Below are 72089 nucleotides of genomic sequence, written 5' to 3' on the forward strand. Positions count from 1 at the left end.
GTAGGCGACAAAAATAAAAGATTTTTGGTCTAAAAGAAGCAGAAGATACTATATAGAATATAAACAGTGGAAAAAGATTGTCATATTTACAGTACTTAAATCTATAGAACTAAAAATGCGAACAAATTTTTATAATTTTTATTTTCTTTTGCGAAGATTATCTCAACGCAAATGAGCTATTAAATACATCAACGATCTATTTCTTTCATTATTAAATATTATAGAATTATTAGTATTCAATTTACAAGCACATGCCTAATTTTTTTCTGCAGTATATCTTGACATCAGTAATATTTCTAATAGCTTCACTACAAATGAAAGCAAAGAATCTAATATAATACAAGATAGCTTCAGAACATTTATAAAGCGGAAGCTAATGCCAATATAACATAGCCATTCATAAAACTTCGTTGTATAAATTTAATTTCATGTTTATTGAAAGATATCACTGCTGCTTTGATCCCATAGATTGCGTCTATTTATTGTATAGCATACGCGACCAAAATTAATTCATCTTAAAAGACATAGATACGGAGAATGATTATATGCACATACTTATATAATTATCTGTCCAATCGCTACATTATTTGCATAGTCCAGTTAGCAAATGAACAAACAAATAAATTTTGAAATTTCAAATTTGTATTTGATATAGGACCAACTGATCACATTTAAAAACTCCTGATCTAACACCCATATTTGAAAAGGAATAATTTACACACTCCTCTCAAATTATGTAGCTAGCTCGCTACCCAGGATTACAATCTTATTTTGTCAGCTTTCGATTGTACCCATAATTTGCAATTAAACCTGAAGCATAACCTGCATACTTGTATAAGCAACGTAGAAACGGCATACATGTGATACACATTCAATCTATAGAATTATTATTTTGAAGATAGTACCTTAAACTAAATTAGGAGGTAAAAATGCTCAAGTTAAAGTTGAAAATTTGTCGACACTAATCAAAGGAGACATTAAAAAAACAATAATTTATTCTAATAAACACTTTATTGATTACAAGTGCAACTAATTACCAGTTTAAAGAGTACGTAGTAATAAGTCAAATTGAGAAGGGCTATCGTTCATTTAGATTTTATCGAATGACAATACTGACATTGAGAATGCAAGATATGATTACTTAGCATTGTATATTTTTAATATATAGTAGAAGCCTATTTCGATTTTCATTAGGTATTTAATAAACATCTTAAAGTAAATCGACATATTCTAACATACAGTAGTTTTATGATCTAACATTGAAATTAGTTTATTGATAGCAGTAACTATTAGCTGTCAGTTCGAGAATATAAGTTTTAGGCGATTAAATAAGATTCTATAAATCAATGCTTTAAATACTTCACGCATCATTTTATATATGGTTATAATATATTTAACAGCAACAGAAATTGGATTCGTAAAGCATAAATGGAAATTAAAGTGTTCGACGATTGTTCCCTAAAAGATTTGTAATAGCGAAGCTTTTTTATAAGACGCAATCACTGTAGTTGCTTTAAATATAATTGATTATAACGATGGAATCTTGCAATTTTTTGTTGATTCACATTTTCTACTTTGATGTGTGACAGAATAATTCGATAAATGGACTTTGAAGTTCCTAAATACTGCTTTAATTTCCTTTTTAAAGCTTGCACTGGCGTAGCAATATAATATTGGATTAAATATGGTCGGTATTAGCACTAAAATAGTACTTGATTGGAAGAAAATCCAAAATATTGTCGGTAATTTAACAAGAATAGATTGATCATAAGCTTTTTGCAATGAAATCCAAATGTATAAGGCACCGGATGGAATTGAAGAAAAGGCTACTAATAGTGTAACAATCAGTAAAATTGCAATACTCTTCGCTTTACTTTGCTCCGCTTTCTTGATCTTTAATTTATATTCTGACTCATCTACAGGAATATTTTTTCGGCATAAAATAACAATGATAATCAAATAGCTAACTCCGATAATTGATATTGGTATAACAAATACGATCACTCCAAACATTATCAATGTAATGGAAAACGATACACTACCCATTACACTAAAAGTTCCAGTGCAATCCATGAATCCAATTTCAACATATTCCAGAGAAATAATGAAACTCATAGCAGCAATAAGAGCAGTTATCCATATAAAAATGAAAATGAAGGACATTCGCTTTTGATTATAGCTTAATCTTAATGGATTGACAACTGCACGACATCTTTCTATACTAATAGCGGCCAATGTTGACATTGAATTACTGAAAACAGTTACTCCGATAAAAGTTATAACATTACATATACCATTAGTTAATGAAAGCGAAATATTGAAAGACTTTGATGATGATGAGGAAGTAATAGCAGGAAAAACAAATTTCAATACAATTACAACGGAATGAACCATGTCCGACAATGCTAAATTAGCAATAAGGCAATTTAATGGTTGCTGAGATCTTTTCTTTTTAAAAATGACAACAAATATGAACGCGTTCGAAATGAATCCAATCACGCTAAAGAGTGTAACGCCGATGTAAGTATAAATATTGTAAAAATTATTTATGGTGCTATTTCGATAAGAAAAATTACCCATATTGTATTTAATGAATTTCTACTAGAAAATTACGAATGCTTATCCTAAAATTTTCAGATTTCTCTATTCTTGAATGCAACCTAAAATATGATTACATTACCCCTTAGCATCGAAAGTTTTGTTATACGAGTATGTCTATTTTTATAAACGCATTTAACTTCTATTAAATAATTAAGAATTTAATTTAGCCTTATTGTACGATAGTACCGCTACTATATAATAATGTCAGCTGATCTCGTAATTGGTACAACCTCTTTATGAATATGGCTTAGATGAATCCGCTTATTCATTTATAGTGCCACGTTAATATTAAGATTTCTTCAGTATTAACTAGTTAAATAATACTCTAGTTAGAAGTAGTATTGCTATGGGACAAGATAGTGTTTTGCAAATTCTAGCAAATTGACCAAATCGAATCGAAGTGAAGTAAGAAAGATCTTACATCATTACTCGAATTTAAAAAATGTCGCTTTAAGCCAACAATTTTTTTAATTATTACTTCTTACGAGCATTTGAGAAATATGATGCAAAGAAAATATATGATCAACTATTGAGCTAGCTGCTATTAGAGTCACACAAATGTATTTCATCTATTTAAGTATACTTCTCGTATTGCTAGACCCTAAATGCTTTCTAGCCAAGTAAATGCATCAGTCACGATGGTTATCCTTCCTATAGAAACAGCTGTGTTTATTTAGATCGTAATAAAAAATTCTTTCCCATTTTATCTAGATTTCTTATTTACGACTCTGCAAGTTTGCTATATCATATGAAAAGTTCTGAATCAAATTATTGCTTACTTCTATTCAAATTTCTGACTGAAAATTAATGAAACCTATTAACTGAGACAATTATATGATTTTATTCCATTCTTCTTAATTCAACTTATAACCATAAACTACCGGTGATAATTAGTGATGTAACTAATTAAGGAACGAATACGCCGTCTGCAAGAATTTTATTTTCTTCAGCTGAGTCTTAAAATTAGATTTGATTAAAAATAAAGGGCTTAAAATAATGGTCAAATAGTGTAAAGTACTATATTGAAATATAATTATAGTATGCTAAGGCGTATATTGTCTATAGTAGTCAACAAAATTATGGTTACTACTAATTATCATGATGTGATATTGTGTAAATTTTACATTTACATCTTTTCAATCGCTGTGATTAATTAATTGTTAGGGATGCATGATTTCAGCTTCTTTTCTTTTCGCTTTTTTTATTGCCAGGTTTTAGTCAAACAATAATTAAAACACTAGATCGGAATAGTAAAAAATACTCACCCGTCGGGGAATATAACTTTGTTATAGTAATAATTGGCATGATTATTTGAAATCAAACGATAAAAATATTACTTTCATTAATCGGATTTCTTTAAGTAAACCAAATGCATTTGAGCAGTTATATAAATAAAACTGTGAAGGATAGAATTTTATTTCGAAAACTTACATAGTTAACAATTTTCTACTTAAAAAGATGTATAAATTTGGCCCATAATGATACTTGACTATCCATTCGTGAATTAATTTTTGTCTCTGCATTCTATACAGAATTTGTTTATTTGCCTTGAGAAAATAGAAACTATGCACTTAATGTTAAAATATGAGAACCATATTAAAGTAATTTCCTGCAGAAAGTTCGTTTTAGATGATATCCAACAAAGATTATTACAAATTATCATGATGAAGTATACGATAGCCGCTAAAGATCATATAAGAAATGATATATAACTATCCAGTTCTTGCAACTTAATTCATGAAGAACGCCTCAAGATATACAGCAACATCGATAATTATAAATTTCCCAAAAATTCATTAATACACCATATTTCTAGAATCTTCCATGATTAGTCGACAAGCTCTTATAAATCAAGTAGCTGTACTAAATATTGCTGATAAAATGTGTTAAGAAACATTCAAGACAGTAAATTTCCAATCATTTCAATTTATTTGTCAAGATTCATAAATGGAAAAATTTAAGATATTAGCTGGATCTTATATTATAAGTAAAAATTAATCTTATATAGCTAATGTTGTTGCAGTGATCGCAATATTAGCTATCAGGAATATTGCTAGGACATACTAAACTATAGATATAAGATCTTGAACTGGAAAATACTATGCTCCTTAGCTCATGTACAACTACAGGAATCGAAATTTTTGCCTTTGGCGATAAAAATAATAAGACAATCAAAGAGCCGTTAATGAGTAGATGATGTACTCTTCTTGTTCGATAACCGCATTTTTGGTCGATATGAAATGATACCCATGCTAGCTAATAACCTTCTGATTTCTTCCTTCAAAGCTGAACTTGCAAAATTGTACAGTATAGGATTGAAGACGCATGGTTGGATCATAATTAGTGAGGACATTTCAGAAAAAGCCCAAAATCCTGACGGATAGGATAAATAAAAGCGTGGGTCGATTACTTTACGATAAGCCATGAATGCATATAGAATAATAAATGGGCCAGTAGATATAGTGGATAGGATAGTACTTGACAGTAAAGCAGTTATACTAAATTTTTTCTTTTGTATCATTTTCCTAATTTTCCTTTTATAGGATAATTCATAAAGAGGGATTTTCCTCACGTAAAGTTTGGCAATAATCATGGTGTAACAGATAGCAATGACAAGCAGTGGAATAACACAGCTGATGATAGCGAATATTATGGTGCAGATCGCACTGGTGAAACGAAAATCTTTGGAATATATTCCAGTGCAATCTATAATTTTATTTTCCTCAAAATTGATTGCAAAAGCGATTAAAAACGATCCCCCAATTGAAATTGACCAAGAAGAAAGTAAAATAACAGTTGTTTTCCGCCTACCATAAGGCGACTTAAAAGGATGCTGTACTGTATGGCATCGTTCCATTCCAATAAAGGCCAGCGAAAGTAATGAATTGGATATTGATGTAGCAGCAAAAAAGTTCGTAATCCGACATATAATATTCACCGATACCACCGTTGGGCCATGAAATGCATGAGGATAGGTTGAGATTGCGATAGGAATGGGTATATTTAAGACAAATGATCAAGCTATGGGCCATGTCGGATAGAGCAACATTGGCAATCAAGCGATTAAGAGGTTGCTGAAGAAACTGCTTGGTAAAAATTACCAAGCATACCGTAAGGTTAAATAAAATACCTAACGAGCAAAGAAAATATACGGCGATTGAATAAGGTAATTGATACCAAACATGTAAGGTGTAATTTGGATTACTTCCATTAAACATGGCTTTAATTTTTATTTGATAGGTAAGTAAACTGAACTTTAGAATCGTATTGTGTAAAGAACTAAATACTGTAAATGTATTTCAGTACCATTTGGTTGGAGAATTATTGAATTGCTTAGCATTAAATTTTATATAATGATCCTATCAAATGTCTGCTTTTAACTTAATCAAGCCCCTTCAATGTATTCATTGAGCAAGTTTCCAAGGCAAATAATTTATTTGTGTGGACAGAAACAGATACTCGACTGCCGTCAAAAGATTTGTTTCCTTGATAGAAAATTGATAACATTAAATACATTATTTTATTATCAACGTTTGGAAGACAATTAATTCCAGTAATTTAATAAAGCCTTATGATATATGATAGAGTCATTTCAATAAAAGAATATATTGTATTCAATTTATAAAATTAGGTAATAAAGTCCTTTGATACATTCATGAACTTTCTAGATCTTCTCATAATATCATTTTTTGTATTGTTACATAATATAAGATGTTCAGTTATTCTATTTACAATAGCACCAATCAAGTAAAGATACAAGAATAATAATTGACAGCATTGAATACATGGTTCCAATAAAATTGGATGCTCATAACCAAAAAATGAAGAATAGAATTAGAAATTTTAAGTATCTTTAAGAGAGAACTATAAGTATTGTCTATCTCAGCAATAAATTAGCCGCCTAACGTTTGGATGCGGTATTTCATAGAAAATGGTGTTCATAATTACAGTTAAATGAGTTTAAGGACATTTAAGTTTAAGGAATTCAATATTTGCGGTCCTGGTGGAGAATATCTATAGATGTTAAAGTAGGCTACTTAAGACAAATGCCATCAATTTACTTATTCAAAGAGGTTTTGCGTTAGCTAAGGGTAAATACGAAGTTTTGTTTGATGAAGAAAATCAAGTCGTCGATTTTAGCTAGTGCTATTTTATACATCATATAACGTATATACGTTTGCAAGTGTGCAGACGCGATAAAGTATTTTATACCTTCATAGCTGAAAACATTTTATAAATGTCTTGTTGTTACGGGGCCATGCTCCGAAATATTAACTGCTATGTTAATTAAAATATCTCACTTAAAATTATTGTTTGCTCCAGTAGCTTATTAGATATTAATGTTTATTAATAAGTACTTGTTATTGCCAAGGTATCAGAAAGTTCTATATTGTTGACAGTCGGAGCTAACATGCTTAGTCAGTAAACGTTAATTAATAACACCTTAAGTGTAAGGTGCAATTACTTTGTAGAGCCTTGAAGCTCTAGTTGCTATACTAGGATATGTATACTGTACAGTGTAAGTCGCTATGTCAAGAATATTCACAAGTGCACCATCGGCGTTGGCCGAGACTATAAAAAGCGGAGCACTAGCTTAGCTGCTCAGTTCCAGTTAGTCACTGCAGGATCTTTTGACTGTTATTGCTAAGAATTTTTTTTACGTTTTTCTTTAAAACATTTTACGGCAAGATTAACGACAATAAAGTGAAGTATTTAAACCTTTTACTCATTAGTAATTTATTTGTGTAACTGAGAGTTAGTTACACCTGCGATAGGTCCATAAGTTATTTGGGTACACGAGAACTAGTGAAGATAGTGTTTAAGACCCTTTTTCTGGTTACAAAGGAGATTTGTAACTGCGGGTAGTTCAGCAAAGTAAGAGAGTCCTTTCTTGTTGGAGGCCCTCAGCTAATCAATTACGTTGTATCTTCGTAAACGAGGTTTTGTTTAATAAATCTAAAATTTTCTAAAGTATTGAAGATTCTTGATCTATCAACCTCACAATGAATAAAAGGGTTTAATAACTATGTTGCACATCCTGAAGCAATTAATATCATTCTCTGGTAAAGAATTTGAAGTATCGAGTCTCGAGATTTCGTAGTTAATATTATTTACATAAATGTGGGCAGCTTGTAAGCGAGCTTCGAATGAATTTATAAAGCAAAGTTTAAGGCTTAATAACTATGTTGCATATCCTCAGGCGATCACTATCATTCTCTATAAACTGCTGGTAACGTTTACACATATACAAACAATTCGTATACAAGTTTCCCATGAATTAAGAAAGTACTGTAATTGTTATCGAAGATTAATTAAGCTCTAACAAAGAAAGCGCGAGCAAGATTGGGCTGAATAAAAAGATTTAAGAACTTTATTGCATATCCAGAAACGATTGGTATCTTTCTCTAGTGAGCAGTTTGAAGCATTAAGTCTCTGGATTTCATAGCTCATAATATTTACATAAATACGGGCAGTTTGTTAGCGAATTTTGTGCAAATTAACAAAGTAAGGTTGAAGGTCTACTAAGTACCGGCATGTTGCACATCCTGAAATAATCGCTGTTATTTTCTATAAATTGCCGGCAATACGAATCTATAAATATGTAAACAGTTGGTTAGCAAGTTTCGCATGAATTAAGAAAGTAATTGCTAAGATGATTACTTAAGCTTTACCAAAGGAAACACGAGCATGATTTGGAAGTAGTGATGACAAAGAAGTAGAATATACAATTTAAATGGATGGTCTTTATTCCTCGGTCATCAAATCTAATACAGCAAGGGTTACGATAGGAAATACCACGTACTACAGATTATTCCTATCGAGAAAGATGGCAGTAAATAAAAGGTTACAGTATTTATTGTGGCGGGCGGATCATAGTGAAGAAAAATCTAAGCTTAAAATTAATCGTAGCAAACATAAAACTTTGTATGATAATGTATACTAAGAAATATGCATACACGAGTGCGATGGACAGCAAGTAATTAAGCCTATTCGGCTTATTTAATTCCATGTGAATAAACATTTAAAGTAGCTCCTTTGACTGTATAACGGTAAGTATCCAAATTTCTACTAGGCGTTGAAGAAGGTATCTTAAGCTATTTGTATTACGTCTCATTTTTGAAATATAAAGAATGATAAGTGGACCATAGGAGAAATTGTTCACTACTTAAAGTATTTTAACGTATTCTCTATGAAAAACCAATCTTGCTTGTCAATGGCTTCCTTAGAGAACCAAAGGCAATCTTATTATCTAACAGCTCCTGTTTCGTAACTTAAAACGTTCGGATACTTTAAACGAGTAGTCTCCATTGAAGTGTTGTTTTTAACTCATATCTTATACATCAATTGAAATTCATTTGCCCTTACGGCGTTTATTCCACAGTCATACCGTATGATTGAAATCATGAGTAGTGTAATATCAACGACCGATCGTTAACCTGCAATTAAGCTTTCCTATTGCATATAAAGCTATCCGGTCTGTTTATTTGTCTTCGCTAATTACAAATTTTACAACATCAATGCAGTTAATTGCCATTGATCCTGGCCATAGCAACAATACGCTGAATAGACATGGAACAAAGTGGAAAAAGGAGTAAAATAGCATCCATTTTATCATCTCACAATAGGCACTACAAGGAGATAACTGCCAAGAAGCAACCGGTTGATTACAAAGAATTCATAGAATTCTTAAGGGAAATACACCATTAACATTATAATGATATTTTATCCATAATTTCATGTACGCCTTCTGAACTTGTGGTACAAATCTCTAGAGGCCATATTTAATAAAACTTTTCAATTATCCAATATGGACGTATTAAAAAAATGAAATCTGCCACGTATTTACTCTTCACAAACTAGTCAACTCTTCTGCTTTCGGCTATCCAATAGCCCAAAAGAATAGCCTAACATTGAATGCGTTATTTTTATGGATTCAGGGATATCGTAATGGCATTCGATGGCTCTTTGGGTAATCCACAGGGAATAAAATCTTACACACCCTGGTCATAAGTTAGGCCGTTACAATTTAACGAATCAATAAGTTTTCAAATTATTCGAGAAGGATGGTAATGAAAACTTGGCGTTGAGAGTCAAAGTAGCAATTAAAACGCATATCGCTATAAACTCTTAGCCTGTTTTAAAGTTTTAAGCCTAGATGGTCAATCAATTTACAAGTTTGAAGTGTTTACGGATGTTAAAATTCCTTAAGATCGACAACAAAATCGCCACCGTCGGTAGCCTTAAGCAATATCAAGACATTATTTAATATGAAACGTAAGGGAAATCGCTATGAAATATAAAATAATTTGTAGCAATTGAAAGGTTTTAGGAATGGAATGATTTACTGTAATTGATAAAATCCAATTTATCGTAGTGTCAACTCTTGTATTGCAAATTAGTGCTCGATAGAACCGATAGACATTACTCTGTACAAGATGTATTTTGCTATCGTATAAATAAATAAAATCTAAAACTAGTTGTTAAACCAATTTTCCCAGTTTCAAAGAAGAGCAAATATGGAGAATATAACCTTATCACGACAGTAAGCGGCGATTTGTTCATAACACTCCATGAAGGGACGGAAAATGAACTGGTAAGAGAAACAATAATATTGATGATTTCATTGAACCACTTTAAGGGTATTTTTAAATTCGGCGCCGATAATTTCTGATGCACTGTATTATACGGTCCCATTTTTAGTCATCGTTTTAGTTGATTAATGACTAAATTTGCCTAGGATCAAATCAGTAAGCTGAGTTAATTATTTCTTTACCTTAATACTATATTCGACTAAATTTCATTAATTAATAAATCTCAATTACTGTAGATTTTTAAAACCTTAATTTTATATTCTTTAATGGCATGAATCTTTCAAACGAAATAGAATTTATATATAACCAGTGCATTTAATTTTAAATTAAAGTGCTGTTCAAACTTGATTTTATTTGCCACATTTATTCTTGTCGCTTTAAATATAATACTGCACTACTATTTGCAGCTAATCCAGAGATTATTTATTTCTCAAAGCTATTAACCGTACTACGATAATCATGCATTCCAGTTCCGGAATGATACTAGACCATGTTTATATTTTATTGAGAGCTATTTCTTTCGAATTTGCAAATTAACATGCCCAATATTTTTTTTAATAACTATCGAATATAGCAATGCTTTGGCTACCAAACCGATTACTTAAAGGTTGGTTTCTAATAAAAGATTGCTGTCAGCTACGAATGATATTTAAATTAATATAAATACAGTAAATTATCATTTACAAATAGTGTGATGATTACTTTTCGATTCTAAATTGACTTATCACATTGTTCGTGAAAGCGATTTTAGATGGTTTAATAACAAAGTAACCTAGGTTGCTCTAATGTCTACATTCGTATCGTCAAAATAGGCTTTTCTGTACTATTTATTTTGCCTACTGACACTTAGTATCTTGTGGTTGGTTGGCTATTGGCGTCCTGATTGGAAACATAAACTCACTCATAAAGCTTGTCCTTTGGCAAAAGCAGATTCTGTGCTCATTCGTGTTAGTGTCTTCCAATAATGTTCAAATCTAAGCAATAATTCAACTGAAGAATCGCTTCTTTAACTTACTTTGCTTTCATTGACAAGTCCTGTTTGATAATCACTTCAAAAAATGTTCTTTGGGACATATACGCATACAGTGCAATTTTATAACTTGAAATATTATCTATAGTTATTACTGCAGAATATTATTTTGTGTTATTACATTGGAAATTGAATCTCAGATTAAATCTTGCCACAGTATTAATATCTGCAAGAACGGTAAAGTTTCTAATTCATGTACTGTAAAGTAGTAACTTTATATTTCGTGATATAAATAATTTCACTCGTAGCATGAACAGAATTAGTAGACTAATTTTAATAGTATGTTCTAATTTGAAATTAAATCGCTTTTAAATGGCAGCAAATAAACCTATTGCTTTCTTTAGAAGTAGACCTCATAGTTTTATAAACATCGAAGCGCTTTATAACTGTCAACTATTTAATGTTTATTCTGATACTATTTTTCTCTTAAAGGACCCAAATAATCAGCACCATCCTGTTAAAATTGAAATTTTCAAAGATCATCCACGAAGGTAAAATTATACTATTCTTGATCAACTGCCATATCATTTAAATTATGTACGAATCTGCTATGCGTCATTCAACACCAACGAAATTTAGTCTCTTTTCTCAGGGACTAGAAGCGTCATATTGGCATGATACAGAACTCAAAACAATTATAATTATTATTTTAATCAAATAAGATCCTGCTACATTTTCAAAGATAACTCTCCAACGTAGAATTATACCATACTTGATAAGTTTTCATTTAAATCGTGTGAAGTCCTGCTATATGTCAATCATAATTGAAAAAAAACTAGCAACTCCTCGCACGGCTAAAAGCTTCATAGCTGGCATGATATAGAACTTAAAATAGCTTAGATTATCATGTCCTGCTATATCTTACTCATCACCAAGAAAAGTTGTAGCTTTTGTCGCGGACTATAGACTTTACATCTGGCATGATACAGAACTCGAAATAGCATTTGTTTTCCAATAAAATTTTACTCTTAGAGTAAAGGACCGTCAAATAATCTATAAGAATGAATATATACCATTTATTTCTATTCTAGAACTGCCGATGTGGAGGAAGAATCATCTCAAGGTAGTGCTTATGACTTCATCACAGACAGTTCGTTGGTAAGCTTACAAAATGTCAAATTTTCCTGTCTAGTTTTGATAAAATTATTACTACTATGTAGCAAATAGTAGCCAATTCTATGATTTTCTAATTTAAATATTAGCATAGTACTTATACAAGTAAAATATTTTATTGAACCGTTTTCAACAAGTGCTGTAATCGTCTTAATTTTAACAGCCTACAAAATCCAAATTTTTCGAATTTCGTTTTGTTCGCTATTTCTGGGATGAAAGTAAGAACACATTTGTTCCACTCAGGTAATTAATAAAATTGATTATCATTTCTATATATTACTATGATATTTATAGATCTAGAAATCTATTTATTAAATATGAAGTTCCTACTGTATCTCTTTAAAATTGCAGTTCTAAAGAGTTATTTCGAGCATATGCAGATAAATTTCTATTTCCAAATACTTACGCTCATATCATTTCCGAATTAGAAATGTTTCATGAATGGATCATAGAACCTTTAGGCATACTATTAAATCGATTGACTTTAAAACGTCCGCATTATGTATAGATGGCAAAATTAGCGGCCTTTTAGCTATAATAAATGGTCAATACGGCTTATTGACATTGTTTATCCTTCTATGTTAGGGGTCTCGATCAAAACTTAACATTTCAAGAGATTCGAAGTCAACTTTCACATGGACTCTACGAAGGTCAAGCAAAACGAAGGTATCCCTTAACTTTGTAGATGTATAACTATGAAAACAAGCAAGATAATTTGCATCTTTAAATACTGCGATAAATATTAAATTTTCATTTTTATCCTGCGTACCCAGAATGCTTATTTTCAAGAAGAACTTGATTGATATTAAAGTTAAAAGTATGTTCCTCATATTAGCTGAAGAGGCGAGTGCATTTTGATTATATTACGAGTCAATCAATAAAATACTTTAAAGATCGAACGGCTAGAAATAAACTTTGAAATTCACAATTTTAATATTTTAGGCTTCGCATCCATTCTACATATTCCAGTTATTTAGCATTGCATTTTGGATTGTAGACAAATACTACTATTTTGCAGGGGCAGTTTTCATCGTGTCTATCTTTTCAATTACCGTTTCAGCAATTCTAACTCGACAGGTAATGGATCATCTTTATTAACAACATTCAATCACAAAATAACCTATTTATTTTTACTACCTTGGTATTCATTTTTATCATACTCGTATGATATAGAATTGCGTGCGATTAAGAAAATTAGCAACATCTTCATCGCTGATAACAGTTTTGCGACTTGATTCCGGTTTGCACTTAGAATCAAAGTTAGGATCCATTTTTAAAGACCAAATGCGCTAAGTTAAATCAAATTATTCTTTCTTAGATGACCCACAAGAAATTTCGAGTACTAATTTGGTGCCAGGGGATCTAATTGTAATTCCACCTGAGGGAATGACAATGGAATGCGATGCTATCCTAATTACTGGCAACTGCGTTGTGAAAGAAGGTTTCCTGACAGGTTAATCCTTTCTCCTTATTGAAGCAGCTCATTTTAAAGGAACCTCTTGCAGATTATGTACTAGAAAATCTTAATTTCTATGGCAATATAAAACTCTCTCGTCTTTGCAAAACACAGGTGAAAGCGTTTCTACTGTCAAGACCCACATTGATGACTCTAAAGCCAGATCTACTTACAATCCAATCATTCACACAGAATACACTTTATTAGCTGGAACACAAGTTATCCAAGCGAGAAGCACTGATTCGACACAAGTTTTAGCTGTTGTTATGCGTACTGGTAAAGAAAGAAATTAAATACCTTTTAAGCAACATAGCACTTATCGAAAAGTAACGTAAAACTTTTCTCTTTAAATGGCAGGATTTTATACGGTCAAGGGTGGATTAGTGCGCGATATCTTGTATCCAAAGTCAATGGATACAGAACTATATCGCGATGCTTGTCGTTTCTTAGGCCTTACGGTCGTCATAGGTTAGTATTACCTTTAATAAACTGTTTCTAAATTACTTAGATCTCAACTATTCTTTCCATTTTCATTACTGCTACTCAATTTATTTCTATTACCACAATATAGCTTTGTTAGGAATCATCTACTCTGCTGCAGTCCTCTGCGCTAATCGGGTAAGTTTATAAAACATTCCTTACTGTTATAAGCGTAATAAGTTCCAGCTAATCATAAAGTATCCTTCTAGGCCACTACAAAGAATATCGTTTTGAGAACTATCGATATTATTACTATTGCAATTCCACCACAACTACCAATAGCACTCTCCATTGGTGTCTCATTCGCATTAAATAGATTGAGAAAAGCGGGTATATTTTGTATCAATCCATCTAGGTAAACTATGACTAAAATTTAGGAGTTGTATGGTTACTAGATAGTAGACCAATAGCGTTTTTTTTAGCTGAGTTTTATTCGCTAATAATGGAATTTTATTTTTCACACGCATTATTTCTTGTTCTTATATTGCTTAGGATAAATATCAGTGGAAAGATAAATCGCATCTGTTTTGATAAGGTAAAGTATCCATATCGACCAAGGCTACCGCTTAGATTTAGTCAACCTGTTATGACATGACGACGAGAATAACTATAACCTATTTACATTTGATTTCTTCTATCACAGACGGGAACTTTAACTGAAAATGATATGGAATTTTCTGGAATAATATCAGTGATAAATAGGAGGTAGTATATTGAGAGAGATAGTGATTGTTAGGATTTGAGACGATGAGAAGGAATCATCTCTGCAAATGAGCATCATTTCAATATCAGTTCATTAAATTAATCCAATGGCGTTATCTACAGGTCCTTAATCCATGATTTAATAATATCTTAATATCGTAACTATTAGATTCATCGAATTTAATCCAGAAATGCACTTTAATCCATGGAATCCAGTCGGAATTGTCATGGCTACTTGCCATTCTATCGTTTTAATGAAAGATGGTGAATTATGTGGTGCTCCAATGGAAATAGGAATGTATCGCAACACGGAATGGGTAACACTTTATTGACCAGAAAGAATGATTAAAACTGATAGATTAATTTAAATTGTCTTTTTTTTAAAGACACTCCATGAAATAGAAAGCGGCAACAAAAAATATAATGTACCTATAGAATCAGTTTTGAGACTATCAACCTATACAAAAGCGCAATGTGTAAGCCCCATCTTTGGACTACTTCTATGCCAATATAAATGGCGTTTGCTTTTTAAATTTCCTCATTAATTATTTTACGGTAGCGAATTGAAAGACATTGCTTATAACTTTAGGGACCAACAGAAATTGGAATATTGAAGCGATTCCATTTTTCCCCAGAACTAAGGCGAATGTCTGTTGTAATTATGACACCCGAGGAAAGAAAATTATATTTAACTATGAAAGGCGCTCCAGAAACTGTTATCCGATTTTGCAACGAGGAAACCGGTAAAATAGTTGAATAATCGCTATCATCATGATAACTAACATTATGCTTTCTGTTTTCTTTGCAACTCTATTTGATATCTTTCTACAATTTTTTACAACAAGAAATCCAGTAAAATAATTAAATTAAAGTTATCATATTAAAATTTATCGTTATGCTTCCTATATAATTTGTAACTCTGTTAGATTTCTTACTACAATTTTAATGCTATAAAATGAATTTAAATCGTTTTTTTGACAGTACCATATGATTTTACCCGAATCTTACGAGAGTATACAACTCATGGCTATCGCGTTATTGCCCTAGCTCATAAGCAGCTAGAATCTGAGATATTACCAGAAAACATTTCACAGTTGTCCAAGTAAGTTAGGCGATGCTATTAGAAATGTCATTAGGAACGTATTTAACATCTGTTTTTATGACAGTCATGACCTGGAAAAGAACATGACTTTCGTTGGATTACTTCTTTTCCAAAACAAGTTAAAGGCAGAAAGTTCAGAAGTTATCGAGCAACTTATTCATGCTAATATCCCTGTTAATATGATAACTGGTAAAATTTACTATGTAAATAGAGAAGTAGCGCTGGATTTAATATCGACATCATTGTACTTGACAAATCTAGGCGACCATTTGGAAACTGCCATAGATACAGCTAGGAAATGCAATATTATACAACAAGGTAGCAGTATTACGTGTATTGACATCGATGAAGATGATAACGATTATGAAAAGGAATTGGAAAAATTACTGCAGCAATTAAAACTTTTGGAAGATGATCGGGTCTGATTTGCACCAATATTTGCAATCGTCTACTTGTAACCTACATTACTTCTATTCCAGTAATTACAAGAACAGCATTGCAATTTAATTTTTTTAGGATGTGAAACAAGATCTCAACTTTCGTACGAATAATATTGCCTGCACTGGCAGGACATTAAATGTTTTACTTCAGTACAGACCTGATTTGTTTTTCAAGGTCGGCTAGCACAAAAATTTATAAATAATTTAAAGTTTTATTCCGACTAATGATAAATGTTTTGATTAGTTTATATCTCAAGGTGTCGTATTTGCTCGTATGTCCCCTGTGGATAAAGCACAACTAGTAGAAGGTTTAGTTGAATTAGGGTTAGTCCAGCAAATATAGAATGCTATTTAACTGGCAAGACTATAAAATAGAAGCTTAGAGATAATTTTGATGATCAAATCATTTTCAGAAATTATGTTGCAATGTGTGGCGATGGTGCTAATGATTGCGGAGTTAGTAAACTACTTTATTCTCTAAATTTTTAAATTTGTCCATGATTTAATAGTGATATTTATAAGCTAACTTTGCTTATACACATATTATAGGCATTAAGCGCTGCACATATTGGTATATCATTAAGTGATACTGAAGCATCTGCAGTTTCACAATTTACCTCTAAGGTTAGCTCATAATTTGATTTTCTGACAATTTTAAAGTTAATTGGGTCTCACGCTAGAGTTTTCGCAATTATTCTTACTGTAGATATCTGTAGCGGTAATTTTAACTTTAATTTGATTAGCAAATACCACTAAAATGCATTATCACATAAGCCAATGCTAGCAAGTTCAGAAAATGTCTAAAAGTTCTATTTATTACTAAGGCCACTAATGCTACTGTTTAAATTTCAGATTTCCAACATCTCATGCGTCTTAGATGTTATCAGGTAACATTGGCTTGTTCTTAATTAGGTCGAACTTGTAAAATCATTAGCGTCATGCTATAGTGTTATGCTGCTAGAATTAGAAAAGTTTAATCATGAACTATGATCCTGGACTCACAGGGAAGGGCGGGCAGCCTTGGCAACATCTGTCTGTATTTTAATGTATGTACTAATCACCGCAATAGCAGAATTAATGGCTGTGTTACTTTTATACTGGGTAAGACCTTGTAATCATTTTCTAATACACATATTGACTAGCTATTTCAATATTAAGTCCTTCATTGTCATTTAAATTCATTCCATTGATAAACGTAGACCAGCAGCAATTTCTCAGACTTGCAATTCCTATACTTGGATTTATTTCTTTCTTTTATGTTGATTATCACAAGTAAGTATATTTATCTTCCTAATATAAAATCTTTTAAAATATTTTTCGTTAGCATTAACAGTTGGTGAATTCTATTTGATATTATTACCCTTTAAACTATTGCTAGTGAGCCGAGCTACGCCGCATCGGAAACTTTCTGTGCAAAGACCAAGCATTACTTTGTTCAATTTTAATATCATATTAACCTTAGCAGTCTTGTCTGTTATCACCATCGTAGGTCAAGCTATTGCTTACATATTCTTAAAATCAGTACCATGGTACGACGTAGTCGACAACTCTTCATTAAAATGGTTTCCAAGTAAAACTATATGCTCATGTTTTTATTTTGTTAACAAGCTTCTTTATCTCATTGGATTAAATAGGTACAAATATTCTGTCCCATTATCCAACGGATCCATTAGGGAATTTACTTTGGAAGGCACTACACTGTTCTACTATGTTTCATATCAGTTTATATGGATAGCAGTGATTCTAACACCAGGTCCACCTTTTCAAAATAAGATGTATAAAAATTGTGAGTTGCTAATAGTTGGTTCATTCTAACTTTGATTGCATTGCTCGAAAGCTTAACAGCTGCCGTCATTGTGCGGTGGTAATTGAATGTAATGCACGATTTCTATCGTCTAGGGTCATTCATATTAGCTCTTATAATTACTCTTGCCGTCTCTACTGTTTTACTGTTTCATCCTGGTATTGCAGCAAATTCGTTAAAGGTAAGCTGCTGTGCCTTAGGCAATGCCTTTAACATATGGACAGGAATCCAAAAGTATCATATCAAAATCAAAGTTTATCTGAAAGTTACTTTATGAGCTATAGATGAGTAATACTTACTAATTTATTCTTTCCAGCTAAAAGCAATTCCCGATGTCATATATAAAATTCTAATCCTTATTATGGGATTCGTGTACTTCACGCTTTCGTATGCATTCAAGGTTTGATATGGCAATTGCGGATATTCTGCAAGATACAATCTTTACTGATATCTTAATGCTGCTTTTTCCTCAGGAATTTGTGAATACGGTGGTTAAGACGATGTTCAAGTTAGATCCGTCTTCTTAAACTTTTGCTTGATTATTTATGTTTTGCTTATTTTCTTACAGAACTTAACATCAAATACAGCACAGGAATTTACGTACTATCAATAAATATTTTCCTTCTAAATGATATTAATTTGAAAATTATCAAGAATATACCGTCTAATAATTAAATATATTATTCTATTGCGTTAATCTAAGATCATAGCAAAGATGTAAATAATATTACTATAGCATATAGTGATGCTGCTTTTCGAAGCTACAGATCGAATTATGCAATTACAGAGATCGCTTCGTAGCACTGGCTACAGACGCAGTTTAGACGCATTCGTTCCGCTTACTTTATGTCGTTTCTGAAATTACATTTGATATTCATGTTTATTGATACCATAGTTCTTCAAAAGCTACAAAATAGAAGCTAATTCCATTAGCAAATGATGTATGGACACTCTATCCAACTTTTATAATACTATAGTTTCACGTAATAAGGTTTCTTGTAGGAATTTATCTGTAATAAAATTTTGTCTCGAAGGTATAGCAATAAAATATATAACATTATCTAATTCATTTTCAAAACACGAGCGGACTTTATAAATTTTAGTTCAATATTTCTTATTTTAATTTATATCCAATAAATAAAATTTTATGAAATGACTCGAGAATACCGGTAGGTAAATTTACAAAACTACAAAGACTGATGTAATGTAACTATAAAGTACATTTTATGTTAGTTTTTACTAGAGTTAAATAGAATTTGAAAGTAATGATTCAGTGCGCAATATTGCAATAGCATGCTAGATGAAAGTGCTTCTCACTAGTATTTAAATATTGCATATTACACCACCACACCCCAGTCTAGGCCACAAAACAATATTTGAGCTATAAAATTTTGGAATGATTCTGTATCTATATATAATTTAAATATTCTAGCAGAAGGAATAAACTCCTCCCATTTTTGACATCAAATGTTAATAATCACAACATCAATTTAGATATACAATCAGAAAGGCTATAGTAAGGCTTGTGAATTATGGTACACTAGCGACGTTATACTGCTATCATAGTCCATAACCAATTATTAGGCAGTATATACTTGAATTATATTAGGACTTTTCCGTTATTTAAAGCTTTTAAGCCTACTCTATATAGAGCAATAATGAACGCCTCATTGATGTTATTGTTTAGGTAGCAATATAGTGGCTAGGTGTCTGCTATAGAAGACATTCTAGCTTTTACTATTCTTAGGGAACTTGATGAGGAATCTATGAGAAAGATATTAAAGACTTACTGAAAGCCTATTAGTAGATATTTTAATCATTGGAAATAGCATCACTTCTATAAGATTTGAGTCAAAAACTGAGAGGTCAAAGTAATGCTTTATAGACATTGGAGTAAGAGGAGTTCAGATCACATTTGAATATAACATCGTTTGTCATCATCTTTGAAATCTACAAATGTAAATAGATCATCAACGGGACGCTATAGCTTTTTATGTTACTAAAACTATGTCACCACAATTTTCAACGCTGATATCCTATTGGATCAAGGAACATCACATGCTAGCAGGGTTACCAAAATCTTAACGTTCTATTTCATCCATTCATCAATTCAGTTTAGCTGATATAGTCAACAATATCATTTGACTTACCTGTAAATTGATCCTGCAGAATTGATCTAGTGTAGTGCATGTGGAACAGAAAGTGAAGATGCAAGGTTAGTAGCAACATTAAATTGCTAAGTATTGTTATCTTCGAATTATTTTTATTTCTTAGACTTTGAACTAGAATATCATAATAGATTCAAAGGAGATAAAAATTAGCTTTCTCAGTAATAACGACTTTTCTTCTATTGCATAAAACAACGAGTAGTTGAGTAGAAAACGTACAACGACATTTAAATGATCGTTGGATCTTGCCTTTTTAACTCACAGCCCCAAATCGATCTCGTCAGAAAGAAATTTTAACGGTTGAACGAGAAACTGAATGTACTTTGAAACTGAATGAAGGAACTGACGATGAAATGGTAAGTAAACGATGGTATGGTGTATGGAAACATGCTAATGACTGACTTTGAACAAGAGCTTATCCAAGATAATTCATGATATTAGTTAGAATAAATATTTATTGGAAGCAATCTATCGTTGTAATGTTGCCATAAAAGAGCTGAATAGATCGTAAATAGTCGCTTAGTAATATCTGAATCTAAAAGATTAATACTGTATGTGCAAGATTGAAGATTAACTGAATCTTACAATTGTATTTAGTGCGTTTCAAAGTTAAAGAATTACATTAAATATTGTAGTATTGGAAAGTAATATTATATTAATTAAGGTGACTGAATAACCGAGATTATAAAAGTAATTTTATTTTAGATTAATCAGAAATTAAAGTTTTTAACATAATAAATGTAGCAGGAATATTTAACCATTAAACAAGGATAAAAATTTGTAACTGATTGCGATAAATCCTCTGTGAGGTTGATAGATCAAGAATCTTCAAAACTTTAGAAAATTAAGATTTATTGAACAAAACCTCCTTTACGAAGATACAACGTAATCGATTAGCTGAGGACCTCTAACGAGAAAGAACTATCTTACTATACTAAACTATTCGCTTATATACCTTTCCGCGTTTACAGTCTTAGCACCTTACTTACTACACACTTCAGTATTAGCATCTCAAATACAGGATAGTTTACACCTTTCACGTGAAGCTCTAGTGTGAGCACTGTAGCGCTCCTCTTGAAAAGGATTACAGTTACTAAGCTAGCTATATTTAATACTTAAGCTTCTATCGAGAATATCTATCACATGTTGAACACAACACCTACGGTAGACATTACTAAATTATCATCAACTTAGAATACAATATTACACAGTCTTACAGCCTCCTAAAATCTGAAATGATAGAGATTCGAAAACTTAAAATGTTCGCTTTATTACATAAATTACTTCTTAGACCAAGAATTAGACTAACTCTTAAAAATGAGATCTAAATAGCTAAATATTCAGGCAATATTTCTTTCCTATAATGGACAGCATCTGCTAAATTGTTATTACTTGTTGCATAAGAAGATAGGCATCAGTTAGTGTATAAAATGGCTATGCTAGTTTCGGGTTACTTATCCAAATTCTTTTTCTGATCATTATGCTACTAGTGTTTTGGTAGAGAGAATCTTTTGTAACAAGCATTTTTCGCATAAACGCATATAAGCCTTTTTACTAAATTTATTAATGAATCATTTACGATATAATTCACTTTCAAGGTATGCTATGGATACCAGAAAGACTATAAGAAGGTATAGAATTTGGATGATAATCTTACATTGTCAATAATTAATAACTATAATGGATAATAATGAATCATTATGCTGCGGTTTGCCCAAATCAGTTTGCTACAACGCTTAGGCGGCCCAGTAAACTACAACTTATCCTCTTATTTTTCATTTAGATCTACTTTTATTACATTTTGTGTCTACTAACATGTGGATTTATGATACTTGTTGGCTACTGGAAAGCAGAATGGAAACATATTTGGACGCATAAACGTTGTCCTATTTCTTTGGCAGACTCTATAATTATAAAGGTTTGGCCCTATTTACCTATCTTACTGCTTAGTTATTCCATTACATATTCCCAAATCACATAGCATGATTATATAAAAGCGTAATATTTATAGCTAGCAAGTAAGTACTTGGAAAATTCCTTTTACTCATTGCTACGTTATTTATCTACCTTCGTATTCATTTAAACTGTAATTCTTATCTGTAATTCGTATCTCTTAGAATTGATTTATATTAATCAAAATCATTATAGTAAAGTTACTGCACTACTTTTCACAATATTTGAAACATCAATTATTCCACTACAATTTAAGTTTCATCGGCGTATCGCATCTTCTTCAAATTAATGACTACCCGTACATCAAGAAAGAGACTGCATTCTATTAAATTTCAACTGGCAACATCTATTTATTTTAAATTAAACGAATTCAATTCGTTATGAAAATATAATTCGTAAGCGACAGCAGTTATTAGAAATATCATAATAAATTAATATATGTTACTTAATGTTCAGCTAATGCCTAGATAAAACTTACAGTAAGTGGCATGATGCTAAAATAACGACAGATAAATCCTATAAAATGAAAATTATTACAGGTGATGCAAATTATTATTTATTTAAAAAGATTAAAACTCTGTTGGAGATTAGGAGACAAAGTTTATCTAACAAAGCAACAATTGATTATTAATTTTATTAATAATTTTAAGTTCAATGTAGATATATTAACGCCCATTTCCATTTATGTCGCAACAGGACAGATACAATGTTAGAGAGCTGGCTGAAATGGAAAATATACTGGATTTCGAGTGTTGGTAAGACGTTGATTGATATTTAGCCATCTATTGACTACAGTAGTGCATCTCCATGATATCAATTACTAATGCTAAATTCATTTCAAAAAAAGACAATTAGTAGTAAATCACAATACCATTTCCGTTTAACAGTCGACAACTTACTTCAACTTTAAGATGCCAAATTTTGTATCATATTTTAATGGCAAGTTCCAGCATGAAAAACATAAACAACAAACAGTCTCTTAATGTCATTGATTAATAATATCCTTAAAATAGTTTTTCAGTGCTTATTTCTGAACTTTGTTTATCAACTATAACAGCGATCAAGAAACCGAATCAGAAAACGTGAGCGATAATATTAGCATTAAAGCTTTCATTATACCAATAGGAATAGATTGTGATAGTAGTAGGGCATTAAGTAATTTCAGCATATGAAATGAAGCAATTTAGAACTTAAGGTATGATATTATACGCAGAATCTTAAGAAAATATTTTTTGAATATCGCTGCATTCGATATTACTGGAATGAAAAGCAGCAAACATTTTTACCTTTAAGGTAATATCATCATTGATATTTTAGTTAGTTCAATCTGAAAGTAATATATCGAAGCATATGACTAGTAGTTGAAGTAATTCTAGATGTTAAATTGATTAGCTATAGCTTTGCGATCGCCAGCAATTATTTGCATCCGGCATACTAACCCAATTATGTAATTTTGAAATCATTTATTACTTTACTTATTTGTTTCCGATATTATGAACCAGAGGACTTGAGACAGGCTGTACTCGTCGTGAAATACGATATTATTTATCGAACGGTCTTTCTAATCAACAAGCATGCAGAAGGTACAAGAATGAATTTGAATTATTATAACTATTGACCAATAGTCAATAGTCTTGTTGTAATTCAACTTGGTATTCTAGTTATCACTATAATGCATCTCAGTCAACAAAATTTTTAATTCTAGACCGAATACTTACAAGCAAAATTTGATCGATGTAACGGTAAAAAGCTACCTTCACCTTCTTGTTGAAGAGGTTCAATTCATTTCAGATTGCTATTTTCTAACCATTACATGAAAAGGAGTACTTCGGACGTTACAATTTACGCAATAATATTAATTAAGGCATAAAGAATTACTGTGCAGTCTATTCTAGCAGATGGCACTGTTATTTAATTTGATGTTATTACTTATAAAATTCTTCATCTAGGTCCTCGACCCATTCTACGTTTTTTAAATATTTAGCATTATCTTTTGGATGGCTGATTACTATTATTATTATGCCTCCTGCATTCTAACCATGTCGCTGTTTTCCATTATTATAACATTGATACAAACACATTTGGTAAAACTTCTAACCAATAAGTTTCATGAGCATAAAATTAAACCTAGTAGGTATCCTATCAATTGGAGTTCTTTAACACTTACTTGCAAATTACAGAATCGTGAGCGATTAAGAAAAATGGTGGCTACTTCTTCAGATGTGCAAGTTATCCGAAGTGATTCTAGTTTGTGAAAAATTATATTTGGAAATATTTTAAAACGTAGATCGTTTGTTCGTCTGTATTACAAAATAATAATAATAATCTATGACTAGATGTCCCTCAAGATTTATCAAGTACTGATCTCGTCCCTGGTGACTTAATTATTATACCGACAAAAGGCATTAGGATGGAATGCGATGTGGTATTAATATCTGGTAATTGCGTTGTTAATGAAAGTTCTTTAACAGGTATCGATATAATGTAGATTGGTTTTCGAGTTTATCTGAAGTTATTTATAATAAGTTTCCTTTTCTCCGTTTAACGTTTAATATAAATGACTAAGCGATATTCCAAACTAGGGGAGAGTAATCCATTTTTGAAAACTGAACTAATCGAATTTGGAGTAGAAGCGGATGCAGCTTATAATCCTAACGTTCATAAGCAGCATACTCTATTTGCAGGAACACAAGTTCTTCAAGCGCGTAGTTTAAAGGATTCGCACGTGATGGCTATCGTTATCCGAACAGGTTAGCAAATGTTCATAAGAAATTGATTTCATAACACTTAGTCATGGTAAGTTCTGCAAATACTATTTAATAATTAAGGCATTGAAATATTTTTTTAAATTAGGCTTTTATACGCTGAAAGGAAACCTAGTTCGTGATATTTTATATCCTAAGCCAATGGATTTAAAATTATATCGAGACGCTTACGGTTTCTTAGGCTGTATGGCAGTATTAGGTAGATGTAACGAATAAAGCAATTGAGCAGCCTATTAATTACGAATTTGTTTTAACATATCTATTTTATATTATGGCCTTTCCAGCGGTTGCAGGCATGATATACAGTGTAGCTATTCTAATCCGAAATAATGTTAGTAAAAAAATAATTAATTGATGTTAATTACAATTAAAATCAGAATAACTACTTCAATTTAAATGTCTGTTCAGTCCGAACGAGCTGATTCGAGCTTGAGTTGATTCCTATTTACCTTATGGCTTCTTCTATTGATATTTGATCATTAATTATTTTCTCTAAATAAATGTAAGCGTGTTTGATTTCTAGCCGATATTGTTCTTTCTTTATTTCTCCTTTAATAAGCTTAATTCTCAAATTTAACTCTGCATATTAAATTACGGACGAATATGAAATCTACAAATTCAAAATTAACTCTTATATCTACATCTTCCGCTGGCATATGTTAGCATGTAGTTGGATTTATAGTAAATGTTTTCCCTTAAGCTTACTGAAATGTTTCATTCTATATGTTAGGTAAGCACGCTTCGAATCATTGCACGAGTTGTCGACGTTATTACCATTGCTGTTCCTCCAGCTTTACCTGTTGCTCTATCAATTGGAGCTGGATATGCTTCTTATCGATTGAAAAAATCTGGAATCTACTGCATCAATCCTTCGAGGTAGTTGCTAAATATCGAAATTTGACGCTTGAATTTTTAGTAAACGGTTAATTTGGGATTTTAAAATATCTATATATATAAATGAAAATGTGAGCGTCGATATTGATCCTAATCTTTTCAGATGCAGGATCAATTTAAGTGGAAAAATCGATTTAGTATGTTTCGATAAGGTAGAGCTGATCCAATCCTAATACGGTGGTAAATGTAATAAGATAGTAAACATGCTTTAATGCAATGTACACCTTAAATTGCATTAGACAGGTACACTTACTGAAGATTTTGCTGAATTTAGTGGTGTGCGAGCATCAGCAAATGGAAGGTCAACTACACTTAGGAACATCGATATTTAAGTTAATTGCACCATTTACATAAAGCATACGCTAATGTAGGTTATACAAATGTTGGATTACTTTAGATTCTTGGATATGTGGACAGAACTTGAAGGTCATCTGCACGATATAGTAACCACTGTGATGGCTACTTGCCATTCTTTAACGTGGCTTCGAAATGAAATATGTGGCGATCCAACTGAGATCGCCATGTTTCATGCATCGAAATGGGTACACTACTCTCTATAGAAAAATTTCATCCATTCAAATTCCGAGAATAAGATATGATTTTTTAGTAATCCACATATTGATACAACTTAGCTGTTAGACGATAGTATTAAAGAAGGCTATCTTCATGAAAACCTGACTATTCAATCCTTGATCAGAGTACCGCCTGAGTCTAGTGACAATCAGCAAGTAATTCTTTTAGATGTTTTTAATTTATCATCTATCTATCTCATTTCACTTTATTTGCCTTAATAGAAAGAATGTTATTTTCTTATAATTTTAAATCAGAATCAGCTTTATGGTATTTTGAAACGATTTGAATTTACTTCAGAGTTAAAGCGTATGTCGGTCATAATTCATAATGACAAAACCAGAGATCTAGAGTTGGTTATGAAAGGTGCTCCTGAAACAGTTATACATTATTGTAATGCCAATTCAGGTAGCCAAATTGTCGCTTAGTTATTTATAGCTCCTGAAATTTACCAAGGATGTTACTTTTTCTCAACAATATAAATTAAATACAGATTATTCATTAATTTCTCTAGTTCCGGATGATTTTCTTACCATTTTGGAATCATATACGAGTCAAGGGTGTCGTATTCTAGGTTTAGCGCATAAACCATTAAAATCTGACTTGTCATGGCAAAATATTAAGGAATTATCTCGGTCAGTAGCGTTAATTTATATTATCGTGTACAGTATAGGATTAATTTCAGCAATTATTGTAATATAATTATAGCGAATAAATCTTTTCTTTTCCAGTCATGGTTTGGAGCAAAATATGTCTTTCGTCGGACTATTAATCTTGCGAAACAAATTAAAACCTGAAACGTTTAATACCATTAAGGATTTAGCAGTTGCTAATATCAGAACTGTGATGATTACAGGTTTATTTAACGACAAAATAGCCAGGTAACGATCTTTAATAGTAGCAACTAAGTTTTAAAAGCGTTAAATTTATTTTATGACAGGCGATAATCTAGAGACCGCTATTAAAGTTGCTGAGGAATGTGAAATTATACAAACCTGTGACAATCTGGATTATTTAGCAGTTGAAGATGTAGACGACGATCTAGGGAAACCAAATCTGATCTATAAAAGACTAAAGTCTTTCAGAGAGGACCAGGTATAAGCTACTAAAAGAGAGTATAGTGAAATAATCTTTTTACATCAATAAAATAACTCATAAATTCTCCCCATACAAGGTTAATTTTGATTCGGAGTTTGGCCATGAGCGAAACTGTAAAATCGCTTGTACTGGAAACACTCTTGATTTAATAAGCAAAATACAGCCGGAGCATCTCAATAAGGCATCTTGACCATAGTCAATTACTAGATCTACAATAATTTTAAAAGTATCCAAGAATAATTGACATAACTATCTCCAATGTTCCACATATAGCTATTAGAAAAAGGAGCCATCTTTGCTCGCTGTTGTCCAAAACAGAAAGCTCAGCTAGTAGAATTTTTTAAGGATTTAGGGTTAGATAATAATATAAGTAATAATATATGATCACTATCTCTCCAGGAATCTGAGTGTCCGTTTTATAAAATTCATTTATACCTTAGTTACTTTGTTGGGATGTGCGGTGATGGAGCCAACGATTGCGGGGTAGATATTCAGTTTCATCAATAATTTGAAATTTCCATTTAAGTAGCTGTTCGTTACAAATAATAGGCTTTAAAAGCGGCACATGCTGGTATATCTCTATCAGAAGCAGAAGCGTCTATAGCATCGCCCTTCACATCCAAAGTAAGAACTATCGTATTTTGTAGTTACCATACTTGGCTTGTATTCAAATAATTTATAGATTCCAGTGGATTTAAAGTTAAGGCAAAGCATATAAACTACTTATACCTCGAGCGGCATTTATTATACCTTATTATAAAATGTCGACGATTGCTTGTAAAATTTATGTATGAAATCTCTCTGTAGAACTGCTTCTATATGATTTGATTGCAATAACTCATCATTTTGACAAATATTTATAAGTCTTGACTAATTGGCTACACAATCTATAATTTTTAAAACCTTTCCATTCTATTATTAAATTTAATTTATATTTTAAATTTTAGATCGCAAACATTTCTTGTGTTATAACCTTGATTAGGTCAGTTGAATAATCTAATTAAATCTAATTATTAAAGTACGATCTTGTAGCTGTTATTTCTTACAATTTTCTTGCTTAGGTTAATGTTAAAATGCTTCATGAATGTCAAATTCACGATAGTAAAATCACTACTTTATCATTAGAGAAGGTCGAGCAGCTCTGACAACATCCTTTAGCGTTTTTATGTATCTTGCTCTTTCCAGTATGATTCAATTTTTAACAATCATGATTTTATATTGGGTAGGTCATTATGTGCCAAACATTTCTTCTTACAGAATTTATCGATTTACAATCCTATTTAATCTATTTTACATTTATTTCCTACAGTTTGCTGCAGTCCTAGGAGATTTACAATTTCTGTACATAGATTTATTTCTGGTATTTTTTTTTGTACTTGCAAGTAAGTAAAGTACTTTGTTCTATAAAATCATATATTAATGCAGTAGTGAAAATAAGACACAAGATGCCAATTCTATTTTTAAATTAATATAATAAAAAATGATAGAAAACTATTCCTAAACGTATTTATCCATATTGCTCTTGGCATTTATTTAGTGAGTAGGGCATTGCCATATCCGAAACTATCTCCACTTAGGCCAAACATTTCCCTTCTAAGTTTAGAAACTCTGGTGACTGTCTCAGTACTGATTACTATTATTATTGCTGGTCAAGCCTTTAATTATGTCTTTTTAGCTGTACAACCTTGGTAAGTAGTTAGAAATAGTTCTTTTTCATTGAAAATTAACTTTTCGAACGATGGAAACGAAATTTGAAAAATGTTTGAACTTCTTTACGTTATCCATACCACTACAGGTACAGCGTTAGTTACGAAACAAAAAATGGTTTACTTAAGATGGAATCTTATGAATCAACAACCCTATTTTATTATTCATGCTACCAGTATATTTGGTTAGCTGTCGTTTTGCTCCCTGGTCCACCCTTCCAGGAGCGTGTATATAAAAACTGTAAACTCATACTTACAGCTTCAAAATAACAGCGTGATTCCTGTAATAATACGTTTAGTACTAAGCTTGAATTTTAATGATTACTTACGTAGGGTTATTGATGCTTACGTTGACATCGTCATTACTTATAACTACAATATTAGTTATTTATCCTGGTCAAGCACTACAGTCTTTCAAGGTTTGACAGTTGTAGTCACTAAGTAATAACTAAGCTATTTAACTGCAAATCTGCAGTAGTTCTCAGATTTAAAAATTTCTTATATAAAAACGCCATTAAAGGGTATTTCTATTTTTAGTTAAAAGTCATAAATGACTATCGTTTTAAAACCTATTTAATAATAATGGGCCTAGTATATCTTGGACTTTCCTTAATGTTTAAGGTAAGCTGATATATATAGATCATGTAGCATATAAAGATAACCGGATGAAATATCAAGTTCATAGTTAAAAACTTTTTAAAAACTTTTAGGCATTCATCAAAACAATGATCAAGATAATTGACGATTCAGCATCAATAGGTTCATCTATGAGACCTAAAGTTAAAATCTTATAAGAAAATGATCTTACTCCGTGAAATCTCATAAGAAACTTTTCTCAAAATTTGAAAGTTCTGTGTTTGCTGGTGTTTATTGTATCCTCAAAAATTTCATGTTTTCATACAATAGAAAATGATGCTACAGGTAGAGAAAAAATTACGTACTACCGAGCAAGTTTACTAATAGTGTCTCCAGAAGTTTTACAGCACTTTCTGCAGTCGATAAAAAATTTATTTTTATATTGCTTTCCTACTAATATGTTAAACTTATAAAAAATATTAATTTACGTACAGAACCATACTAACACACGCTTATTTAATTAAAATGTTTGTAAAATTAAGATTCTTTGATGGTTATAATTTTAATATGACTAATCCTATAAAGTGTCACTACTAATTTCTATTCTAGAGTTTTAATTGAAAGTATCATCAATTTCTGTATACTAGTGCGCCTGAATTTCTTCTAATTCTAGTAAAAATTTGAGCACATTCATCTTTCTGATGATGAAGATACTTATGACGGGTATGATGCAATCAAATAAATTTGCGTCAAATTCAAATACAATGTTTTATTTCGGCACGGAAGTCAATTTTTGAATTATACTAGAAATGACTTGCAAAATAACATATGGCCAAGAAATAAAGCAGCGAAACTTATTATATATATATATATATATAAATATAAAGCAGCTCTGACAGTGTAAACGCCTTGATATTTAAATTTAATACATTCCATACTTGCTTGTAGCCGAAAGTATTTTAAATCTTTGATACCATACCATTTCATATACAGCATTCTATCAACATCTAAGCATGAGGAGACAGTCTTAAAGCAGAATATTTCAAATCAAAAAATATTCGGATATTAACTATTGCCTATATTGCATAAATGTCCTCCATGTAGTCGGAATTCATGCAGTTTTTACCGCTATATCGTTGTAAACTCATAATACAGATACACTGATAGCTAGAAAAATGTACCCATAACTCCATCATGTATGACGTAATTTAAATTGCAGTTAATTATAGAATTATCATTTTAGGACAATACATTTAGTATCTTCGCTAGCGATATTATTGTATGACCTCATACATGATGCACTTCTATAATATTTTCTCCGGGAAAGAGATTATGAGTATAAACATTTCAGAAAGAGACACAAGCTTAAATTAGCGCTAGCCATATTAAATTAGCGGCTGTACACTACTTCAAGGCACAAATCGCAGCTTAGCATCCTTCAGGGAGAAATTGTTAATAGAAATGACAGTACACAGCAGAAATTATACGATTTTTAATCATATCAGGAAACTATGGTAGGCATCATGTAATAGAAAGCTCAACTAATTTTTTTAATGATGCTATAGCCGTAATCACGGTCACGGCAAATGAAATAATTCAGATTTCTACTGCCTTTAACTTTACGAGAATTATGAATGACTGGAGACTCGAAAATTTGTAACAATTCAAAATTAAAATTATTATATATGTATACTTTACTCTCTTGAATAAATACAAACAACTTATTAAACCATAAGCGATCGACCTTGTCAAGTGGAAAATTACAGTTAATGTACTGAGTTTCGTTGGCTTTCAATACTAGCCATGGATATTCATCGTATATCTAGAAATAGAGTCACAAAATTACCACAATAATGATATTTGAAATTATCATCAGAACGAACTATATCCAACTGTTGACTTACAACAACTTCTTCTCCTTTTCGGACAAGAAAATAAACACCACCTGGGCGCAAAGAAGCACTCTAAATGTAGGATTAGTAATTCATATCAAATGGTTTCAAAGGCAACAGAATTTTGTATTGTTACAGTTATTACATCAATAATTAGTTTGCTGTTTCATCCTTGACATCATTTAAAGGGGTTGTACTTACATCAAGTTGTTTAAAGTCTTGATCACCTAGCTCTTCTTTCATAATTGATTCATTCTCAATATCATAAATATCAGTTACGTAAATGTCTAATTCATCTGGAGATACTAAAATTCTACATGCATAGATACTATCTCGCCAATATTTCATGAATAAAGTTTGATAGACCTCATAAACTGTTTCGTGAGCTAGTCGAAAAACCTAATTTTGATGGATAATTATTTTCGTTACGTTAAGTTCTAGAAAAGATAGTTATATATCGCATTCATTTATAGCTAACAGTTATCTTTCATTTTCTTAATTTATTTGTATCTAATGTTGTGAATGATTAATCATTTATTTAAAATTAAGATAGAGTTAATGATATTATATAGTATACCTTTAAAAACTGTTGATCCTTCCACGTGCGATAATAAAATATAGCATGTTGGTCATCAATATAAGTCAGTCTTCGCTGCGAATATTCCTCATTATAGCGACAAAAGCATGCAACAACTCGTCCACTACTTCGTTTGATCATTGTAATCATCAAATCATGGGTATCCTAAAAAAATATTGATTATAAGCTGATTTCATATGTATAGCTTTATGAAATGACAAACCAGAATGCAAGACTAAGTATGATTATTGTCATTAATTAGCATAGCTAAAGTTTACTAACAAAATCACGATCGTCCCAAACCAATATGAAGATATCATCCAATGATCGGTATCGTAAGTGTGTTAGATATATCTTTTTGCTGACGAGTATAGTTTGTGTGGAAGTCCATTTATGTACCTCGATTTCAGCGACATCTTTGAACTAAAGAAAATGAGACAAATTAATAATGACATTAAAATATTCAGCTTTATCATATTTGAATATTATATCTACCATTTACTTCCATGAATATTTAAGGTATATAATAATTTAAGCTTTCAATAGAAAATATTTCTAATCGCAATCTGTTAATAAAACCTTTGAACCAACTATTATACTATTATAAATTAATTGATCATAGATGTTTGAAAATTATTTTGATTTCATAATGTTATGATAAAAATCGAAGGTATTAGAAATCAGTAAGTGCTTACACTAGTTATTATATGCCAATGATTTACATCAAGGTTTTCTAGGCAACAATTATTATTGCATAAATATCTCTCGATAACAATAAATCCTTTTAAGTCCCCAATCAAGCGGACATCAAATTTTGAAGAATCATGAGGCCCATAAATATCTAACATGCTACTCTTTTCTGATTCTAATGTCTCTCCACGACGTACCTATTGGCATAACAACAGTATCATTGAAATTATAATCATGAACTGAATGTTTTAGCAATTTAATTACAAAATCTTTGGCTGAAGAACTAATAACATTAGCTAAGGAACAATTAATTAGCAACGAAGAAACCTCAGTTTACAAAGAAGTCTAATAAAATACGACATATCGAAATGGTCAGTTTCCATCAAAATGATTCCTAGTAGTATGATATTTAATAATAGCTATGGTTTCACGATTGTGTGTATGATTTTAGTAATTACTATTTTCAATACAATGTTGTACTATAAGAATATCTAAGGTTAAACGAAAGGCAGCTTTATAACAAAATAGAAATTGTCTGGAATTTACTAGCCTAGAATTATATTACGAAATATCTATTGCAGAGTCATAATTATATTGAAAAGCTCTGATCTTGCCTGAGAATTTATGATTTATTATTAAATATCTCAATTGCTGTTTACTTTGGTAATAAATTACCTTGACTTTTATATGATTATCTTCTGTTTTAATAATATTAACTACAATAGGACAGTTATCAATAAAATCGAAATCCGACGCTATTATTTCACCATCTTGTTTACTCCTTTTAGAATTGACGGTTTTAATTCCTCGATTCGGCGAATGCATATTATTTGCTTGCGACATTCTAGAGGTTACATTCCAAACCTTTTCAGGAATAATTAATGATGTTGCAGAAATTTGTTGACTTGGCTCAATGTCAGAATAGCTAGTAAAAAATGGCGTATTATTATGTTATAAATATATATAAAAACTACTGATTTATGGACATAATATACACTACTAAAGTTCTACTGATTAAAAACAAAATTTCTTTATGCACAGCATGATAAAAACCTACTCTGCTAGAAAAATGATAAAAAAGTCTTCTGACAAGCGTGTATTATAAATAGCAGTCTTGAAAATTGGTCAAAACCATATATGTCTAAGAGTAAAACTTACATTAAGTGGTAATAGATACTTGCAGAATTTGCTTGAAGAGTTCTAGCAATCTGATAAGCCTGTTCGTAGACAGGACTATCATTACTAAGCCAGTTTAGAAGAAATTGTATAAAGTCCACTGAATCTTGATTAAGAAAAATCCCATACTGTTGTAATAGCTGATAGAACTGATTTAATTTATCCTGAGACTCCTGTATGATAAAATTAGTTGTACACTTTAATAACCACAAATTCATTAATTTTCACTTATATCCCTATCTTGGTTAGATGCATAAGGTATTCTTACAATGCAAAAAAAAACTTTTAAAACGTAAACAAAATAACTATTCAAGTATTTACGAGACTACATCGCATCTAACATTTAAAGTATAAGAAATTGTTAATCTAGGATATTTCAAGGTAAAATGTTTTAATATAATTGGTATTTCTATTTAATTGGATAAAGAATTTAAATAAAGATTTATGCAATATAATAGCCCAATTTTATATGACATCTAGCTCAAAATTAGTAATCCTTCTTTAATTGCTTTAATTTCTTACTGGATTAGTAATGTAATTTTTTATGATCTACTACTGGTCTTACCAACTAAGAATCATATTTAACAATGATCATTTTACCTTAACTGATACATGTTGATAAATAACTCGTAGATTGAATAGTAAGCCCCAAACAGTTTTGCAAATTTTAACAGTTGCATTAATCCATTTTATATCTGTCAATAGTATTTCTACTATTTTATATGCTGATGCTTGCAGAGCATGGTCGATAATATATCGGTAGAAATAACCGTCATCCTCATGACGATACCATTCATAACCATATTTCAATTCTGTATTGGTGATTAAAACCGTATTCAATGCTTTAACCATAGAATTTGAAGAAGAAATATGCAAACTTTCTTCATCTATAGATTTTTGGAGATAATCCATGACAATATTATGTAGTAAGCAATAGCCCCTATTAAGAAATATATATTAATACTTTATTAATTTCAAATTAGTACGGATTTTATAATGTCAGCTCTGATATCATGAAGCGATTATAAACTCGGTAAGTAGCTAATTCTTAAGAAATTTTGATGCACATACCTTAATATATTTCGATGGTCTAATTGTTGATAATATGTCAGCAACGATCTCTCTTGTAGCTGTTGAAGAAGTTTTATAGTTTCATGTTCAGAATAATTCCACAAAATGGTAATCATACTGATGGGAATCCTTATACTACGAAAAACGCCCAGCAGCCTAAACAGTTCCCTTCTCTCTTCTGATAAATTATTTAAAGCACATGATATTAAGACATCTAATTTATCATTTAATGATTTGTGACGCCCAATACTGATCTCTTCTTCATCAATTATTGCTTTGATATCATTCCATTTATATCGATCATGAAATTCAATTCGTCTAATAATAGATACAGCGAGAGGTAACCCTAAATAAATTTGATAAATCTCCATATATTGATCGGCATGATGGGAATTTGCATGATGCTTCTTGCTAATCATAGGTTGCTTGCCCTTCGAGCTTAAGATTTGTACAGTTTCTGCATAGGTAAAATTCTATTTATGGATTGCATTAAATTCATCATTATTAGTAGTGGTTGCAAAACGATAATGTTATTTTAATGATAATAATTAATACCGGAATTTTGACTAGAGTGTAGTTTAATTTTAATTCTGGATCAACGTTACGCGTTATCACAATCGATTTCGAAGCAAACTGAAAATATCTAAAGTAGGAAGCATCCCAAACATCATCGAAAATGAAAACTGATTCGGAAGTTTTCCTGTTTCCTAAATAAATTTAAATAATAATGTATATGTATATTACTAGATTGGTGAACTTAATTTTGCTCATGATTTAAAAACTTAGATAATGAAATATACTGCCATTAAATAATTTACATCCTTTACATTACTTTTTAAAAACTGATTAAGGCATTTAACAACTTGATGCAGCTTTTGTGGCAGTTCGTCCGCAGACATTCGTAAACGAAGGCATAAAGATCTTAAAGTCTCAAATAATGTTTCTTGGTCAATATTACCTATAATAAACAAATAAATTTAAATTTAATCGTATCTTACAAAATTTAATAAACTGATTTATGACATATCGAAATTTTAACTCTCTAGTCTAAGCGAACCTACCTATGTGAATCCAATATGCTCCATAAGGCAAATCGTTGATATTGCTTACTAAATGTCGTATAGCTTTGCTAACTATCGTCGTTTTTCCACTTCCAGCCATGCCATATACGAAGACATGGCCTGATTTCCGATCTATATTTTTTAGAGCTGATAATAAAAGATCCATGCACTCATGACGAGATATATGACAACTGCTAGTCATGATTGGAACATCTCGGAGTAAATCTATAACGAATTATTAATCAATCAACCATTATTATTACTGACTGATTCAAGGCAACATTATATGGATTATTTAAACCGGAGAGATTTTCAATAACATTATCTTATGAATAAAAATTTTGTGAAGGTACATTGATGAATAAATGTACCATTATACTCTTCATTTAAATAAATTAAATTCGTCAATCTGCATAAGTTTCAATTAAGGATTAAGCTGTGATCATCACAATATAGAAAGGAGCGTAAAATTTGATTTACTGTCGATATGACATAAATAAGATGACCAGTAATCGTAGAGAACTGTTAACTGACGCCGTTTTTGACACAATTATCCGATTGTATGATTGCTTTAAGACCACAGTCAAAGGAACTATTGAATCACTATCTTTATAAAAATTATCTCAAATATTCATTTTGTTGGAAATAAATGTATTAGTCAAGCACTTAGTTAAAAGCAAGTTAATATCTATCGTACCGCGAATAGATTTAATTAACATTGTTAAGGTATAAATCATTCAATTTTAGCTTCATTAAAAAATAAAGAAGTCGTAGTTTTATATTTCATATGTTTACGTCGCTTATAATTATATCAAAAGGCTTCAGAGCTGGTAGCATAAATAATTTTAGGATAATAATAAATACTTTATCTCAACGATTGCGATAGGGCGTAAAGCTGATTCTTGAAAATCATAAATTCTTGTCGTGGTGATAAACACGAATTGAATTTTGAGTAATATTTCTACTAAAAATCCGTATATGATTTGAATGCGAGCCAAGTCTGAAACAGATTCATGATTTAATAAGCCCAAATATAACTCCAACTCCATAAATGGATCAATGATTACGCTTGAAATTGCTTACTTCGCAGAAATACCGTTAAGAATAAAAAAGCACTATATAGTTGTTATAGCATTTCCAGATTTTGTAACTGACGAAGTGGATATATAATCTATTGGTTATTTTTGCATTAAAAGCATTAATACCCTGATAACCTTATCAAGTAAAAGTCTATTTGCACTGATGATAGCAGTGATTTTAAAGACATATTTTCGCTGGAAAAGATTTCTTTCTGATGACTGATCCAATACAAAAGTTTACTACACAGTACCATCCTGCTGCTGCGATGATCAAAAATAGTGTAATTAAATTTTGATTTCGAAAAAATTCTGTTTATCTTATTGTTACGAGTTTGATGTTCTTGGTCATTTTGGATGTAGAAATGATCGATTCTTAGTATATTTTAACAAGCATAAACTGATTAGCAATTAGCTCTTTTAACAAAATCATCAATTCTATTTATTCATTAATAAGAATAGGAAAACTGCAGGGCGGAAAGCTGCCACTAATGCTTTAAAGTGGCTGTTCTACGATAGGAATGGAGTAACAAGAAAACAATTTATTTAATCAGAACTTCATTTACTGTTACGAGAGCGCTAAAAACTTTACCTTCTGTTGAAGATGTGGCACTTGATAGTGGACAAACCGATGACATCGAACAGGTTTTGTCTGAAAGAAATTAAATAATCTATCCTTTATAAAATGGTTGAGGTAACATGAAAGTAATAGTCTTAATTCGTCATACTAGTCTAAATTGTAACTTCAATTATTAACTTGAAACTTAATTGTAAAAACTTCTCTAGAAAATTACTTCTAAACATCAAATTAAAGCCTTCTGGTGGTTATATGTGCTTCAGAAATTGACTTACAATGGGAAGAATTCATTTTATTATTTACAGTGTATGAAGCTCCGATCGGATGTTTCTCTGCAGCCAGGACAATTCTAACTTCAGGTTAACTTAAATAGCAATTCTTACAAGCGCGCTCTGCTACCCGTGTACATGATTGAATTTAGGACTTGGCTCACGATAATAGCATAAATCAATTTGTGGGCCCTTCTATATAGTATTCCCACTGTGATATGTCTGGCCAGCTGACTACTTTATTAGTTCATAATTACATAATCTGGTATTCCATAATTAGACTAGAGATCACATGTTCTCGATCATTCTCTCTATCTAATGATGTTATTCATTAATGGTTATTATGCTTAACATAGCGTTGAAGTAATAGATTGTTTTCATGATCTTGTTAGGCTTAAAGTCCAACAGTGCTCTAAGAATGAGAAGAATGCTCTTTAGAGACAATGTTTCATGGATTTAAGCCTGGCACTGTAGCCACATTGCTTTAATGATAGCATGAAATAGTACGGCAGATACCAATGCTAACCTTACTTCAAATTCGTCAACAGTTATCGTAGGTATTCATCCATGAAGAGGACAAATGAATGAAGTTGGAAGTAGTAGTCTCTATAACAGCATTGTTGTTTTTGTTGCACCTTAGATATTTCAGAAAGACTAATGTTATTATTGCAACCACTATCGATGTCGTATGCCACCGTTAAATTTTTGAACCAGTTGCGAATATAGCAATGAAATGTACTGTATCTAGCTATTGCACATTCCTTAGAGCTACAATAATGTATTATTAAATTTATTATTTCCACAGTGTAATGAACAGTTATAAGTTGATACCTTAACAATAATTTCGCATTGCTATGCTTGAAGATTTGCTATAAAATGAGGTTATTCTATAGCCTACAGGTATGCTGCTTGCTAAAAATATTGGGACTCCATATTCTATTTGAAAATTAATATTTATCACCGTTATTAACTATGATTAAATTGCGTAAGCAGACAGATAGTATTATATAACTTTTCGATATTGAATGTCTGTTTCATATATCGATTATTAATATCATCATAATTATTATCGATCTTGTCTTCTTACTAACAATATTTACACGATAATGGCAAATATCCACGTTGCGAATTTCGCAAAAGTGATCGCATTTTTTAACATAGGCTCATTTTCTTATTAAGTTACTTTAAACTACTCCAAAGATCTTTGGATTTGCTCTTCATCGAATATAAACTATTATAACAGTGCCGCCCGTGGAATTTCATCATCTTGTTAGCATTATTGTGCTGCGTAAGGAAATAATTTTCACTATCCGTATATCATAGAAATCAACACTAAAAAATAAAACTCGATCTGAAAACGATATGGAGATGAATCGATTAATGAGCTTTTATTACAACATCAACTGAAATTACTATTAGGCCTCTACATGAGAGAAATTTGAACGAGCGATTCAGTTAATAAAGTTACCCTACAACGCGTAAACTGTATTAATGGAGTACTATCGGAACAGAAAGTTAAATATCAAACCCATATTATTCAACAAACAAGCTCTATGCACTCTTGTGAAACGGAGATGAATTTATACGACTCTGATTCATTTTAATGTTAAAAATGTTTTCTAATGCTGTAGACTACTAGCAGGTTATCCTAAGTAAGCAGTCCATTGCTAGGCTTACGAAATAGCTGGTTGCACACTAATTACCTCTTTTGGGAATGTTTCAGCTACAGCTTCAGTAATTATTTGTGTTAGTCAATTACCTACCCCTTGATTCTTCGTCTATAGCGAATTTTACTTAGTACTAGTAATTAATTCAAACACTGCCACTACCGCACCTTCGTTTTAGCCGTGATAGTGATATTTACTTGCCGGATGGAATACAAGATGACTCATAGTGCTAGCATAACTTTGATAATTAGTAAAACTACCAACTACGCACTGATTGAAGAATTTTTTTGTTTCAGCTATTTCTTCATAATCCTATCTTCTTGACTACATGTTGATAAGTAAATCTTTCTGATTTCTTTTAGTTTCTTCAAGCTTTCAAGTCATTTTAGACAATGCTAGAAAGAAGTTTATTGTAAGGAGCTATGCGATGTATTGTTGATGAGGCTAAGATCAAATTATCATAACAACGGCTATCCAGCCTATTTTTTTATTAGATATTGATCTACGTATATGATTGATCATGACATTGTCATAAAATGAAGAATTAATTGCATCCAACAACAATTGCATGCTATAATGGAATTAACGAACCTATTGAGCGTGCATAGTAACAACCAGTATAATGCATTGAGAAATATTAAACTATGACTGCATTGACATAGAACTTTTAATATCAAGTCGAATTAGTCACATTCTACGCAGTCAGTAAATGCAATAGCAATATTAGATAGACATCTCTTTAATCACTAATAATTTATTTGGAAAACAGTACTGCAAGGATAACGATGGATCTTGTCGATAATCCGGTAGAGTATAAATTAATGACTATGTTAAAAGCGTATCAAGTTAATCGTTTCGATAGATTGACCTACAATGAAGGCAAAATTTGGTCATTAAAATGTATTGAACAATTACAACAACAAATCCAAGCCAATGATATAGATAACAAGCACCAAGTAAATCATCAAATCTATTATTTATTATCATATCATTACTATAATCTGGGTCGAATATATCAGCTAGGATTAGGTACTACCAACATTGATCAATCACAAGCAAGTAAGTATTATAAACTAGCTGCAGGGGAAAATCACCCATCGGCAATCTACCAACTAGGAAAATTGTGTGGTTGTACTGGTTGTGACTACGAATATACTAAACAACTCAAAAATCAACGTCAAGTCGCTATTTACCGAGTTCGACAATTTGTTGCTAGTGCCGCAATTGATCCTTGGTGTTGCCAAGCAGATGATGAACTTACCAAGTGTTGTAAGGCTGATAAAATGTACTACAATGCTTTATATAATCAAAAAATGACTTATAAGCGATTATTGTCTACTTACCAAGATGATGAAGACGATAAAAATTTAAGGGATCAGATGGTTCAAATTCCCCGTCATAGTTCTAAACCTCATCAGCATGATAGGGTGCTTGTAAAATTGAGTAGCTTGTATTGCCAACTGGGCTATATGATGATTAAATTGAATCAACTACATGGAGAAAATATCGATCTTACTGCCTATCAGTACTTTAGCAAAGCTGCTAAACTCGGAAATGCTTCCGGTTTCATCAATATTGCTATCTGGAAATATTCACACGGCTACGGCAGTCCAAAAGATTCTGAACACTGTATTCAATTATTCATTAAAGCTAGCCAATATAACAGCCCACAAGCTCATTTCTACCTTCTCCAACATTGCTACGAAAAATATATTTCTACTGCGAATATTCGCCAAGCTAATCTCGCTGTAACCCATTCTAGTTTGGCGCTCGCTTATCCATTTGCTTCTCCTCTCTTCTATATAGCATCATTATTTTGGCTCGGTGGTACTGATAGCATTGATCGCCAACAGTGTCTCTCTCATCTTAAAATGAGCGTAGCAACCGATGATTATTTTGATCAACGTGGAAGAGGCTTGTCGTATCTGACATTGGGTTGCATTTATAAACGAGGAGAATGGATTAAAGTCGATTACAGTATTGCAGCTCATTGCTATAGTCGCGCTGCTATCCTTGGCCATCACCAGGGTATTATTGAAGTAGCGAAATTAGTTGAAAAAGGTAAAATTGCCATAGCAGATGTTCATACCGCCATCCAGTTGTATCGTGCCATTATCGATTCTACCAATATCTCGAACCAAGTTCAAGCATTAGCGATGAAAAGATTAGGACAACTCTATCTTAAAATGAAGACAACGACGAGTCAATATCGAGGGCGACAATGGATCAATCAAGCATTAAATAAATTTCAACTAGTAACTTATGACCCCTTAGCGAAGTGTTGTGCCTACTATCAAATCGCTAGAATTCACCATAAAGGATTAAGTACAGACAAGGAAAATTTAGAGAAAGCCTCCATCTATTATCGTAAAGTGTTAACATCGAGTAGTCATTGCAGAGATGTAATTTACCCTCGCAAAGCTGAAATTAGATTGAAAGACTTAGATTTGTCATGATACGATGTGATTGCTGAAATTATTAATGGAATTGTATGTTGGCATACTAGACAGTATTTTACTGGTAGAATTCATCAGAAGCAGCAGTAATAAATCCATTCATCATTCAATTCTATAACATTTTAGTAATACGGTAGTGTAATTAAACTGTAACTGCAAGGCCGATGGACACGAAAGTTATAGAGTCAAATTCGATTACGATTGGGTTATGGCCGTCGATCTTTACTCCATGTAAACAGAGAGAAACCCACTAATAGCAGTAAATGTTACTTTAATGCTAGTCACTAAAGATTCCTAAGAATACGATGAAAACGTTGAATTTAGCAATATTTACTGTAAATCAGCCAAATTAGTGAATCCACTGTACGTTGCAACTGCAATGTTGGTCGAAATTACTACAAAGTGATGTAATCACTTGTGTATAATTCTTGTAAGGTCTTACTATACATATTATAGGCTATATTCACGGCATGTCATCGAATGAATTAATTGTAATTAAGCATAAAATTTTAAATTTTAAAGCCATTGTTTTCCACAGTGTGTTACCTGTGGAACTTTAAAATTAAATTATGATGTTGTGAACAGACCTACATTGTAAATTGTTGAAAGTTAATTTCAGCCGAATCAAAACAGTCTATGTGTGAGGTAGACGAAAGGCAATATTGCTACGTAATTAAAGTGAAGAATCTTCGTTGATTATCGAAATAAATGTTATTTCATGTCAAATCTGTGGCACCACCATAACTTAGGCTAAAGCTCGCTATACTGTACAGTACGTTTACTGAATAGTAAAGAATGCTGTAATTTGAAAGCAAAATCATCAAACGGTATTTCTTTATTTATCCATCATTAGAAATAATGTACCAGCGATAATTTTGCTGGATGCTCAAAATCAGCAATTACATTTATTGATCAATTACATATCCAAGCTTCACCTTGGATAGCGATCCTAACAAGATCATACAGCCTAGCTGCCGACAGGTTGAACTCAATTTCATTATTATTTTCAACCTCAAGGCCCTATACATCCAATATCCTGATATGAAATTTCATTAACTCTTTTATTTCAAGACCAAAATTAAAAATTTTTCCAGGCAAGACTTATTTAATAAACATTAACATATTAAGGATAATATAAACCGATGTGATATCATCAAGTCTAAACGTACGAATAAGTCATGGATATGTAGTAAGACAGTAAAGTATAAAAAAAGGATAACATATACAATATCAATCTTTATTCAGGACAGAGGTGAAAATTCTACCTGTAATATTTCGATACCATGTTATAATCTCATCATACAAAATCATGCTAGGTGAATAAATAAAATTATATGAGTATGAACAGTCAGATCAAAGACGTTACATAGCCAAAATAGAAGAAAATAAATTCTATAAGCATTTGTGCCTCAATATAATTTTATAAAAATAACATTCCATTACTGTTACTTGAAAATTTTTATGATTATCATATACTGTACATTCAATATTCTACAAATAGGCTATGCGAAAATAGGCCTAGCGGGTAGCATCTTGACCTCCCAACTTTGCAAGCCACTGCAATTTTTGTAACCCAAGGTAAACACTTAATACTAAAGCTAGAATTGCAAAACCTAGTATTTATGCTTGCATAAAACTATCCATACTGTTTTGTGTTTCACTAATCCTTGACGACATGGCCGATATAGTTACTACTATACATTGGGTAATTGCTCCAGTTTTCGCTTAGCTTTTTGAGCATAATGAACATCATAAAGTCGATATTGTTCACTATTCCTTTTGATGGCGGTTTTATAGTAACTGTTCGCTTGTTTAATGCTAGCCTTTACTCCAAATCCATGATGATACATGACACCCAAATGATAAAATGCCTTGCCCAAGCAGGTCTTCGACTTGATGACTTCTTTGTAGATTTTTGCAGCACTGTGAAAATATTTTGCAGCTCGTACGGAATCATGTTGCTCAGGATCATTGCTGTTGTTGAATATTTTCCCTAATCTGTAACGGCAGTGAGCAACATGGATCGGGTCGGCCTCTTGGTTAAATGTATAATACAGGTAAACAGCAATGGCATCTTTTAAGGTTGCATTTGGTGCTTTCTTTTTTTCAATCATTTTAGCTAGATGTAAGTTACTGCTGAGAAAGCCTAGTGACGCTCCGGTAGCATAACATGTGCTAGCCATTGGAATATTCTGTTCGACACCTTGGCCATGAAGGTATAGATATCCCAGAAGTTCATACGCTGCTGCAGAACCGCTAAAACCCTGATCATTATATTCTTGTGCAAACAATGCTAGCTTCAGATATTGGCTAGCTTTCTGCATATCAGGCGGCTTGCCGCCATTACCAGATGAGCAATTCAATGCTGCAATGAGAAGGTTTTTGGTAAAGCTAAAGCTTAACGATTTATCGATATTTTCCACAAATTTTAGCCCTATGTCTTTGTTTGCTACCGATGTTGTATCGTTTTGCAGTGCTATTAAAAATAATCCGCGCGAGTGATTAGCATCAGCAGCCTTCTGTCGGTATTCTAGGACTTTGTTTGTATCTTTATCAGCACCAAATCCATTAGCATAAATTATATTTGCTAAATTTAAGTAGCCAGCTGGATTACCATATTGTTCTGCAGCCTTGATGAAGTAATTCATTGCAAGTTGATACTTTTCCTGGTTATCGTCTTGGTCTATCAAGTTTACCATGGCTATCAAGTAGCCTAGTTCATTGTATATTCTACCTAAAATATTGGCGGGGGTATTGCCAGGTTTATCGATAATAGCACGATGAGATCGAATTAAATTTTTGACTGCACATTTCCAATGTGGCGCATCATCTTCGTATGATTCCCATAAGTCATTATGAGCAAAAGTATAATGCGATGACTGAGCAGCCGATTTAACAAAGTTTTCCACGACAGTATTGGCATATTCTTCTTTACCTAATAAGCGGGCATATGAGTTTCTTTCGTCAGGATTGCACGTATATAAACCGCATATCATGTACTGAGCGACAGGATGATTGGCTTGTGCGGCAATAGTGTAATGTTGGTAAGCTTTTTGTGGACTTTTGCTTATACCCGATAGGCCTAAGTGATAGAATGCGGCCAAGCACGAATGAGCATCAGCATCATTAGTACATTGGCATTTATTTTCCCAGAGTTTTTTAACTTCTTCGGCTAGTTCTCGATTTAATTCATCTAACTGAGCGGAATTGTATATATGATGTAGTTGTTGAGTATTGACTCGGGGTAATGAAAGAAATTCTGACATGACCGGATCACGGTTGGGAGATATGCCTGTGGATGGTAATTGCTCATTTTGGTGTTGGTTACTATTTGAATTGCCCATGATGATATTCCAACTTGTCCGGTGCGGTCGATACTAATTTCCTTTACACCTTCAACGGCTCGGCTCTTTCACACAGAGTGGATAATCGTCTGATAGGACTATTTATGGCGAATGGTATTGGTTACTACGTTATTTGTATATCCAATGGATAAACTATTAGTCCATTCTTTAACGTCTCTCCAAAGCAGAATTTACTTGACGGTGGCAGAAAAAATTCCTTCGTTGTACTGTACCAAATGGAAAGAAAAATAGGCATAGCAAGTCAAGTCAGATTCAATTGGATACTTTTGAACTAGTTGGAAAGATTGACAGCCTTGACTAGTGTTAATCCAACTGTACTGTACTTGCAACCGACAGATTGATTCTATTCTATGATTGGTAATTAGTCACTGCTGTTAAGAAGAACTATTCTAGTGAGTAGTATACTGGTAGACCATGCATTGCCGACCAGGACATTATGGTAGAACTATAGTCAATGCAATATTAACCCAATCTATGGTTAGCTATGTCCAAAGTAAGAACCTGTTTACGCATGTTTTGAACAACTCCTAGTGGTCTATCGATACTGTACAATGGTTATCTTCTAATCAAGGATAAACTGTCCCCAAATTGGATAATGCTCGTCTGTAGTCAATTGAATAGTGAAAAGTACCAATACGATTTAGGCAATCTAGATTATCCTATAAGGAAAGAAAATAACTCTCCATCCCCGCAAGGATCGATTGATGCATTCGGCTCGTACCTTGACTGGAGATGGAACCTTTCGGTAAGACTTGATCGTTGATTGGCTTTTAAATGCTGGCCCCAAAAAAAGAAGAAAGAGAAAGACGATTAACGATTCAACTGATGTTCTTTGTCCATTTTAGGAATGAAGCCTAATTAATTTAAGTTAATCTATGGTGCTTGGTGGCCAATAATAGCCATTTGTCAATGATGTAGAGTGGATTGTGAATAGCAGTCGAATGACGACGTCAACAGACTAGAAAGTTGGTGTACGACGTCGAATAACATTCGTTTACTGATTGATTATGGCCACGGAAGCGCTTTGGCGTAATATGACGAGGAACAAAAACCAGGAAGGAAATAACAAGAATTCAAGTATCAAGACTCGTATCCATGCTCCAATTTGAAGCATTTATTGATGGTCCCCCACCCCAATTGACGTCAGTTTCTCTCTTTCTAAGGACAATGTTGCCATCACGATGCTAGTTTGCAAATTGTTCATGACATCGGGTCGATAGGAAGACAAGGCATCATTGCTGATTCATTTATCCCTTGGAGTGTAAGTCTATGCTATGTTGAAGATGGATCAAATTACAGTCCATTTATTCTTCTATTGGTCATGCATTTCATGCTAGAACATGGACTGCTTGTACAAGCGTTTACGATCGGCCGATTGCTAGAGTTAGAGTGGTGATGATGGCAACAAGTCGATGGAAAGTATAGCATCCAACCCTGGCCATTCTCATCTTCAACGTCAATATTATTGCTACAGTAAGATCGCTCTCGAGTTGAATACTAGTATTGCCATGACAGTTACTTTCTCGAAAAGAAAAATGAGACAGTCTCTACTCTATACAAGGGATCCGATTGGCAAGCTCTATCTATTAACCTCCCTATTGAATAAAAAAAAAGTGTTTACAAGATGGAGCTATTCTATCCAACCCTGTGGAATAATAAGGCATTCAAGACAGCCCATGGCTAATGCCTTGGTATGGTAAACAAGATTGTGCCAGGACAAGTCGCACAACAAAAGGTTGACGTACTAACGCTGTCCAACTTCTCCATGATGGAAGTGCTCGAAAATGATCCAGTCTCTACCTCTGCCCATTAGTTGACTGTACTCTTGGATCTAATAGTTCCTTCTGGGTTGTATGAAGAGTGATGCATGAGATGAACATGGAGTCCAACGGGGGATCCACTTAGAAGAACGATGGATCGCTATGGTCAATGGGGTTGGATTTAATGCACTCTTTTCCAGCCTTCATCAAGCTGGATAATCTACTCCAGTGTTGACACCTTGATTGAACTCATGAATACTACCGCAATGGCAACGGCGTCTGAATTTTCATCCACTCCCATCTCACCATGGCGCCACTAAGAAAACGCCATCAAATAGACTACTGGACGATAACCAACCTATCAACTAACCTAAATACAATCTTCAATTGGCCTACTGCTATCCCAATTTCAGGCGATCGCCAACTTTTCCCCAGCGCTGCTGCGTTCCGTCTCACGGCTCTTTCACAATGTTTCCTGGCGTCCGAGGATCTTCTACCGTAGGCCCGCCGCCAGTCTTCAGTCCACTACTCTACACTGTAGAGTCTACAGTACCAAGGCAAACAGCGTCACAGTGGCAAAACTTCCCTACCAAGTCTCAGCCAGCAAGCTTCCTATCTATTGTACAGTACACTGTACTGTACACTGTCGACTACAGTCCACCATCTACAGTATCTGCTTCATGCGTACTGTACACTGTACACTGTACTGTGGGTATTGCAGCCGATAAACTTGAACAAGAAAAATCAATCCATCATTCTCTTTATCCTGCACAAACTATCCATCCATTTGTAATTCTATTTTACTAGCTATCGATGAAACTGCTCTCTACGAAGTAAAATACAACGACAAGATGCCGGGCTCGACTGTCCTAATGAACATAATACCTATTGGTCAAACTGCTTTCTACGTAGTAAAATACGATGACAAGATGCCGGACTCGACTGTGCTAATGAACATAATAGCTATGGATGAAGCTGCTCTCTACGTAGTAAAATACGATGACAAGATGCCGGACTCAACTGTACTAATCAACATAATAGCTATGGACGAAGCTGCTTTCTACTTAGTAAAATACGATGGCAAGATGCCGGACTCGACTGTGCTAATGAACATAATAGCTATGGATGAAGCTGCTCTCTACGTAGTAAAATACAATTCCAAGTTGCCGGACTCAACTGTACTAATCAACATAATAGCTATGGACGAAGCTGCTTTCTACTTAGTAAAATACGATGACAAGATGCCGGACTCGACTATACTAATCAACATAATACCTATTGGTCAAACTGCTCTCTAGGTAGTAAAATACAATTCCAAGATGCCGGACTCGACTATACTAATCAACATAATACCTATTGGTCAAACTGCTCTCTAGGTAGTAAAATACAATTCCAAGATGCCGGACTCGACTATACTAATCAACATAATACCTATTGGTCAAACTGCTCTCTAGGTAGTAAAATACAATTCCAAGATGCCGGACTCGACTGTACTAATCAACATAATAGCTATCGATGAAGCTGCTCTCTACGTAGTAAAATACAATTCCAAGTTGTCGGACTCAACTGTACTAATCAACATAATAGCTATGGATGAAGCTGCTCTCTACGCAGTAAAATACAATTCTAAAGATGCCGGACTCGACCGTGCTAATCAACATAATACCTATTGGTCAAACTGCTCTTTAGGTAGTAAAATACAATTCCAAGATGCCGGACTCGACTGTACTAATCAACATAATAGCTATGGATGAAGCTGCTCTCTACGTAGTAAAATACGATGACAAGATGCCGGACTCGACTGTGCTAATGAACATAATAGCTATTGATGAAGCTGCTCTCTACGCAGTAAAATACAATTCCAAGATGCCGGACTCGACTGTACTAATGAAAATAATAAGTATAGTAGAGTCCGGCATCCTGTAATTCTACAATTTTACTAGCTATTGGTCAAACTGCTCTCTAAGTAGTAAAATACAATGACAAGATGCCGGACTCTACTGTACTGTACTAATGAACATAATAGCTATTGATGAAGCTGCTCTCTACGTAGTAAAATACAATTCCAAGATGCCGGACTCGACTGTACTAATGAAAATAATACCAATTGGTCAAACTGCTCTCTAGGTAGTAAAATACAATTCCATGATGCCGGACTCGACTGTGCTAATGAAAATAATACCTATTGGTCAAACTGCTCTCTAGGTAGTAAAATACAATTCCAAGATGCCGGACTCTACTCTTCTAATGAAAATAATACCTATTGGTCAAACTGCTATCGAGTTAGTAAAATACAATTCCAAGATGCCTGGACACATCTTTCATACAGAACTAAATAAGATGTGTTCAGACTTTCCGGACCCCCTGTACTAGTAGCAAAAATCATTATAAAGTGATGCTGTACTTGGAACTTTTTGTTTGGGGAAGAAAGTGAAACATAAAAAGAGACACTCTTGTCTCGATAATTGCACTCTCAATCCAATCATTTCTCATAGAATATGCCATGGTGTAGTGAAGCTGCAGGATTCGTTATTCTTGTCAGCATGCTATGCAAAAGTATATTACTAGACCAGAATTGCTGTATCTAGCGATGGTTTCGATCACTCAGGGTTGTTAAATTCAGCTTTGTCAAAACTAATCCTATCCACACATTTTCGTTCATATACCAAGTCCTGTAGGTTCAAGCAATGTAAATCAAACATTTGTTGTTTACAACCTTGGAATTGTAAGCTCGATGTCGTATTCAGGCAGCTAGGTTATTTCCATAGAGCTATGGGGTCTCAGATCTGCTACTATTGTTGTAAGAAAGTTAACCTGGCTTCCAGATATGGTTACATTATAACGTGGTATCTCAAATCGATAGACAATCTGAGATAAATTCTCTCTTTAGGTGATCTAAACGTCGACTGGAGTTGTCAAACAAGTTGTGGTACACGTCTTCAAAAAATGCTACTGAAACGGTTAGAATTAATAAAGTCAGTCATTACAGGATAGACTTCAGAGACATGATTCGATCCATTACATCTCCCCATTTCGTATAAGATATTCTGCTGTGAATATAAAATATATCCGCAATACGATTTTAGTATAGCTACTGTGCAGTGTACAGGAACCAATTGTGGTTTAACGCTACCATGTAAATAAAATAAAATACTGTACTGGTTATCATCTGACATTTTCAAAACATTTGATCATAATACGGTAGCTTGAAACTACAGTTGATCCACAATTTTACTGTATATCGAGGTTAAAGCTATCAAAGCTGATTATAATAGAGGGCTGCCAGATCAATGCTTTTCCTAAACGAATATAAGTAATGGTCGTTCCTGAATTGAAAGTAACAATTTCCTTCTGTTTATAATGATGAGATTCAAGGTAAGCTAAAGCGTTTCAATATATATTCATACATTCTCGTATGCACAATCCATACGAATAAGGCGCATCGCCGTGTATGCTAGTAAGTTTTACTGAAACCGAAACTTCCGCTAATGATACATTGCTATACTACCCACTGCCTTGATAGCCGGCTTAAGGCATTGCAAAATATTATATTTAGTCATAGACTCCTAAAAGAGTAGCCCATAACTTACTGTACTGTACATTGTAAAGTATACAACGCAGAATGGCAAATTTATACATATCCCTGCTTAACCATTGGTAGCATCTAAGCTTTGTCAAAGTATAAATTCAATTTATGATCAGCCTAGTAATGATCTGTCAACAATATTTAGACAACATACAAAAGGCTATTCTTACAGTATGGTTTTCATAGTCGGTTTTATTAATTGGCAAGCAAAAATGGATAAAATTGTTACTCGTGAATCAAGTCAAGTACTTTCGTTAATATTAGCTCTGTTATATACTACTGTAAGTAAGTGACTACATAGGATATCCGGTTTATGCCTCTATAGGCTGGAATGATCTCCATATGATAGTGCTTGTAAGATTTTGCGGTTTAGTATGGTTTGAGTAATGCCTTAATTAGCATCATCAACAATGATTTACTGTAAGAGAAAAGCAATTGCCGATATACCTTGTCTTTGGATGATCCATTTGCAAAAATGATCATATTATGTACAGTAAGTATAGATCTAGTCAGGACTTTATTCTTAGGGTTGTTTCTACATAGTGCACATTTTCTAAGAGAGAATCATTTCATAACTGCTATCGTAAGATACTAATTGTCGTAATGTAGAAATTTCAGGTAATTTATTAATAACATTTTCGTTTTGTTTATCGGTAGAAAACAAAATAAAATATATATTTTATTTCAAAATTGTAGTTTGAGGGGCTAGCTGATTAAATGCTTAGAAGATGGCTAATGAAATATTGTAAACATCCCAGTACTACCTTACAACAATCTACGGGTAATTTATAGACTAACCAATGGACAAGTGTGGTCTTATCTCTAATCTACGAGTCGTTAAAAACGGCAAAAGTGTTTTGTTGTAGAGTTAATAATGTAATCTGACTAAATGGTATTTCTCTAAGCTTTGCTACAATGCCCGACTAAGCTTTAGCCAATAATTTATTATGGCAAACGTTTCTGCGTAGTGGCAATACAAGGCTAACCCTTTCAATATTTATCAAGCGTAATACGGTAATCCGTTGGTATAATCCAAATAGATTAAATTAATTATTGTTAGGACAGATTCTACAGTAATAAGAAACAATAATAGTTTAACATTAACGTAGCTGATTTAATATGACAGCTATGCCTTATTGATGGACTGCCACAAAATTCCCTGCTTTGCAACCTCAAATGTATCAAAATGGAAAGTTACAGAATAAATATGTTCATAATCACTTATTCTGAAATCCATTATTAAATTAGAGGATTTTTAGTAATTATCGTGGATAAATACTGTAAAAGTGAAAAAGTTCAAGGGATAAGAAACAATACCGCTGGTATTGCGAAGGCTCAATTAATAGCTATCCGGTTTTTCACGTCTAAAATTTCGAATTCTACAATTAAACAGCTCATTTGAAACCATGTCAACGTCTTTCATTAAGAATTTGTCTTTTACTTTTAATAGTTTATCATCATTTGATGTTGCCCTGAGATATAAGTTGTTTGTATTTTTACGAACGCAGCGAAAATACCATGGCTGATCTGATTCTAAATAATAATAAGCTTTACAAGAACATATGGTCTATTGTATTTATCTAATGATGTCATTATTAGCTTTGATAATTATAGAATCTGCCTTACATGATAATAATGGTATTCATGTGGTATAGGAATGAAAGAGATTTGTCAACAGATACATTCCGGGCTTTGCGTTTCCCATAAATTAAATCGGAACATTTCTTTGTCTGGTACAAAGTTGAAAAAAATTCATTAACTTTGTTTATTGATTTATGAATATGACCTAGGTGATATTGCCTACGTTTTATGAGGATGAACATTTATGGGAATTTGTCACAAATTTCTTCTTTGTGAACGCTTAACTCCTCTAATAACTAATATCCTAATACATTCGGGGGGGGGGTACGTGCAGGTAATCAATTACTGGAAAAGTATTCAGTTAGAAAGATAGTTTATTTGTTGTATCACTCGACTAGCCTTTATCATACTGAATTTCGGAACTCTCCTAGTCATTGTGAGCTCATTCCTTTCATAATCTCGCATGGTGGCAAGGCACGGTAACATTTCTTTGTGTAGTACAAAATTGAAAAAATTCATTAACTTTGTTCATTGCTATACGAATATGACTCAGGTGATATGACGTACATTTTATAAGGATTAAGATTTATAGTTATATATCGAAGAGGATTAATTAACGGCTGCTATTATTCTAACAAAATTTAGCATCTTGTAAAGTGCAAAAAATCTATTATCACAGAATGCTTGCTGACATATGTACTAGTTTAACCTAAGCATTCACTTTGAGTTCCTCCGGTAGATTACTGCGGTTTACACGTTTAGATTTCGTTTGAATGTACGTGTATAATCTGCTCTTTATTTCTAATCTCGACGTCTTATATATACCTTTTTTTCTGGTATTTCCAGTACATTCCATCTCATATCAGTGTTATCAGTAATACTTTAGTGTGTAGTGAACAGCCATAACACAATTATACCCTTAAATATTTACATAACAGTACTGAATGACGAGCTAATCGTGCGTATGATATTTCGCTACTAATTATGACAGTGTAGTGCACTTAAGAATCGTAATAACTACCTTGATCTGTCGTAAGATCTAGTAAAACTACAACACTACTACTATAACCCTCAAGAACTACCCTAAGAACAAACTCCTCTTAAAGGCTTATAATTATGACCAGTAGAGATACGCTATCCTGCAGTGTACAAAGCAGTTTTATAATGTAATACTGAAATATTGTACGCAACAATATTTCCAGAAACTCTATTATTTAGGTAGTTGTAATGGTTTGCATAGATGAAAGTATGTTAGTAGGCTGTGGCTGATGATAAAACGGTGAAGTACTGTATTTCGTTCTTTTAGTAGGTACTAGAACCTATACGGATTGCTTCTATAGTACATAGCAGACTGTACCCAAATGTTTTATTCTTGAGGATTAGCGGTTTCGACGCAGTAAAGGACCGAAGTCGATCTAAGTTCCTACGAACGTACCAGCAGTGAGGCTAATACAGCATCATGGAGTCGTAACAGAAACATACAACATTGCGAAATGCTCTTACCAACGCACACTACAATTGACTCGTAAAGTAAATTCCTTTAATTTTACTCGTAAATTAAAGCCTCTTCTTCTTTATCTTCTGGAAACAGCATTAGCTGCAAAGCATGCCATTTAATTTTCAGATAATCTAGCAGAATAGTATTCATTTCGTCGAGCCAATGATCTTTCGCTACAATTTCGTTCAAATATGACGACTATTATAAATATACCAGTGTAAGATGTTAATTACTATTATCTAATTACTTTCTAAACCACGAAACTTCTGCAATACGATAATTCCATCCAATTGCTTTTGCGAAAGTAATTATCACATTTATTTGTAGGAAAGACTAATTTCGATATTGCCATTCATAAAGTAATCATTCTTAAAATAAAACGCAAAGTTAAGCGGGTCTAGCTTAGGACAGTAAAATGGACTTTTCTTGGTAGCAACTATTGAATTACAAAATACTCTTAAGTATTTGTACAATTCGTAAAAATTTTTAAAGTATATGCAAAAGGCAAACAATATTAATGTCCTCATTTAGCATTTACATCTAGTTCAAGTCATCTTTTCTCGCAAATATAGGAATAAATGAAAATTTTTCATGATATTGTTATATATCGTAGATTTTAAGACTAAATGGAGTAAAATATACCGTTTACGGTTTACCTTCTGCCATCTTGACTTTACATATTTCCACGTTTTACCGGTTAGGACTGTGCATGTATATGCAATATAACGATCTAATTATAAATAAAGCTAGCGTTGTTATTGTGCTAACGTAATACACCTATAAGCATAGCGATACTCAGATACACAAAAATTTCTATATTTTGTAATCGCATTTAAATTTGCAACGAGAAATAGAGCAACACAGAAATTTCGTATATATAGTAGCTAACATAATAATACCCGTAGTTAAAATGGTATTGTCAAAGCTATACTTAGACCTAAAATGTTTGCTATACTACTCTTGCCAGCTATTTCAGGGCGATAGTCAGTCAGTGCTGCAATAAAAATTAATGCTATTTGTCATGCGCAGGATTATACTACAATATTAAGTACTTAAATTTATAAATACTGCAGGTAATTCAAATTTTTCAACGCATTTTTTTTAATAGGTCTTTTCTCGATTTCGTAAATCACTCTATTGATGTACATAAATTTTGCAATCTACTTGATATCAAGAAATGTATTGCACCCGCTACATCATCTCTTATTTTAGTCAAAAGCAATTTATTTTTCTAGTAGCTATTTTGCTTTGCGTACAGTTTCTATTTAGTTCCAGAATGATATCCACAAAGATAGCAGACGCCTAGGTCGTTTACTAAACATTTTTGAAAATGCTAGTGTTACAGTGTTAAATACTGTATTACAGTAGAAATAACTATGTTAGGATAATTCTGTTAGACTATCCTTATTTAGTTAAATTCTAATTTGGATATACTGTATTTTAATATAGCACTGACTTTTTATGACAGTGACACTTATACACATACTGAAATTATAATAGTTATAATAGGGAATGCAAATCATCTGCTTACAGTTCGAATCATTGTGATTGTAATTTACTTATGGTAGACTGTAAATTATCATGGAAATGTTCCGTGATAGGACATATCGTAATCTGACTATTCTGTATTAGTCATTACATGTCTATGTTCGTAAATACTGTTGTCTGCATTAAGGGAGCAGTAGCTAAAATTAATATCTAATTCAGTAAATGATTCTAATGTTAATTGTATTAACTATGACTCATGAACTATTGAGGAATAGTATATAAATGCAGTATATCGTGAAATAAAGGAGAATTGTCCAACTTAGTGTTTAACGTAAAATACGAGGCGTTTAAGTCTTTGTGTAGTCTGCTAGTAGAGCAAAAGTGTTTGTGATAGTGCAGATATCGTTCCTTGATACGTGGTTCAAGGAATTGACTTATTGATCGTATATTGCGTTATCTTGTTGCAAAGCTGTTTTGTGACAGCTAGCAATTTATTGCAATACTGTGGAGGAAGATGAATAAGTTGGCCCCTAAGAGTAATAGATGCTAGATTTAATATGCCATGAACTAAGTAGAATTATTATGTCTCATTAAGCCATCGCTTTAAAATAATCGTTCATAACAGGAAGTATCATTAATCTTGTACCGCGCACTTAATTAGGAAATCAAGCAAAAAGTGTCGAAATCTTATAATAATATTTTTTTCCTGTCTGCTTGAATTCTAATTTGCTGGGAGAAAATTGTTTTATCTCAATAGAATCGTAAATGATTTTTTATCTTACTGTCTTAATTTATATGTAATTACGTCTTTGCTCTATATAATAACTAAGAATTATTGTCTAGTATTATTAATCAAGTCTGGTATTTTTCGAATTGAATAAGTTCAATGAAAAATTTAAGTACAAAATAATTTAAATAATAGCGATGAATGTAATGTATACTTTTAATGTAATTGCAGGTTTATGACATAGTAATGCAGCCATATCGTCAACTCAAGTAAATTAGATTAGTGTTGACATTTATACTGTACTATTGTATATAATTCTAATCGTGCTCCTATACTGTATATGAGTATGCTGCTAGAAATTAGTAGTATCATCATACAATGTAAAACTGAAAATAAGTAAACTTTTTTATCTTATATAGATAAAGTCGCACTCAAGAATGCATTTGATAGCGTCGTAAAAATTTGCTATAGTGCTTATGCAGTCAATTTCATTAAACAATATCACACAAGGGCAATCTTTAATGCTTTAAATTAATTGGCTAGTTTGATAAAAAATAGTTACAACACGAGCCCATTCAATGGATAAAATCGTAATATATTTTGTATAAAAGTCTGCAATTTAACTATAGTATTTTTTCTTTTTATCTTGTATGTTTAATGCTGACAACATTGCAGACATTGATTATCATTAATATAAATTTACGAAACGCTATCAAAGATGGAATCGAAAAATATTGGCAGTCAGTACGGAAATGTTTAATTAGTTTTATATTATCGCTAAATAACTTGTGTTATGCATAATATCATATATGATCTACTAGAACCGAAAAATGTTGGCACAGATTTGACTGCTCATATTCTATACCAATTAAGTATTAGCAGCTGCTGATTCTATATTAAAATTACTAAACCGTTTTGCATAGGCGAATACAGATTTTTGCTACTTTCAGCGATTCAATTATGTCTGAAATAATCAATGAACACAATAGTCTAGTAGTAAAATTAAGCATTCATTAGACTGAATGATAAAATAAAATTATTGTAAATATTCTCCGTAAAGTTATTTCAATAGGAATTTACTCGTCATAGTAAATACTTATAATGCATCATTATGTTCGCATAAGTATTGTTGAAGCCTTAGTTTATGATGTAGTAGCTGCATTATTTTGTAGAAAATCATTTACTAATTTAATTTTATAACAGAATCGATCAGAATTGAACTTCATTGTGATGCAAATTATTTAGTATCGTGTTTCATGGAAATTATTTGATTGTAAAAGTTCAGTAGATGGCTATTCTAATACTGCTGTAATTTATTACATTGTTGTATTGTTATATTATCGATAAAATTTAAGAATAAAACAGTCATCTCTGATACCAGACAAAATATGCTGATTACTTATCATTGTCATCTTTATGCTTTCAATGTAAGAGCATATCAAAATGCTACTTTGGATTTCAGTATAAAGAAGTTATACCTATATTAACAGAATATTATAGTTATAAGCTTCAATTTTTCAACTCCAAGAGAATATTTTATTAAATGAAGGCATAACAATAAATTAGATAATACTTAAACTTACAAGAATTGGCAAAAATGAAAGAAATACGTAGAGAAGTATTGAAACATCTACTTTTTACTTTAATATTTTTAAACCAAGCATAAAGTTAACCGTCATTAAATGCGTCAACTTATTCTTAAATATAATATGCCATTTCATTTTGTAAAATGATTACAGCATAAAGCAATAGCTCGGCTTACAATATCAGTATCAATGATATTGACTAAAAATGATTTCATGATGAGATATTGTTTATTACAAATATACGTTATTAGTATAAGGAATATTTCAAATCGTAAGAAAGCAAACACCATCATTAAAGATATTTCAAGATGGTAGTAATATCAAAATTGAAATTGAAGAGTGTGAAATATTGTTTAGCTGCTATTTCAAAATTCAATAGATTTTCTCCCAGTCTGTCCAATGACTGCTCATTACATGTGATAACATAATTCGCTAGCTTGACATGAAGTTAAAATTCTCTTATCGACATTCATTTACATTGCCTAAAGCATTCACATTGTTAATTTATTTGTAAAAAACACGCGAAAATAACTTAAAGAAAATTAGGCATTTAAACTTATTAGGATAATGTATAAACACATGCAAAAACATATATACACTCTAACACACATGCACACACGCACACACAGGCATACACACTCTCGCATACTTCTACGCGAAGAGTTTACATAGCACCCTTGTACTCAAATAAATGCACACAGGTAGACAAAAGTAGATCCAAACACTAAGCCTTTTAATCTATATTTCGACCTCTAATACTTTGATAAGGCTTAGGGGAAAAATTTGATGGACATTGCTCCACATAGAGTTGTATTCAAATATACGTATCTCTTGTATTACTCCGCGTACGTACAGAATATTAAATATGCGTACAAGAAATATGTATAATCTATAATTCTATTTTTACACAAGTGTAAACTTCTCAATATTAAGAAAGACATTTGTATGGCAGATGAAGATAAAGTCGTTCTGAGAAGACTTAAAATGTTAATCTAGGGATGACAAGAATTATTCTTGGTTAAATAGTTTCACATAAAATCTCATTTGCGATTCATGTAGATGGCACGATGAGAGCTTTCAAATGGATACATAATCAAGTAGAATTTCATCATATGTGTTAATATAAGTTGACCCCGTGGACATCTATTACCATCATTGTAGATGCTAAAATCCAAATTGGAGGCACGAGTTCAGTTAAATAATTGTTAGCTATCCAAGACATCACGTTAATCAGAATTATATTCAGCTTGCCTTAAATGAATCCATTGAGTTCATTCTAGTTTAATCTTGGATATGACATAAGTGAGAAAATATGAAACCAGGCAATAATAGCACAGGAAACGGCCGTTGAGAATGATAAATCAATTGTTGTTTTCCAATAATGGTGACAAAGCTTGGTGTAACAATTAATCAATTGATGAATTTATCATAATTTAATAAAATCAATCTATTGATAGAATCATGAATAAAATGATATGCAAGGATTGGTCACCTCATGAATTCAAACAAAGTCAAACGATTGATTTTGTTAACATTGAAATGCAATGGAAGAAAATGAATATTTTTAGCCTCTAACATAGCCAATAGGCATTCAAGCACAATTTGTGACCAACTATAATCGATGAAATCAAGAAATTGAATCAGCGTCCACATCGGACTCGTATTTGAATTCATTCTTACAATATGAATTCCAGTTTAAATTTAGCTATGACTAACATTTCAATCCCTACTAAATTGAACAGTAAATTAGAACTTAAGAAAAAAGAATAGCTGTAATTTATTTTTAATCTATCATCATACACTCAATGGAATAACATGTTGAATTGCTTCGATAAACACTAAATTCATAGCCAATTACGGTAGATTTAAGTAATCTCATTTCCTTCGTCTTTGATTTTTTACTTCAACGGAAATACTATCTCCTACCGTAAAGTTTATCGTTACTTACTAACTGATGTCAATGCAGCTTAATTTAGAAACATAGTATTACACAAGAAGAAGAATTTAACAACATTTTCTCTTAATAGCATGTATATGCTGTCTAGCAAGACAGATTCGATAGCAACGTTTATACCGATGTTATATGCTTAGAATTACTATTACTTTTTTTCATTTTAGGCGCATCTCCACGATGGTTATTACCGCTACAGTTATAATAGTTATTGTTTGTAGTAGTAATACTATTTGTCACAGGATTATTGGGAGTAAGATCGCCATTTTTTGTCATAGTATTCGTTCTCCGCATTGAACTAACACTATCATTGCGAAATTTGAAACTTAACATGTCATGACGCCTATGTGAATGCTTACTTAAACGGCGCTCTAATTCAGTTACTACTAAATCATTTTTAATACCAAATAAATAAAAAAATCCGAAACGAAAAGATTTACTGTAGGCAATGCATACTATCGGATTATGGCATGAATTAAATAATGCAAACCATTTACACACTCCCAAAATAATACCCAATTCTGGTGCATTTAATGGCCGAAATATAAGTATTGTTATGATACTTGAATAAGGCAACCAACACAAAATACTTAATAGTAGCATGGTAACTAACATATTAACAACATTTTGATTAGTTTTAAGTGACGCTTTACTGGAAACTTTACCATTTTTCTTATAATGCTTCATATGATAGTAAATAGCAGCATAGATTAATAATGTTAAGATAAAAGGGATGGCGTGTGTTAGAGTTTGTGACATGTAATAACCTCTCGCGAATGGACCTGAATCATTCCATTTAGGCCGACACTGATTCACTGCAATTGCATCCTGTGAGAACATATCGACGTGCATCTTCATAAATAATGGTGCATTCGACGCAATTGCTAATAACCATACAATGAAAATGACAATAAATGCTCCTCTTTCATGCAATTGTTGTCTTAGTGGATGAACGATAGCCACATAGCGAGCAGCAGCCATGGCTAACATTTGAAATATAGATACTGTGAACAAGATTTTTTCAGCGGCAGGCATAATGAAACATAGAAATGCACCTAATGGCCAGCGCACAAAGATATAAGCACATAGACGATAAGGGATAACTAACAAGGCAATAAAGAAGTCTGCTATGGCTAAATTGCAGATAAAGATATTGGTCACATTTTTTAATCTTCCGGTTGTATTTTGCGTGACCACAATTAGTAACGTTAAATTACCTAAAATAGCCAAGATCATGGTAGTCGCGTATAAACTGGTAAAGAGTATAATTTCCCATACTCTTGCACCTAACCAGATGTCCATTATCAAATCGAGTGGTATGTATCTCTTAATGAGGATTAAACACTTTTTTAACGTTGAAAACTACTTGACTATAGTAATTTTTTGGCAAGACTTATTAATGATTTAAGTAGCTTTTAACTTGTCATCAAAATGATAGTAACGCTTTTATAATATTGACATCCAAATCTTGGCAATAATTGATGGTGGTATAAGAATTTCTATTCCGATCGGATTAAATTTATAAATAGCTTTAAATTCGAATTGAAAACATCAACGCAAATTGATAGTAGTTAAATTTATATTTAGACTGAATCAACACATAAGCAATCTCATATTTCTGATTTGGCGCACAGCTACTCAATACAGTACGTTGCTTTAGCGAAGATCGCTGTTGATAAAACGTACGTTATTTACCTTTTCAGCGTTAGTATTTCTACTGGTTCGCTTTTAACCAAGTCCGACCTAAAAGATATCAATTGATTGATTCAAAAACGAAGGGATAAGATAAATTTATTAAAAAATGCTTTATTTTAGATTTGAATGAAAATTTAAATCCAAGTAAAGCTCTGATCAAGCCTTAAATAATCAAGACACAGCAATTCAACTTACTTTATGACAAATTATCTATGTAATCTATACTTTTGATAAATCAAGTATAAGTGAACAGGAAGATTGGATTTTATTCGTTGATTTTAGATAGAGTCTAACAAGGTTATGTCAGTTTGTCTGAAAGGGTTTTGTTTCAAATGATCTGTCTTAAGACGGTTGCACCTATTTCTATCGGAATGAAATAGGGCAATTTTACTTCAAAGTGGAGATGACGGATGTTTACCATCGCTTGGGTTATCTATTTACAAATAAAATAGGCATGATGTTGACGTTATAGTTGACTCAATACAACTTTGAAGCTATCAATAGCAATCAGGGGCTGTATATGTTAATACAAGTAGAAGTGCGTCAACAAGCAGACGTGGAGAATAGGTATTGTTATAAATTGATTGTATAATTCGTTTACCACTTGAGTCAATTCTTAAACCTCTTTTGCGATAAGTTACAATTGATTTAAGTTGTTTATTTCAATATCCAATAGCATTGATAGCCATCAATAGGATTGGAACTAATCTATTGTCGTGATATAGTGCTGAGAAAAACGTTGATCGTCATCAATACCAATTTCTCTGTTTTATACTAAACATTGGGCTCATATCGATCAGGCATCAAATTGTAAATTTATGAATTCATTTTAACTATACTTTTATTTCCTTCTCTTGCCCTTATTGACAAGGATGTATTATCTAGTATTTAAGACGTAATCAATTGTGACGCTATAATGCAAGTATGCTGTAACACTGACAAGTTCAAAGCAAGCAGATGTATTAAAATTATAAAAACAATAAGTTAAATGGTAGTTGATTGTCATTTGCGATTTAACTCCACTATATTAAGCTAATGCACTCATAGTAGCTTGCACGCAAAATAGTAACTAGATTCACATTTCATTGACAATATGAAATAGATCACTTACTATTTAATTCTAAATGATGTGTACAGTGCGGCATGTAAAGAATACATCCATTTTAATTCATAGAAAAACTCCTTACTACGCGCATATATAGTATTAGCTCTAAGTATTCTAGAAAGAGAAACAGATAAACTTGACTTCTTATATTTAGTTATGCTGACTATACGATATCGGCTACTTGTCTGGGGGTATGATATTGGATAAGTTTATAATTTATAACTAATCGCTTGATAACACCTAATGAAAGTAGCTATGACTTGCTCGATGGAAAACATTGCATACACTTTTATTAGTTTTGCTGATACATTTACAAAGCTAGCGTAGTTTAGATATACAAATCATAAAGTAATAAACTTTATCGTAAACTATCCTAAGTTTATAAGACCTAACCTAATAATTTATAAATTGACTGATGTAAAACATTTATTAGCATTCATATAGATTAATGGCGGTCTATTCTGTCTAAAATTGCTTTTATTTCCGATGATATATTATCATCATAAATCTTTCTAACATGATTACGTTTATTAATGTGTAGCGTCTTTAAATTATATTAACGGCAATAGTTCTAGTTAGAAGGAAAGCCTTTATTTCCCTAACTTAGCTTACTTCTATCGAACTGCTATCCCATTTTTTACATAATAATCTTTCTATAACATATAGTCTTGATGATATTTAAGTGCATCAATAGCAGAAAAAACTTAGAGGATGTGAGTATGCCTAAGACTACTCATGTTAAGATTTACTCAAGATAGTTCTATATACATTGCGTATTAATGAATAATTTCTTCGTTCGTATTATCCTATTTATCTATAATATTGATGGTAAAATAATGAATTGCTTCATTAGTATCTTATTAAACGATTTCTACACTCAATTTGCTAACTGAATAAAAACCTGAGGCGGATTCAAGGAAAACCTAAAAAGGAAGTAGATGTCTTCGGTCTAATGATTTTCAATTTGCAAAATTCTATCATTGAGATGATGTAATTAATAGCTCACTATGACCCTAGTAGTTAGGGCAATACGAATCAATGCAATAATTCTTAGACAGATCGCTTTATGGAGATTTATGCTGATATACAGTTCGTTAATATCGACCAGATTAATTCTGCAAAATATTATTATCTCAATTTTAGTCTGTAAAAGATTTTGTTTATGTTGAGTGTAGAAACTTAGGATGCACAGACTAATAATTTTGAAATTTCGCCCAAGAAACTCTTTAAATATTATGATGTATAAGGGCTATTAATTATTTTCGAATAAAACCATCAAAAATCAATGGTAAACATACCTTGCAAATATCCTAAAGTACTTAAAAGTGATAATAAATATTTCAATTTTTGATCGCAAGAAATCATGTTGACAAAAATCCTACTGAAAATTTCGATTTTTGACAGAAGGTAAATGATATATCTATTACTGGTCAGAAGTTATTTGTCAGTTTATCTTAAGTATATTTCGATTATAAGTCAGTTTACTGATCAATATCTAATTTCAATTTCTGTTGATATTCATATAGTATGTGTGTTTACGAGTTAAAGCTAAAATAAGCTGATTCTTTGATATTTATGAAAAAATCAATTCATGCTAATCATCATTACTCCGTAAAAAAGCTTTTACATTCCATAGGATTGGGTTCCTAGCAGAGCCTTACGCACATATTTAGGACAGTAAATATCCTGTAGGTAATGTAGGATGGTTGACTGATTTACGACCTTCGTGACAGGAAGGTTTGTAACAATGATTATTAAAATATTAAACAAAGATAGTAATAATACTCCGCGAATTAAGGTAATCGCACATCAAATCGAGGCATAATTTTTGTTAAAGTCTCTAAATTTTAGTACACAACTATTATTTCACATTTTAAAGGTATTTGTTGAAGACAATCTAATATATAAATACGTATAGAGAAAATAATAAGTCATTTCGGGATATTAATTAGTGCTTTTGTAGAATAATAGGAAAATTGACGAGCTTTGGGTTCAATTTGTAATGGAAGAAATTATAAGAAAGCCAACAAACTGATGTAATTAAAATTCCATATGCCCGACAATGAATCCTTTGCGAGCATGATCAAAACGTTTCGTACACCGCGGAAGAACCTTTCTTTCTTATTATTACTTTATTAACCATAGAATAGATACTATCAAATTCTGGCTAATATTTTTGTGTATAATACTAATACTAATATTTTTGTATATAATACAATATTAAAATGACTTTAATACAATGTAAAACCAACAGGGATTCTAAATTAGATATAAAGAACTTCTAACATTTTCTTAAAATTGAGTCAAACTGATACGAAAGAATTTAAATTTCAGATAAAAGAGAGATGCAAACATTTATGTATTCCTGAATCTTAGTTCATAGTCTATAGTAAATTTCATAGATGATTAACGATAGATTACAACGTTAGTTTGGAATTATAACTCGTAAACGTGATTATTAGTACCTTCCAGCTAGTCAATGATAAATAAAAAAATTTTATATCGCCTATTTGTTAATAAAAGCAATAAAGTCATCAAAATATCACAAAAGTAAATATTGCTGTATGCTATGCTAATAATCACAGTGTTGATATCGGAAACAGAAGGCCTTATTATGTTTGTTCACTATCTGCATTTAATTGATTACGATTACAAACACATAATTTAGCTTAGAATTAACACGCAACGTTCTACAAAATTTAAAGTATTTTCCTTATTCACGAATAGTAATAGAAGATTTATAAGCACGCAAGTTATCGATAGCAAATTTCATCTAGACTTTCATTTCTTGCATAAACGAATTAATAGCGAAGAAATGAAGTACAGTCAAGGCGCTAAGTTTGAAAACAATTAATGCTGTACTTGATATTAGGACGGAAATCAAAAAATAGTTAAATACTCTAGGATAGCCAACTTCGCACTACTGATTAAATAAGCTGAAAAGTAATAACTTTATGAAGAATATGGAAATATATTGTCTACAGTTGAAAGTGCAACATGCCGATCAACGAGAGAAAAACAATGAAAATTGTTGACGCATTAATATGAAACCGTAACAATACACTAAATATTCTAGAAATTGAAAATAAGGTTAATAGATTTCAATGACGTCCAATAAAGGAACAGAAACGGTATGTATTTTTTTAGGAATTATGTACAAACAACGTGCAATAGTCAACTAGTCAATAACAATAATTAATTAAATCCGTAGTTAGGGTGGGCCCAACTAGTAATCAGTCTGGAATTGAAATATTATTGTTCTATAACCTCAGCAAACATAATTAACTGTTCTTTATGTTGAAAATATAGCAAAATTCAGAAGAGGCAATAAAAAATTCATTCACTTTGGATACGGCAATAATTTCTATTGCGTATGTTAAACTAATATTAATTGAAGACCGGAACCTTTAAATTTAATATATAGATAATAACCAGTGTTTGAAGTGCTTAGATTAGGATTACTGTCATTATTCATATAACATCTTGGTTGAGTTTAGTAAAATTAATTAATCGTATATGTGCCTTTAAATTCGTGAATGTAAAAAATGAATGTGTAAATAAGATTTGCATCTTCAAGAAGAGCCTGTGAAGTTTCATCTTTATGAATAGAATATTTCATTGAAGTATATTAGTTTTTTTAATATTCAAAAAGATTAGATTTGTACTAGCCACTTTTACGTAACTGAGTTATTAAGAGGAATCAGAGAAGAAACTAATATTTTATATATAAAAATGAACTGAGATGCAAGAACTTTTCGAATACGGTATGATCGAAGTCTCATCCTTACGAATGAAAATTTATGTTACATTGCTAAAATATTTATCGATTTAAGCCAATTATATTGACTGCAATTCCTATTAATTTTTAAATTTAGCAATGATACAATCAATTCTTTATAATATATGGTACGGCAGTCTCTATAGATTGATATGATTCAGTATATTACATGTTCAGCTTGACATGGTTTTTTAAGTCGCTAAACAAAATACTGCACTATGTTTAATGTTATTTTCAAGTCTCTAACGACTGAAACTGTCACCCAGTAACTACGGCTATAAATTCCTACTGAATTTAATCATGATTAAGCGTACCTCTTTCTTCCTTTTATATCATGCTCGAATAAATATCGTATGGATTTATGGGATTAACGTATGCCTACTGCTATAATATGATCATTGTGACCAACTAAATTACAGCCATAGCGCTTTTTGTGTAACTATTTAGGGATAAAATAATCTTTACGTAATTATGCAAAGTGAAGATGTTTCATGATGTGGGTAAAAATTTGCATGATTATTACATAATATAAATTTCAAAGTTAATATCTAGTTTGACTTGTGAAACCAGTCTTGTGTGTCTGGGAAACGGCTCCTAAGAGAACATGGCCCCTAAATTTATTTTCTTTATAACTTAAATGTAATCTTCGAGCTATTCCCATTTTCCACAATTCTCAAGCAAAATAAATAAATCATATTTTTCAATTACTCGAAACAAACACTCCCTGAAATAGTTTTCTGAGCTATGATTAAAATGCAGTAAAATCAGATTAGACCGATAGAATCACTTGGAAACTATCATGATTTCTTTCCACATTTTTGTCAATAGTAAAGAATCGAATTTGTTGACTAAAACTTTATTAGACTGACAAGCAGTCACATTATATATGTTTATGGCAAAGATTATCAAAGACTATACGGATATATTGCAGTTTTTGATAAAGAAAACTAATCCCTAGAATAAAAAAATTTAAGAAGAAGTCGAAGCTTTCGCGATGTTATTGTCATACTGTTTTTTTCTTGACACTTTTTCACAGATTTGAAAGTTTAAATAAAAACTATAGCATTTACAGTACTGTATCTATTCCTATAATCGACATATGAAAGTAATCTTTCTTCTATTGGCATTGTTATATTACGTAAAGCCGTAAATTTACGATAAATACTTTAATTAAAAATTTCTTAAGAACTGAGCTCTCAAGATGGGTATTAGCCTCTGTTTTTGATCTTGATGTCATGGAATTCCTATTACGGAAAGTGCTGGCATTTTCATAACGGATTTTGGGAGTATTATCAGAGAATTAAGCCCAAAATCTCATAACTGCGAATAATGACTTCATGTATAATTTAGTGCAGCGGTATGATTAAATTGGCTTTTATAAATATGAAAACCCCTTAGCCTCAATATTAATTTATTATCGTATCAGTCGAACTATTGCACCAACCATAATTCAGTTTCTACAGTTCATATACTATATGCCTGCTATTCCCATAAATTTCATAGTTTGTTCGGCAATTCCGTAATGAAGGTTAAAAATACATTTAAATGGACAATTGGCGTACTGGTACTTATAATTAGCATAGTTATCTAACTGGCACCAGGCAATTTTACTTTTCGGTTAAGTGAACAGAAGAAACGAATCCTATTGCACTGTTTCAGAACTTTTCCCAATACCTAACTAATCATATAATGATATTACCAATACACTTAAATTTGAATTTTTTAATTTGAATTATTGAAATTATGGCATTTTACGAGTACATTATCTATAACAGTTTTGAATAAAGAATTCAAGTGAAGCAACTTGCTGTCTTTAAAGATTTAAATGAAGTAGTATACAGATTTGGAAGTTAATAGATAGTACCGTATTCATCCAGACATTTATCTAGCCCATTATGTGTTTATAAGAAAATTTGAGGTTCCATATTGTAAATTTCTCCAAGTAAATTACTCGTAGTAAAGGTTACCGCATTAGCTTAATTACTTTTCCAGCTACTTAAAATTCCACCAATTTAACCTGGACCATTTTTTTAGCTATCTAAATTTTACAATTTAATTGTTCTAGAGTCTAGTTCGAATAAAATTTGATTGTTTAAATGACTGCCACAATGCTATTGAAATATAGAATCAGGTTAAATCAAAGGCTCAATAACAGACCATATCTAATTTGATTTTTATAGAAGCAAAAAGTTCGATATAAAAAATTCTGATATTATCGAAAAATTTTTCAAATTCAGTATTCCGGTACTAATATTGTGATAAGTGTTCAGTTCTTGAAACATTTTATATAATTCGTTATTCATTCTATGGATGACTTTTACTGAATATATTTTATAAGACAGCATGAAATTACTTCGGATGAGAGTATGATTTACTGGAGTAACTGAAGATTGACATTTTTAAGCAGTTTCTATTAGAGTATAGAATCTAGAAAAATCTTCTTAAAAGTACATTCATTATTAAAAGTATTAGTACTGTAACGATAAAGAGAATTTGAGAATGTATTTAATATTTGGAACCATGAAAATTAAAATAACTAAAAAAAATAATCTGTAGACTGTAAAAAATACTTTGTAGAAAGGACTGATTATAATTATCAATACAACTCTGATTAATTGGATATGAAAGCAATTAGAACGGTCTTGAAAAATTCTCTGTAAATATTGGTAGTGATACATGATCATGCATCAATAAATATATAGGCTCGCGAGGATAAATAGAATTTTTTATAGACTATAGGCTCATCAAAAAAATACGATATATAAGTAATGACTAGAAAGGTCACAGTTTTTCCAGTAGCTGATGCAATATTAATTTCGTGTCCGTCAAGCTGCAAGAGACCAATCATACATGCATCATCATACTATTCTCTAGTTGGAATTTTTAGCGTTGCATTCTAGTTTACTGATCTATCTAAGAATTTGTGGGTGAGATTATTTATTGTTATGATGAATAGGTTAACTTATTTCAATAACATCGTCTATAAGATATATATGATTTCTGAATTCTTGTCAATTAAAGTTAGGCCAACAAAGGAAAAATTTTCCATTGTTTTTATATAGCAGCGTTAATATCTTCCTTTATCAGGTGATCTTTATTTTAAGGAATTAATGACTAAACCAGTCAGGCATAATACTTTTCTTCTCAATGTACGAATAAACTTTTAAAATAGAATAAAATTGATTCTTCTTTTTAACTGCGAATCTGGATTACTAGTAATGTCTAGTTGTCATCATTCAAGTATTTTAAAAGACATCAAGCTGTTGTCAAAAGAGCAACTTTTTTCAAATCAGAAAAGAAATCAATTTATTTGTAACTGAGTAATGTAGTAGAAATTATAAATACATTTCCATTACTGATTTGGTGAAATTTAAGAATCTGCAAAGTATACTTTAATTTTCGAGTCGTAATATAATTTCAAAGATAGGATATCCTCGCTTCTAGTAGTTGGTTGGAATTTGGATCAATTCTAATTCTGTACTGATTTATATAAAATGATAGTATTGCTAATGAATTTGTATATGTAAGGAAAATAGAGCAAATTGACTATATAATTCAATTTATTATCTGGTAACATTCTAGGTACTATACAAATGAAATTACTTATGATTCTACTATAATGGTACTGATTTAGCAACATGACCCGTCAAGTCTATAGCATAGACGAAAAAATTTGATTTAACCAAGTCGTAACGTTTATTTAACCAGTTTTATGAATACCAGGTGATGATGAAGCAGTTGTTGACAATTTAATAGTACTGTATGAATATTTAGTTTAGGATCATTGTCACAAAACAGCTTTGCAACAAGATAACGTAATCTACGATCAATAAGTCAATTCCTTGAACCACGTATCAAGGAACGATATCTGCACTATCACAGGCACTTTTGCTCTACTAGCAGACTACACAAAGACTTAAACGCCTCGTATTTTACGTTAAACACTAAGTTTGAGAATTCTCTTTATTTCACGATATACTGCATTTATATACTATTCCTTAATAGTTCATGAGTCATAGTTAGTACGATTAACTTTGGAATCATTTACTGAATTAGATATTAATTTTAGCTACTGCTCCCTTAATGCAGACAACAATATTTACCAATATAGACATGTAATGACTAATACAGAATAGTCAGATTACGATATGTCCTATCACGGAACATTTCCATGATAATTTACAATCTACCATAAGTAAGTTACAATCACAATGATTGGAACTGTAAGTAGATGATTTGCATTCCCTATTATAACTATTAATTTCAGTATGTGTATAAGTGTCACTGAGATAAAAAGTCAGAGCTATATTAAAACACAGTATATCCAAATTAGAAGTCAACTAAATAAGGATAGTCTAACAGAATTATCCTAACATAGTTATTTCTACACTAATACAGTATATAATACTGTAACAATTACCTATAGCCTTTCATGAATTTCCACTCTTCGTTACTCATAAAATTTTTCTAGCTATTATTAGTTGAGTATTACAGCAGCTCTTGTCTTTTAAATTCAGACATTTCCATACAATAAGCAAAACGAAAAATATCTGACAAACCAAGATGTTGTGTTTTCTTAATAATTTTTATGAATTCTAGGAGATGAGGAGGCGATTGGAAAAAACTTCATGATATGAATATTTAATTTAACATTACGATACTCTTATTAATAAATCTCTACACTTGATCGCTCATAAAATTGTTCTAGCTTAATTTATGTACAAATGCAGCGATGAGAAATCAAACAGTTGAAAGCTATTAGATGATAATTCATTTCCAACTTAATCAAACAAAATATCCATAGCCCAATTTATGTACAATTTCAGCGATAAAAAATCTACCGTATGATTGCTATTATTTAATGATTAATTTCCATACCTCAACCAAATAGAAATTACTTTTTAGTTTAACTTATCTACGAATAACTTAATGAGAAATCTAATGGATGATTGCTAATAGTTGATGATTAATTTCCCTACTTAATTAAACAGAAACTAATTCTAGCTTTATTTATGCACGAATACAGCGATAAAAAATTTTACGAATACTATTAGTTGATGATTAGTACGATAGCTCTTGACAGTAAAATTCTAATATTTTCGCCTTATAAGTCGAATAATACTAGTGTAAGTAGCTTGATTTGAAATTGAGTTCTACTTTTGACTTTTGATCAGTAGAAGAAAATAATTATAACCGTAAATGAAATAAAATAGCGACTAGCGTGTTGACTTTCAATCCCTAACTGAAATAAACACCTTGAATAATGAACGAAATAGCAACAATGACTTCATCCGCTCATTTGCTAATTATTAACGACTAGTATTTGATATTGCGTAGGACTACAATGAAGATTAAGATGGTGCTGCATTTATTAAAGTAAATAAATAAACATTAATTTAATAATGAT

At 31.8% G+C, this 72089-nt stretch overlaps 7 protein-coding genes across 7 annotated transcripts; 4 read left to right on the forward strand and 3 right to left on the reverse strand.

Moving 5' to 3' along the window:
• Positions 1-9549: 9549 nt before the first annotated feature.
• On the forward strand, positions 9550-18847 carry TRIADDRAFT_61736 (uncharacterized protein; the record flags this gene model as incomplete). Its single annotated transcript, XM_002117653.1, has 36 exons — positions 9550-9571; positions 10080-10195; positions 10768-10800; positions 11006-11140; positions 11656-11714; positions 12255-12321; positions 12500-12579; positions 12922-13002; positions 13110-13153; positions 13355-13413; positions 13510-13576; positions 13655-13789; positions 13907-14068; positions 14150-14260; positions 14364-14410; positions 14482-14627; positions 14765-14807; positions 14916-14977; positions 15144-15291; positions 15361-15450; positions 15564-15717; positions 15956-16076; positions 16141-16265; positions 16338-16495; positions 16593-16691; positions 16761-16840; positions 16930-16972; positions 17066-17140; positions 17369-17403; positions 17521-17617; positions 17716-17788; positions 18006-18045; positions 18151-18302; positions 18416-18501; positions 18637-18720; positions 18794-18847. 36 exons carry the CDS (start codon positions 9550-9552, stop codon positions 18845-18847), a joined length of 3183 nt encoding a protein of 1060 aa, XP_002117689.1.
• Positions 18848-20528: 1681 nt separating this feature from the next.
• TRIADDRAFT_61737 (uncharacterized protein) lies at positions 20529-30268 on the forward strand (the record flags this gene model as incomplete). The annotated part of the gene is made up of 30 exons (XM_002117654.1): positions 20529-20535; positions 20753-20844; positions 22087-22119; positions 22272-22406; positions 23138-23196; positions 23499-23596; positions 23944-24024; positions 24778-24912; positions 25024-25191; positions 25295-25405; positions 25491-25537; positions 25937-26082; positions 26204-26252; positions 26340-26401; positions 26498-26642; positions 26733-26828; positions 26928-27078; positions 27185-27305; positions 27402-27526; positions 27611-27765; positions 28042-28121; positions 28209-28251; positions 28318-28392; positions 28716-28750; positions 28894-28990; positions 29078-29150; positions 29306-29456; positions 29808-29893; positions 30067-30095; positions 30185-30268. 30 exons carry the CDS (start codon positions 20529-20531, stop codon positions 30266-30268), a joined length of 2769 nt encoding a protein of 922 aa, XP_002117690.1.
• A 1319-nt stretch (positions 30269-31587) lies between these two features.
• On the reverse strand, positions 31588-36719 carry TRIADDRAFT_61738 (uncharacterized protein; the record flags this gene model as incomplete). The annotated part of the gene is made up of 13 exons (XM_002117682.1): positions 31588-31872; positions 31955-32014; positions 32144-32341; positions 32520-32684; positions 32919-32942; positions 33215-33406; positions 33885-34134; positions 34368-34558; positions 34986-35325; positions 35457-35929; positions 36012-36163; positions 36289-36414; positions 36518-36719. 13 exons carry the CDS (start codon positions 36717-36719, stop codon positions 31588-31590), a joined length of 2658 nt encoding a protein of 885 aa, XP_002117718.1.
• A 4172-nt stretch (positions 36720-40891) lies between these two features.
• On the forward strand, positions 40892-42562 carry TRIADDRAFT_61739 (uncharacterized protein; the record flags this gene model as incomplete). Its single annotated transcript, XM_002117655.1, has 1 exon — positions 40892-42562. One exon carries the CDS (start codon positions 40892-40894, stop codon positions 42560-42562), a length of 1671 nt encoding a protein of 556 aa, XP_002117691.1.
• Positions 42563-44256: 1694 nt separating this feature from the next.
• TRIADDRAFT_61740 (uncharacterized protein) lies at positions 44257-45906 on the reverse strand (the record flags this gene model as incomplete). The annotated part of the gene is made up of 1 exon (XM_002117683.1): positions 44257-45906. One exon carries the CDS (start codon positions 45904-45906, stop codon positions 44257-44259), a length of 1650 nt encoding a protein of 549 aa, XP_002117719.1.
• Positions 45907-48538: 2632 nt separating this feature from the next.
• Positions 48539-48985, forward strand: TRIADDRAFT_61741 (uncharacterized protein; the record flags this gene model as incomplete). The annotated part of the gene is made up of 1 exon (XM_002117656.1): positions 48539-48985. The coding sequence occupies one exon, from the start codon at positions 48539-48541 to the stop codon at positions 48983-48985; it is 447 nt and encodes a 148-aa protein (XP_002117692.1).
• Positions 48986-60962: 11977 nt separating this feature from the next.
• Positions 60963-61340, reverse strand: TRIADDRAFT_32926 (uncharacterized protein; the record flags this gene model as incomplete). The annotated part of the gene is made up of 1 exon (XM_002117684.1): positions 60963-61340. A coding segment is annotated over one exon (378 nt), but the record flags the coding sequence as incomplete, so codon positions are not given.
• Between the last annotated feature and the right edge of the window lie 10749 nt (positions 61341-72089).

This window comes from Trichoplax adhaerens, genomic scaffold, assembly GCF_000150275.1.
Source record: "Trichoplax adhaerens TRIADscaffold_27 genomic scaffold, whole genome shotgun sequence".
Lineage (NCBI taxonomy): Eukaryota > Metazoa > Placozoa > Uniplacotomia > Trichoplacea > Trichoplacidae > Trichoplax > Trichoplax adhaerens.